The sequence below is a fragment of the Lolium perenne genome, chromosome 3 (assembly GCF_019359855.2).
Source record: "Lolium perenne isolate Kyuss_39 chromosome 3, Kyuss_2.0, whole genome shotgun sequence".
Lineage (NCBI taxonomy): Eukaryota > Viridiplantae > Streptophyta > Magnoliopsida > Poales > Poaceae > Lolium > Lolium perenne.
This window is the reverse complement of record NC_067246.2, coordinates 259,812,197-259,884,285: the sequence shown is the minus strand read 5'-3', so window position 1 is coordinate 259,884,285 and position 72,089 is coordinate 259,812,197. Positions and strand designations below refer to the sequence as shown.

The 72,089-nt window shown below is 42.3% G+C and overlaps 4 protein-coding genes across 4 annotated transcripts; 2 read left to right on the top strand and 2 right to left on the bottom strand.

Moving 5' to 3' along the window:
- Positions 1-28,351: 28,351 nt before the first annotated feature.
- LOC127340144 (uncharacterized) lies at positions 28,352-29,913 on the bottom strand. The gene is made up of 3 exons (XM_051365921.1): positions 29,835-29,913; positions 28,862-28,932; positions 28,352-28,603 (listed from the first exon to the last, which is right to left on the bottom strand). The coding sequence occupies exons 1-3, from the start codon at positions 29,911-29,913 to the stop codon at positions 28,352-28,354; spliced, it is 402 nt and encodes a 133-aa protein (XP_051221881.1).
- An 11,155-nt stretch (positions 29,914-41,068) lies between these two features.
- LOC127340143 (uncharacterized) lies at positions 41,069-51,781 on the top strand. Its single transcript, XM_071827517.1, has 11 exons — positions 41,069-41,413; positions 41,954-42,025; positions 43,176-43,319; positions 43,904-43,975; positions 44,062-44,133; positions 45,076-45,142; positions 46,178-46,486; positions 49,244-49,525; positions 50,181-50,617; positions 50,994-51,153; positions 51,250-51,781. The coding sequence occupies exons 1-11, from the start codon at positions 41,199-41,201 to the stop codon at positions 51,364-51,366; spliced, it is 1,947 nt and encodes a 648-aa protein (XP_071683618.1). The 5' UTR covers positions 41,069-41,198; the 3' UTR covers positions 51,367-51,781.
- On the top strand, positions 46,493-48,801 carry LOC127344883 (protein ANTAGONIST OF LIKE HETEROCHROMATIN PROTEIN 1-like). The gene has a single exon (XM_051371233.2). It carries the CDS (start codon positions 47,704-47,706, stop codon positions 48,658-48,660), a length of 957 nt encoding a protein of 318 aa, XP_051227193.1. The 5' UTR covers positions 46,493-47,703; the 3' UTR covers positions 48,661-48,801.
- A 123-nt stretch (positions 51,782-51,904) lies between the features above and the next one.
- Positions 51,905-54,623, bottom strand: LOC127344884 (probable U3 small nucleolar RNA-associated protein 11). The gene is made up of 8 exons (XM_051371234.2): positions 54,466-54,623; positions 54,188-54,278; positions 53,851-53,942; positions 53,658-53,751; positions 53,470-53,549; positions 53,273-53,353; positions 52,695-52,794; positions 51,905-52,369 (listed from the first exon to the last, which is right to left on the bottom strand). The coding sequence occupies exons 1-8, from the start codon at positions 54,519-54,521 to the stop codon at positions 52,277-52,279; spliced, it is 687 nt and encodes a 228-aa protein (XP_051227194.1). The 5' UTR covers positions 54,522-54,623; the 3' UTR covers positions 51,905-52,276.
- Between the last annotated feature and the right edge of the window lie 17,466 nt (positions 54,624-72,089).

Below are 72,089 nucleotides of genomic sequence, written 5' to 3'. Positions count from 1 at the left end.
AATCGTAGCGTTTTTCTTGTAGTTCAGCCAAACATTTTCTACAAGGGATTCCTATGTTATCAATTCATGTAGAATTTAGTGTGCCATGACAAAAAATCATTTGTTTTTTCTACTCCCGCGTTCTTAGAATGAGAAATCCTACGAACCAAAGAGAGTAGAAAAATACACTTGCCATGCTAAAATTTTAGCAGCGTATTTCTCCTTTCCTTACCTGAACGAAAAATACACTTGCCATGCTAAAATTTTCTCCCCTTTCCGGGAAGTCACATATATATTACATATTGGTAGTAAGTCTTAGAAACACTTGTTTGACGTATAATTATCGCTCCGTATTGAATTCTTCAAATGAAATCTTCTCTCATATGGAATTTCCTCTTTAATTTCTCACATGGAGTATTCCGTTTTATTTTGAAATGTAGATTTCCACATGTAACTATATCGGTAGGGCATATCTTCACAATGCATGTGTGTGGTTTTATTATATCATGATTATGATTGCAATATATGTTGATTACTACCATGATTTAAAAATACCAATTAAGCTCAATATATTTATTTATAGCCTCTCTAGTGTTATTTCAAACCTAAATTTATCTGTGTGTATCATTCTCTTCATGCCGATTTATCGATCTGTACAAATGACACGAGTCCCTTGTTTGTGCCAAATATGGTCCTTATGTATAATTAAATGGAACTTGACTTATCTTTATTGCCTCATACTTTTTACTAGTATGAGCAAGTCAATTTTCCACTTTGTAGCAAATCATCAATATTGTATTGCTTTCTCATCAAATTCTATGAATTATGATCAATAATATCATAATTTTACATAATTCAAAAATAGTCATGGTTAGAGGATTTCGCCGATGTCGAGGGTGCTGCCATCCTGTGGATTATGTTACCTGTCCACCAATATCTTCGCAGCCTTTTTTTCCCTCAACTTCTGAGACACGTCAACAAACATCCTCCATTGAGCTACATTCTCGGCATGTCATTCCTCATCTATGTGGACTATGCATGCATCTCTCTACTCCAAGGTGATAATATGATAGTCCTTCACACTGATGAGGCGGCAACACTTGAGGAGATTATTCTAGGTTCAATCCTTCTTGGTCGTCGGTACTAACGCGGTGGCAATCCGACCATAGTTGCATCCTCAACTCCAGCGACGACCACCTCAGTTCTCCACCCCAGGTAATTCTTCGACTCTTCTTCGTGTCTCAAATTTTGGGATTCCAAAAGCACAACAGCTAGACAACAATTAGAAACGAATTTTATAATTCGATTTGCGGTCTCACTTGCCATCTACACTCTATCACTTGCCATCTACACACTAGCTCACTTAGTTAGAAAAGTGGATATACAACCTAGCCACCAGGTTTAAGTCCTCACATCTGTAGATTTGGGTTCTTATTATTTAAACAATATCTCTATAAGGGCTTCCCTATCGCAATCCTTAAACAAATATTAATTCAGACATTAGGTCAAATTAAATTCATGGACACCAATATTGACATCCCAACAGACTCTCAAGTAAAAAGTGAGCCACACGTTCCACCAAATCATCTAGGTCAACGTCCATCAGACCATATAATCTATTGGCCTACTTAGTGTCATACCAGTCCATTAGACCATCGATATATTGTCCTGCTCATTTTTCTACGAACACAAAGGCCCCCTAGGTTATGATATGTTAGCCCCCCCCCCCCCCCCAAAAAAAATACCGGCTTTGGGGGGCGTCAGACGGAAAAAGTCGCCTAGCCCGGCATCCCCAATTTCAGCAGGCAAAGGCTATTTTCCCATCCAACGCTCCCGGGCCGCAATCAACCCACAGGGGGAAGCGGGGGCGTCGACGGAAGCTAAAAATGGCGTGGGCCAGTGTTGTCGGTGGGAGAGGGAAAATATTCCCACCATTTCCCTCTCTTTTCCACCATTTCACCGCCCCGTCGCGGCAACTCCCGCCACTTCCCTCACCGCCACGTGTAGTCGCCTCCTCACCGCATCTCTTGCGATTACATGTCGCCGAGGAAATTCAATGGGCCGCTTCCCGCCGACGAAGGCGAAAAAACCGCGACACTAGGAGGAACGTCCGCCAACCTAGACAACCGCCTAGTGGTCGGTGACGGAGGAGGCGTCTTCCACCGCAGCGGGTCCCACGGCTGGCATTTGATTCAACATAATATGCCGCCGAACTTCCTTTTCTTTTGTATCGCCAAGACTATGGACTAGCGGCGATTTGGGCGAGCAGAGTGACGGCCTCACCGTGTTTTTTGATAGACTAGTTACGCCATTGTTGGGCGAGAACGTGTTTATTCAAAAGCGTGGGCCAAAAGACCGGGTTTGGGAGGCCATTTTGGGGGCGCGGCTATAACCCCCCCCCCCCCCCCCCCACCACACACATAGAAATCTTCTCACTGGCGCCCTCATTCGATCAGCAAATGGCCTCTGCCGGAAGCCGAATGGGGGGGACGACTGGAGATGCTCTTGGTGCTTACCAAGGAATTTCTCAACTATACTAGTCACACTACATCGGCTTACCATCTTTGGCTTGGAGTTTATTCAGCCTTGAATGCCTTTAGCTTGCGTCGACTATCAAATTTTATGATCGAGTCCAATATCTCTGATGGGATTCACAACATAAAAAGAAAAAATCTACGAGATGCGAACAAAAGTCAAGATCCAAACTAGGAGATGCTAGTAACGAGAGAGAGAGATAGATCTTCATACCCTTGAAGAATACGAGGGGGGCATTTTAACAACGTGGTTGATGTATTCATTCCCTCCGCGATCCAATCCAATCAACACCGTAACGAGCATCGACTTTGAGATGTGCACACGTATGACTTGATGACAACTCCTCCTCGATCCAGCAAGAGAGAGGGAGTAGTAGAGGAAGAAGGAAGGGGCAGCACGGATATGATGGCCAGGGTTGGGGTGCCCCTGCGCCTCCCCTCTATATATATAGGGGTTGGGAGTGTCGCTAGCTTGCACCCTTCCAAGTTGTGGCTGGCGGCCAATTGGGGGGGCAACTTGCCCCCAAGTTTGGTTGCCCCTAGAATTTCCCCTTTGGGTGGCCGCGTGGGCCAAGCATGGGCCAATAGGGGTTGGTGTTCCTGGCCCTTGTAGGGTAGGCTGCCACCCTTGTGACCATGTGGGCCCTCTAGGGCAGGTGGGCCCATCGCGGGACCCTTTAGACACTTCTAGAACCTTCATGTACAATACCGAAAAATCCTGAACTTTTAGCAAACCCTAAATATTTTTTCCTACATATGAAACTTAATCTTCGGTCCATTATCAAGCTCTTCGCGTTGTCCTGGATCCCATCAGAGATTCCGAACAATCTTTGGTCTCATCATTATGAATATCTCATTACTACCCTAGTGTCATCGAACGGTTAAGTGTGTGACCATCTGGGTTTGAGAACATGTGGACATGACCAAGACATCTCTTCGATCAATAATCAATAAGGACATGGATGTCCATAATGACTCCCACATATTCAATGAAGATCTTTATCGGTTCAACCATGATGTCGAGGATTTAAATATTCTTGTATTCCATTCCCTTCGTCTCGAGATTTGATTATCGGTATCATCATGCCTAGTTCAATCTTGTTCCTTACAAGTACTCTTTACTCGTATCGTCATACAACATTCTATGTGACTAATGCGAGCCATACAGAATGCTCGTTACCGAGTAGGCCCAGGGTGTATCTCTCCGTCGGACAAATTGCACTCTTGACTCAACAAGAACTTTTTGAGATACCTGAAAGATACCTTTATCATCACCCAGTTATGAAGTGACGGTTGATACCCCCAAAGTATTTTTCCGGAACTAGGGAATAACATAATCTCATGGTCTAAGGATTCGGATACTTGACATTGGGAAAGCTACATCAATTAAAACAGAGTGACACAATATAATTGCTTTGCTTAGTTGGGTCTATCCATCACATCATTCCCCTTATTAATTGACAACATATGTCTATGGTTAGGAAGTCTTAAACATCATTAATCAGCAGGCTAGTCTAGTAGAGGCTTACTAGGGACACAGTGTTGTTTATGCAACCACACAAGTATTATGCTTCTTGTTAATACAATTCTAGCATGGATTATCAACATTTATCATGAACAAGAAATGTGAAAATAACAATCTTTATTATTTCCTCTAGGAAATATTCCAACAATATTGGTCTAATAGCCGATTAACCGGTCGGTATATCCCGAATTTCATTGACTATGGGTATCATAGCCCGATATATCGGTCGGTAGTCTTGTAGGACTGTACATTATATAAAAAAAAAATCATTTTCGTTGATACAAGGGCAAGGGATCAAGGCAACACTTTTGTCCAATACTCCAATGTTGTTTCTTGCACAATATATTTTACACTATTTAGTACCATAACTTGGGATTTGCAAAAAATAAAAAACTAGCCGATAAATAATCGCAAATAAAATCAATTAATTCGGTAGATAAACGATTAACCTAATCTGAGGCTGACCGAGTAGTAAGCAACATACAATATCTTAAACATTCCTCTTTTGTTTGCTCCATCTGAGCTTTCTATGAATTTGTGGAGAAAGAACACATATACAAATTACATGAGGTATAACTTTTTTCTAGAAATCCCATGTAGAAATACAAACAAATAATCCTGGATGGTCTCATTCCTTTTATAACACGGGATCAAAGGAAAAATATTCGCGAGCATTGCAGTTCTAGAAATTTGTGTTGGAAATTCTTCAATCCAAAGATGCACTATGGCAAGTTGTTAGGACAACATTTTCTTCAAACCAACAAGAACTTGATCAAGAATGGCAAGAACAAATGTTGTGTGTCCATTACCTAGAAGATCAAGACGTCCTCTCTTTCAGGCCCTTTTCCTATGCATAGTAAGCCCACCTGACGTGAAATACTAGCTCACCAACAAAGATCAATTGGACATACTAGGACCAATGTGCATAGTTTTTCAGCCTAAAGGACATAGCTAGGTACTAGGCCCTTGATCATTTGCTTGAAGTCTTCGCCCCGGTTTGCATGTACAATCGACGTGGTTTTATATCACGGGTGAAGTGGAGGGTCCTAGGAGGCTAGCATTTTTCTCCCTCTCATCGATGTCACCTACCTGCCCAATACCCTCGTCTCTTCGCCCCATGATTCACTGGAAGGGAATGTTAAAAATCAATTTCTCGATCAAGATTAGTATTTCCTTCACTCTTCAACATTGTACGCTCCTACATGAATATCAATAATGTAAGTTGTAAACATCATACAAAACATACCTAACATATAAAAAACCCTCAATCCAAACCGAAATGTACCATCATTAGGCTAACATCCGTCTAAACATAGCATGATACTATAACTGCTCGGCCGCGTAGACGTGTAATGCTTGCAACAAAACCTTTTCATACACGGTGAACGCAAGAATAAGACGAGGAGATAGGCCACAATGATTACCACTAGACGCGCATACACGGAACTTGATATAACATGTTGTGTAGTCATCATTCCGCTTGATCCCATGAACAAATCCATCTTCCACAAACTTCTTCGTGCTCACGTCGATCACACAACATCTCTACCAATATCCACATGTACATGAGGGAGTGTCGGCGCTGAACTGCTCGGTCCATTACGACAACAAGGACTATAGTGGACGTGCTAGGGTTCCCAACACATGGAAGTGTGTGCCATAACTTTTCCATGCCTCCTCCTTCTATATATGGGAGTAAGTGTGGACTCACATTACTTGTGGCCCAATTATTGAAACCCTAACATAGTTTTCACAGGTCCAACCCATTACCTTAGTCCATGACCAGTTCAGGTCCAACCCAACCAGTCCAATGTCAACCGGATCACATCCATTAGGCTCCATCCCTTAAGTGTGTGACCTCACAGGCTCATAGAAACCCGAACATTGTTGGAGTTCAACTTGCAATAGATTATTCAGCAACGACTCCTAGCATAACATTCCAACTCCCAATAACTGCTAAGCATAAGACGAACCTTTCCGGATGTGACTTATGTCCAAGTCCCTTTGCCTCGCGATATACCTTGTCAAGCTATATGCGAGTTAGTATCATCTCTTTAGTAGCTCAACTCTCTTCTCAGCCAGTGATATATGATTCCATTCCACTAACTCTTAATCGACCGCCTCGTTGAACACTTAACCGACGCGTGCATGGCCATGCTTCTGAATCATATCTCCGAGAGGCCCGGAGGATATCTCTCTAACTGGAGGGGCAAAATCCAATCTTGGTTCAGCGCTTGGCAGAACCTAAGTCGGCCGATCCATAACTCGGATCGTGCGATTAGCTTAGGTCTAAGGATTCCATTGGTTCAGACAGATAAATTACAACTTGCTCATTGACTATTTGTATGGGCCAGTCTGACTCGCTAAACACTTTAGCCAAGTCAGTGTAAGTTGGATTAGCATCACCATACTCATGAGCAGTGGAACTGGGTCATCAACTGACCTGCACATTAGTCTAGGTTTATGTGTCTCGAACAACCTTGCCAACCAAGGACAATCTAGTATGAACAATATGAATACATAGTTTCATTCCGAATCACATATTCAATGATACATATAAATGTTTATGCAAGGACAACTTAAATTTTTGAATACATTAAGAAATAAATCATCCATGATTTCCTATAGGACATATTCCGAACAACAACTTCCCCCTTCCCAAATATAGCATTATCGGACCAACTATCTCGAATGTAAGGATGGTTGACTTAGAAATCAAAAACCCCATCTCCATTATCCGCATAGCATACTTGCATGTAAACTAGGATGAAAACCATAACCCAAATCCCCATTGTGTACAAACCCCGAACCTCAACGCCAAATCCTTGTTCCACATTCGTATTAAGATGTGCAGGAGTGGATGACTTCAACTATCATAACACAAGGTTTTGCAAAGGAAACATTGTCATCTTGTCAAGCGAAAGTTTGTCGCGGTCATATGCTACAAATGGAAGGGGGTGCCAATTCGGCCATTGCTCGACGGGGGCGCTCGAGGGAGGGCAGTGGTTCAACAGTGTGAAATGTGGAGTGAGGGGGTAAGATCTACCGTATGGTAATTAGAGCATGGGTGATTATTGCACGTGTTCCCTTTGGGACGTTTTTGTCCCGCGTGTATCGTCTCCTCCACCCTTGTGTCACCTTGTTCCTAAGTGATCTTAGACTAGTGTAAAGAGGTGAATATATCATTCCTCTGGAATGTGGCCCAATGGTGCTTTTAAGAAACTTGTGAGCATGTAGTTTTTTCGAAAATGGGCACTTTATTACTTAAAGCAATAGACCCGGCCTCTGCATAGCTAAGATGCACACAACCGCACAATTATCTGTTACAAAACCACACTGATACTCGAAGACAAAACAAACTTCACGGAAGATAAAAAAGACTAGATAAGTGGATCCAGCCGTAGGTCATGCTGCCACCCATGTTGGGAGAAAATATCCCTCGCCGTATCCTCCAACCGTGAAGATACCTCCGTAAAGAGGTCTCGATGCTCCACCCGCTGTAGTGGCACCCAAGAGTGGAGCGTAGCTGTGCACCGGTATATGACCTGCAAAAAGGAGGAAGAAATATTATTGAATATCTTATCATTTCTACATAGCCACAGCGACCAAATAATTGCAATTGCTCTCATCCTAATAAGACACTTAAACCTAGCATCCAAACTATTGAGCTAGTTGCCAAATATATTGACAACACTACGTGGTGGGTACAAGGGAGAACCTATTTGAATGGCTGACCATATAGACCTAGCAAACTTACATTGAAAGAATAAGTGTTTAATAGTCTCATCATGATGACAGAAGACACATTTTTTTTACTTCCATTTCAATTGCGTTTGGCAAGATTATCTTTAGTACGAATGATCCCACGATGAAGATACCATGCAAAGACTTTTGTTTTAAGCAGTATCTTCATCTTCCAAATTTTTGAATTATTATCGCCCAGAATATCAGGCTGGATAAGAGCATTGTACATGGAAGCTACTGAGTCATTCCTGGTAAGATTCCAACGAAACACATCCGCTCCCTGCGTCAATTAAACTAACTCAAGACGCTGTAACAATTCCTGCCAAGAGGTTTGTCTGGGACCGATGAGACTTCTTCTAAATGCCACATTTGGTGGGAAAGTTTCCATCACGTTAGAAATCATATCGCTTTTGTGGTGCAATATATTGTATAATGCCGGATATTGTTCTTGGAGCTTGGTATTACCTAACCATTTATCCTCCTAGAAATGAATTTCCGACCCAACCTTAATAGAGAAAGATCCATATGGAAAGAAATACTTCTTTGTGTCCATAAGACCAGCCCAAAAATGTGAATCTCCTGGTTTCCAAAGAACCTGAGATACAGTCTTTGAGCCAATATATTTTCTCTTGAGGAGTCTTTGCCATATACCCTCTTCGGTAAGTAACTTGGATAACCATTTACCGAGAAGTGTCCTATTCTTGATCTGGAGGTCTTGGATGCCAAGTCCTCCATGATCTTTGGGTCGACAAATCACACTTCACTTAGCCAGTCGATATTTACGCTTCTCACTATCCCCTTGCCAGAAGAATCTTGATCGAAAATAATCCAATATTTGTAAGACCCCTCTAGGAAGTTGGAAGAAAGATATCATATATAGTACCGTGTTACTTAGTACCGCATTTATGAGAACTAATCTTCCTTCCAAGGACAGTAATTTACCTTTCCAACTACTTAATCTAATTTGTAGTCTATTTTCTCGACCATTTTTCATTCGACATTGGTGAGTCTCCGATAATGAATCGGAATACCCAAGTACCTAATTGAAAATTGGCCTTGGCCACAGCCGAAAAGCTCAGCATAATCTGCAACATGGTCTTGGCCTCACCAAACAAAACAACTCACTTTTATGGAAGTTAATTTTTAGACCCGATAGATGCTCAAATGCTGAAAAAATTAACTTTAGATTTCAAGCCTTTTCGATGTCATGATCCATAAAAAGAATTATATCATCGGCATATTGAAGAATGGACAATCTTCCATCAACATGGGGAATGACCCCTTCAATCTCACCCTCTGACTTTGCGCGTTCAATCAAAATAACAAGCATATCAGCCACTATATTAAATAGCACTAGCGATAACGGATCTCCCTGTCTTAGTCCCTTCTTGGTTTGAAAGTATTTGTCCACGTCATCATTGACTTTAATGGCAACACTCCCCCCAGACGAAACTATTGATCAACACATGCCACTCATCAGAGAAACCTTTCATTCTGAGAGTTTGTTGCAAAAAAGACCACTTAACCTTAGGCTTTTCAAAGTCAATCTTTAAAATCACACCATTCAACTTCTTTCCATGCAACTCATGAACAGTTTCATGGAGGACTACAACCCCATCAAGGATATTTCGTCCTTGCATAAAAACAGTTTGTGAAGGCCTAATCACATGATCAGCCACCGTGTTGAGTTGGATCGTGGCAACCTTAGTGAATATTTTAAAGCTCATGTTAAGAAGACAAATAGGCCGGTATCGTTGGATCCTTTCTGCTTCATTAACCTTCGGCAATAAAATAACTTCACCAAAGTTTAGCCTAAAAAGCTCCAACTGTCCAGCATGAAGATCTGCGAAAAGAGCCAGCTGATCAAACTTGATGACATCCCAGAAGGACTGATAAAATTCAGCTGGAAAACCATCAGGACCATTTATTATGCTCCATTTGGAAAACAACTTTTCTTACTTATTCCTCAGTGTAAGGTGAAATGAGAAAATTATTCTCCGCTTGAGAGACTTGAGGCATATCCTCCGTTCTTGTCTCATCTAACGATAAATAACTTTCCTCTGGAGCACCAAAAAAGCCCTTTATAATAACTCGTAATATACGACTTTAGCTGTTCATGACCCTCAATCGTACCCTCATCCTGCACAAGAGTACGAATAAGCTTCTTCCTATGTCTGCCATTGGCAACACAATGGAAATACCTTATATTCGAATCTCCCTCCAAAATAAATTGGGCCTTAGATCGTTGGTACCATTTCAGCTCCTCACGCAAAAAATTGCGATTTCCGCATTTGATTGGTTTTTTTGCTCAATCTCTTGTGCGGAAAGCGGTCGAACTTCTGCTTTAGCTTCGAGGTCATCTATGATAGATGAAAGTCGCTGCTTTTCTTTCTTAAGAATCCCAGTTGTATGACGTGTCCCACAACCGGTATTTGCGTAGAACACACATTTTGTTATTCCACCTCTGTATCGGAGACATACCCACAACCGGTCTTTCCCATATCCTTTTAACCATGGTCTGAAAGCCTTCCCGATTCAACCAGCCGAGTTCAAACTTAAATCGGCGGTTAGAAGGAGGTCTAGGTAAACCAGTGGATAATAAGATGAGAGCATGATCCGAAAGCCCAACAATACGTTCTAGCGCGCGCACCGTCAGCATTGGAAATTTCAATTCCCAGTCAGTATCCATGAGTACGCGATCTAGTTTTTCATATGTTGGCTCCGGAAGATTGTTAGCCCAGGTGAATTATCTGCCAATCATTGACACCTCCCTCAAGTCCAAGCTATCAATGACCGCATTGAACAAGAAAGGCCAATGATTGTCAAAACTGTCCCTACTCTTCTCACATGGAAATATCAACAAATTAAAATCCCCCTATGAGAATAGGATGAGGGTTTTCCTTTGCTAAATTCACCAATTCACGAATAAAGGCGGCCTTAGAAGATTCCTGAGCAGCACCATACACGACGACTAGACTCCAGATGAAATTGTCAGCTCTATCACGAATGTGGAATTTGATATGAAAATCCCCAACCGAATGTGCTAACACTTCCATTGAGCTATTCTGACACCGAGTAAGATACCTCCAGATCTCCCACGGGGTGGACAGTATATCCAAGTAAAGTCTATACCACCGGATATACGGTTTAGAAGACTTTGCGAGAAATCCCGTCTCCCCGTCTCAGAAATAGCCAAAAAAACCAAATTAAGACCTCTGCTATTCGCAAACATGTCATTCATTGGGAAACAATTGGAGATTTGGAATTTTTTGACCGTTTCCGCGGTTTCTTGTTAGAGGAGGATTTGGATTTGTGGCGAGATGCCTTTAGCTCATATAAAGAGTAAAGGTCGTCCTCATCCAAACCCACCTCCGATACTTCACCGACTAGGTGAGAAAGAAGCTGACCATCTGATGTGGCAATCGCTTCCTCATCTAAATAGGTGGAATCCAACATGGTCGAAGCTTTTGGAATAACCGTAAGACGATCAAATTTCATGTGCTTCAAGACTCCAGTTGAAACAGATTTCTCTTTTTCGGTACTACCTAGACTCGCACCTAAACTATTAAGCTTAGAAGAAATAACAGGCGATGAAAACGAAAGAAAAGATTTAGATTTGTGAGAAGACATCATACCAGCGTAATCAAGGTTTTGCGCCGCTTTACGGCTCATCGCCTTCTGCATGGAGTCCTCGTTCGTGACCGTCCCGCCATCTACATCCACGCCAAACCTCCCACTCCGCCTGACCGGTGTGAGCATGTAGTAGACCTCGTGTAGGGAACCAAACAGAAGAAATCCCGGTTTGGGGTCCTGGTTGAACTAAATGCAGGCAAACAAACATGCCAAAAGAAAATGATCACTCAAGTAAGGTTTGCGGAATCAAAAGAACAAGGAGGTATATAAATATTAATATTGTGATGTTGATTAGGCACGGAGTGAATAGGTCTTTGCGAATATCATTATGCCTAATTAGACTAGTTGAAATGCACAAATCATAAATATGCTTGGCACAACTAAGTGCACCAATACCTTTGTCTAAATTAGGCAGTCGTAGTTGTGTGACAAGCAAACAATTTTGAACTCTACATAATATTATAGATAGAGAACAAGAATGAAATGCACTAAAGTGAACAAGACAAGTTAAGCACACTGTTTATTCCTAAGTTTGGACACTATTAGCCTAACTCTAGTCCCACCTTACACTTTGTAACTCATACAACGACGAATTTTTTTGTGGACCATAGTGGAGGATTAACAAATGACTTGTGGTAGAGGCAGCCTTCCCAAGCTAGAGATGTGAACTATAAAGGCTCAAGGTCTAAAAGCGTTGGAGGTTTAGAAGGTTCATCGGCCTAAACCAAGCAGAAGCATATTTTAAAATCATCCTTCCTCGAATGGTCGTGGAGAAGTGTTTCTTTGACACTATACCCACAGAGTCAACAAACCCTCAATACTCTTGGGCCATGTCGAGATCCAACAAAGAGTTGAAACAAATAGTATCCCATTTTAGACGTACATGTTTGATACTATGTAAGACATGCACATAATTCTACCGAGGGTGCTCGGGACAACATATCGCCCTCTCGGGGAGTCCCTGGTGTCATAGATCTCGACGATCATCATTGCCACCCTTGACCCTGAAGATTAGGATGTCTCTCTTGTTTAAGCCATTTTCATGTGCGTACTAAGGCCACCCGACTTGAAACATGAGCTTAATGGGAAAGATAGTCGATTGGACATATTAGGAGCACCGTTCATGGATCTTCAGTCTGACAGACTTGACATTCAGTCCCTTGATTAGCGGCTTGAAGTAATTCCTGATGATTACCATCATGTAGATGTCATCCAAGTCGATTGTCACGTAGAACTACCATAGTTGTATGTAATCAGTGAAGAGGTTGATCCAAGAAGGTTTGGATGTCCCTTTACCTCTTGCCACCAACACCTGCCAACCCAATACCCTCAACAGTCTCTGCCCAACAACTCATTGGAAGGACATTCTCTAGACAAGGGGAACCAAGAAAATGTTTGGCATCATTTGCTTCGTCGATATAAATATTTCCTTCACTCTTCACCTACGGGTTCTCCTACATGAACATCAAGAATGTAACTAAATCCCACATCAATTGTGCAACTCCTAAACACTACCACCGAAAACAATTAATCTAACATTTTTATCCTAAAGAAGAGATAAGACTATATAACTTCCCCAAAAGATAGCAATGATGGCACAACTTTCCCCAAATGTAAGCACCGTCTACTTAAAGTTCATAAACGCAACATACATGCAAGTTGACTAGGAATGAAATGGTTACGACAATCCCCATTGTGCACAAACCTCAAACGCAAATTCCAACCACTTGCCTACCACATTCGTTGTAAAGAGTATAGGAGGTGTGGAGCCAACGATGTTTAATGCGCCACCCCTTATGATCTGAAAGGAGACAATGATAGTTTTTGGAGTGAGAATGTACGTCTGTCATACGCCTAGAAATGCAAGGGGAGATTACTCACGAGGAGTGTTCGAGTGTTGAAAATAGTTTAGTTGTGTGGACTGTGGAGTGAGGGTATGAGAGAACACACGGGGTGAGGGGGGTCGGGAATAATAGCGCATCTTCCCTATGGAATGACCATCCTTTATGCGTATTGCATCTGCCACATTTGGGATACCTTGCGCCTAGCGAGCCTTACATATTGCAAATACACAAATGAATGTTCCTTTAGAGCACAACCTAAGGGTGCTTTAAATAGCGTGCAATCTTGTCATGGGCCTCATGTAGCCAACCAAATACACGAGTTTCACATCTAGCAAGAAAACATATCTGCCTAAGGAAATGCTGACTCATGCATGCTAGAGTTTTGATAATCAAAATAATAAGTGGATTACGAAAATCCCAATAGATCTAAATATGCATTTAATTACTAATTAGAGATTTGAATTCATCATAGTATGCATTTAAACTAGTTAGACTTTTCAACCATAAATCATATATTCTAGGCACAACTAAGTTCAAAAATATTGTACATCTAAATCATGTTTTCCTTAGGTGATAAGTAAACAATTAATATCTAAATAATATATATTACAACTTGAAGTCTATGTTCTCAAAGCTTTCTAGAAAATAGAAAGAAGAATCACCATGCAACCAACTCAAAAAAGGTGTAAAGTAAAGAACATGATATGCAAGAGAATATTAGATGTATGCCACAGTTTAGAGACACAATCTTACATCTTCAATAGAGAGACGAAATCATGGAGTCCCACTATCAGTAATACCAAACTTAGTTATTCATGATCTAAGTTCATCAAGATATTTTCCAACTTCTGGTATATCTTGAGGTGATATCCAAACCTTCCCAAACTTGTTGAGGCCGGTATACACACCTTGAATGTTGCAACTGATTCGTGAAGGAGAAACCAACATCCAAGGAAATAGATTTTGATCATGTGGCTTGGGACTCTTGATTTATGTCCAGTTAAGGCTAAACTGCTCCTCTTCAAAATGATACCTCTATAAATATGAACTCTAGTCCATGGGGAAGGAATCAAACAAGCTTGAAGAAAAATCACCAGCAACTTAGGGGTCAAATTTCTTACCTAGGAAACATTGGGAAATCTAGTGAGTTGGTTCAAATTACATAACTTTGTACCAACAAGGCCGAGTAATGATGATATTCAAACTAGCAACACTATTGGCTAGATCAAGGTTGCGGATCTCGACAACATAACACATCAATGAAACAAAATATCCTAGTTCCGACTTCAAACATCGTCATATTAATTTTTAAGTGCTCCAAAGAACCACTTACCACTATTGATGACAAGTGAGACTCTCTAAGGCCTAGATTTCAAGCAGGATTTCCAAGGAAGATAGCCACTTCTCGACTAACAAGTACATGTATAAAGACACAAATACGAGGATATGGACATGGGGACACATGCTAAAATAGTTTCTACAAAATAAACTTACAAAGCTTCGTCTTAGAGATGAAACAAAGCCATTGCTTGTATACGCAAGTCAACCTTCCGATTGAATAACTTGCTCTGGTGAAAGGAACATTGTACTCAAGTTTATTCCTAAGAAGGATCATTGATAGCAAGCTCATTCTCCAGTGATTCCTTGATCAAAAGAAGTCTATTCGGCGTGATTAAGAAAATCATGTTTCTACATTTTGAAGTATGTTAAATCGTTGAAAATAGATAACCTCATGCTATGATTCATGATGCAATTCTTGATAAATGTGTCATCATTTGTAGCCTCTTTGGTAAATCAAAGATTCCAATCGTCGCAATAGTTGTTCTTCGAATCACACATTCTTGAATGCAAGGTTTAGAGTGTGCACTTCGCTCGAGGGTATAGAAAATATTCTTGTATGTTGCTAGATCATCAATTCAGAGTTTAAAATGTGTTGCATTATCTATGACCACTTGGACCAACATTCACAACTCTAATTTCCTCAATTACTTCCTTCAACTTCTCGAAGACAAATTTCCTTAGATTTAGGGTTTGCACAATGCAAGGAGTCTAGAAAATATTCTTGTATTTTCTCTTATCATTAACTTAGGGTTCAAAATTTCCTGCAAAAGTGTCCACTTGGACCACATTGCCAGCCCTAAGTTCGTCGATCACTTCCTTGGACCTCTTAAAGATGAATTCCCTTAGACTTTAGTTATTAAACAAAACAAGACACAAATTAGCAAGCACTATACAAAAAATTAAAATTAAAAGAAGAGGTGAATTAGTTAGCTACTAAGATATAGTTCCTTCAGTGCTTTTAGGAACATTGAGATACCCTCTTAACTAGTTATGAAGTTCAAAAGTGTTTGAATAGTCATTCCATTTGTTAGTCCATGTAGATTTGATAGATTCTAGCATCCTCTTAACACATGCTTCCTCTCTTTGTCAAGGATAGTTGTCATGCGTCTGCTATATCCCTGAGGCCCATACCCACCCAAGTTATTATTTGTATCAAAACTATAGGATGCTAAATAGTCTCTCTTTTTCATGAGAGATTGAAACAAGCCCATCCAACAGACATGAATAACGAGTCAACAACATAATAGCATGCTTACAAAAATGTTGTGCAAAGTTAATATTATACACCTGGAGGGTCCCACCCAAGCCTACATGGACAAAAGTCAATCCAAGTCTAACCAACAAAATTCTACAGCGATGGCATGGTCAACAAGGTCAAATATGAAACTCTTGAAGAAAGAATCACATTAGGTGGAGGGACAAATGGCTAATTCAAAATGAACCTTGTACTACTCTTTCCTCAAAATCCCCCTAGAACTAGTGGATCAAGTTTAGATATGCACCCTTCCCACCTACCACCTAGGGGTAGTTTTTCGAGAACCCCTAGCCTATATAAACCCCCAGGGGGCGAGACTCGTTCACATTCAATTAAATACAAGAGGGGAGAGGGCTAGAGCATCAGACCTCGTTCGGGGAGCTCATATATGAGTAGCCTTGTTCGACTTAGATCGATGTCGCGTAGGATATTGACTTCATCCACGGGAAGTCTCGTTCGGACTAGGGTCCATTTTCAAACCCATTACGCTCTCCTAAAATAAGAGTGGTTGCGCTCCCACGAGGTAACCGAACCTATTTAAAGAACATCGTTGTGTTAACTCTTCCAAAGTGTACAACAACCTTCGCTATAAGGCTGAAGTACACCTCCCTATTAATCACTACTTACTCAAGAACCACATTGCTCAAGACACCATCTAATTTTAGCTTGATATTTTTAAACTCAACGGTCATCCGGAGATGAAATTATCATCTGATGGGCTAATATATAATCATTTTTCCTATGCAAACTCATGATGACACCTAAACCCAATACCAAACCATAGTAGTGAAGATCTCTTGAGAGTTACATTGAATTATTCTCTTGAACTCCCTTCTACGAGACTTTTCTTTGACAAAGGACCTGCATCATATTAATTAGGTGGGGTTTGAACCCCACAAAGAGAAAAAATTACATCCAAAAACCAAAATGAAAGGGTACAATAAATTTTCAGTAAGTACTTACGTTTACAAACACTTAGAACTCACACGTCGAAGTACTCTTTTTCTGGGAAAGACACACCACTTTGCAATGAGCGAGAGCAGTTGAAAAAAATCTATCGTCATTGACCAACATCGACGATGCCAAACACTGGACACCACAAGCTCTAGGGCCTCCTATGTGCTCGCCAACCATAGATCCAACAGCTTTCTCGACAACTGTGCATGAAAAATACCGAGATATAGATCTTAATGGAGCATCACTGATTTAGATCAAAGTCTTCTACGCTAAACCTCAGGTACACCAGCGGAAACACTCTGACCCGTTTTTAGCGCATCAACTCGAATAACAAGACATATGCAACAAGCATGTACATGAAAAGTAACCAACAACAACAAACGAACGCTACCAAGAGCACCCGATCTTCAGAATTTTTTCGAAGTGAAACCAACGGTATAAACTCTCTAGAAGTTCACAAACTAGATTCTGGAAATCAATGGCTTCTCTCTAGTGCAAAATAAACATAATAACCATAAGTAGAGGAAAATTGGGTGAGCCAAATCGGATGAGATTAACACATGCTCCTTCCCCAAATCATTTCTCCCATAACATGAGGGAAAAAACAAAGTGATAGGCAAAACATTGGAGTAGGACTGTTTCCGGATTAAATCTAGCGCTAGGTCAAACCAGATGCAGGTATCGAGAAGAAGAAAAGGTGCACAAGATAAGAGCTAGCACGGATCCAAAAAGACCCTTACCAACATACACATGGATGTTATTAGGTGATGGGCCTCCAAATCGTACCTTGATGTAACCGGTGACAAGGACGCCATTGGGTGCAAGAAGGAAATGACCAAAGAAAGCATGGTACCTCCTTCAAGTTGACATAGAACCCACGAGAAACTCAGTAAGAAACCTAACAATAGAGACATCGTCGGTATACAATAGATTTACATAGGAGAAGAGAAGGGCACCGAACCCCCTGTCCGCCACCGCTCCCACCGGCAATGTCGACAAAGAAGAGGGAGTTTGTAGACGGTCAAAAGGAGAAAGGAAAACAAGACCATAATGTACTCTTGTAAAGTTGTAAGAAAGCCCTTCTAGAGACTTTACCATCCATGGCTCAACTCATGAGCCCACCCATGCATGACCATCTCTTCAAGGCATAGCTTGAACCATTTACCTCAACATCAGTGTCTCCCTCGGCTTAAATCATCTCACACATGGAAATATCTTTAAGCCATGGCTTGAACTCCTTGACTCAATATCATGCTGCCTCGCGGTTAATTCCTTTGAGTTCCACCATGGAACTCATCTTGATCATTTCATGATCTTCTATTAAGTTTATCCTTAAGAATATTTGCTTCAATCGATGAACTCAATTTTGACCCTCGAAGTTATTTTTCCACTTCTTGATCTTATAATCATCTCATTAAATGAATTTATATTGATGCATATGTTTTTTGGATGTTATATGACTTCAAATATATCCAATATCCAACCTTCATATACAACGCAATGAGGAAGTGCCATTAGTTACCAAAACCAGATTTAGGTGTTTGATGCGTTTTCAAATTAAATCCCAACAAGTTACCACAAGAGGTCACCACATCTGGAAACTGTGTTAGGTTGACAAAGACCAGAATTAAGATGTACATTGTGCAATCGCGGTAACCCTACTAACAAGAGTATCCTTGCGTGATATTATTTACAAGGGAAATTTGCAGAAGGAATTTTGCAATAGTAAACCGAGTTGGTGAGGGTAATAAAGAGATGAACAAATGGGTTCATGTGATTTGGATTCGATAGATCAAATCTAGATAATCCTAAATGCTCATTTAATTTTTGAATCATCCATGTAGATAAGCAAGGTTCTAGTCTCATGTCCGACTAGAAGATAAGATATAAAGATGAAGAAATTGAGTGGAGCAAACTATACTTGGCAATCATCAAGTCACAAAAAATTCTGATTAAAATAGATTATCAGAGCATGACCAATATGATAGTAAATTTGGTTTTAGTGAGTCCTAGCTAAAGAAAAATTATGGAATTATACACGTTAAAGGTTTCCAATTACACTAAACTTTCAAGTATGTGCATAAATGAGATACCCAACCTAAGAATTAATGAGTACAATTTTGAAACACAATGTTGGCATTATTAAGACAGGTCTAAGTGAGTGTTTAGTGTAAAAAAGGAGATGTGAGCACAAAGGAAGTTGTGTAACTTTTTTCTTTGATTTTGGAGGTTCCACAACCCCACACTCCATCTTGGAGCATATTCGAAAGAAATTCGCAAAAGGGAAGTTCTTAAACTCAAGGCAATCCTCAGGTCCACATAGATAGACTACGAACCATTGCAATCTTTTAGATCTCTCCACAAGCACCTACACGATCAACTAGATTCTAACATCATTGTTTCCAACAAACTAAGAATACTATGGCTCTGGCTTCTGATCGAGCCAAGAGGGTCAAAAATAAATGTGATGCCTTACTAAGAAGAATCGCTTATTGATAAATCTATAATATATCAAGGATTGGTCCTCACAAATGAGATAACTCATTAACTTTCCGAATGATGGCTAAGTCGGTCAACGATGACATCTAAGCTTCCAAAGAAGGTTAATCAAGAGACTAGATGATAAACATCTTCTCAGCTTGTACGTTAGTACCAAGATAAACCAGGCTTGGTTATTGATGAAATCATGAAATTAATGAATGTTGCAAAAAATTAGTACTAGTTTAGAAGTTATTTTGCATCATTCACGTTTATAGAGAATTTGAGAATGTTATTGCATTTAGAAGGAAAAGGGGAAACTTGATTGAAGGATACCAATTTCATTTCTCCCCACATCGTAAATTCTTGTGTTCAACTTTTAAAACACATGTCATGGAAACCAAATATCTTCATTTTCCAACCATTGATACATTTGTGGGTTTTTAGAAATATACAAGGGAGTGCCTTATTTTGTTTGGTGTGGAGATTCTGGGGTTATATGGCAACTCCGTGAGAAGCTATTGAATTCATTTATCGTTTGACAACTAGTGACCTATTGTGTGTATTTATAATACTCTTAAAGGGCCATGCTTATAGTATGTATTGATGTTTCTCATTTGGTTGAATACTTCAGCTTTTCCCACAGGTTGACATTACAAGCTTATATATTTATGCATTTTCCAACCATTGATGCATGGTACTTTTGAGCTCTCTATGCTTGGTTGTACTCTTAAATTCCACACTAATGAAAATCCACTCAGTTTCATTATGACTAACACTTAAATGTATCAAGGATCCACAGTTTGCAAAATTCGAACTGATCTCTATATCTTGCTGGTACCTTCTATATTCATAAGGAGTGCACTTCTACTCTTTTTTGCAAAACATAAACTGTAAAAATCCATCTGCAGTCAATAACATAGTACAAAATAAGTATAAGTTCAGAATACAGTGTAAAATGCATTCAACTAACCATTACATGGAACCTACTGAATATTAAGCAAACAAGTGCAGGCTAAAAAAATGAAGTAAAGTACTCAAGTAGTTTAATTATATTAGTTAGTTTAATCTTGCATGTAGTTCTGCCAATGATATCATGAAAGATAGCTGTGGATAAACAAATTAAAAATAATCAAGGTAAAAAGAGCAGCGTCTAAAATTTATTTTCTATGAAGTGGAATGAGTTCTTGAGCTATTTAGCTGAACCACCCATCCATATTGCTACCATATCATATGTTCATCCTTTTGGGGGGTTCTTAAGAAAATAGGTCACTTTCTACCAACATTTCAGTACGGGCTCTGAATGGATATATGACTGACTGCATTTTCAATGTTTTTCGGTCGATAGTCTTTTCAATTTTGTATGTCGTTCTGATGCTCATCAAATGTTATTTGACTGAATCAACAATCTAGTTTCCTCCAAAACTCATGACATGCATTCTATATTGTGTATTAACTACTATAGCATGTAGTCTTGTGCTTAGTTCTTGTTTACTGTACAAACATGAAGTGTTATATGAGCTGTTGATGAATTTGCTTTTTATTTAAAAGGTGTTAGTTTCAGTAATTCAGTTAGTTCAATGATACCAGGTATAATTATATTTTACCATGCAAATAAAATTAAATAAAAAACTACCAAAAAAATCTGAACTTGTGTAAAAACCAACATTAATCTTTTATTGTGAGAAAAAGCAACATCCTTTTTTTTGTGTGTACATTCCTTAATTGTGAATCCATAGTTTACCAAACTTTCAGTTTAACGTAAATTAGCACTGTGCCTTCTACTTTGGTTGGCAGCCACCAGGATACCCAGCTTCTACCTTGGTCGGCACCAGGTTAACAGATTCTAGAGCTCACTAGGATATCTCAAAACTGGTAGTGATTACTGGCTTGTTAATTACTTTCTCTCCTGATCGTCACAAGCACTGAGATTCTCAGAATCCTTTGGATGTACTTGTTGAAACGAAAACTGCTCTTATGGTTATCTCGGATTTTACTCTTTTTCATTTTTACCACACAGTTCATCTGACTGCAGAGCAATTGAGGTATTGGTGAATTGAATTCTTACTAACCATAACCTTTCCTTTTTGGCATCCGTAGAGATTTTCATTGGGCTAAGGGTAGAGCAGTTACGCTGTAGCGAGTACAATTTCCAAACTGTCCCCCTAAACTGAAAGTCTGAACCCATAAAATGAAGCCCTCAAAGAATTTGTAAGCTGGAGTCAGCAGATGAATTAGGATGTGCACGCATGAGATAATAGATATACAGAGGCCGGAAATAGTACTGCAACTTCATATTTTTTAAAACAATAGAACTGGGTGAAGGATAACAATCAGAGATCATCAAGCTTGCCAGTAGCCACTATTCTGAATCTTTGCAAAGAACATGTTTGTTGTCTGCTTGCTCACCCTGCCTCTCCTGTCTTACTTGGTAACGCGTGAGATTTTGTCTGCTTGCATAGTGTTTGGTGGTAAAGCTGGTTGATTGCTCGGCTGGAGATTTTGAATATAGTAGTAGTCTTTTTCATGGTCTTTGGTTGAACTAGCTACAGCATGAAATTTCACATGGTATCTGACCTACAAGGTCCTAGATTCAAATATCTGCCAACACAGTAATAAAAATAAAAAACAAATATTTGTAGTCTCCCTAAAAAACTATGATGATCTACTAATTATCCTATAATATAGGATTATGTTTTGGATAAGGTCTGTTTATACTTACAACCGACCTTGTAGTCAACAACTGATTTGGCCAAAATAGCATTTTAGCACGAGTTAACTTTACTTTTTTTCCGAAATGGGGAAAAGCCCTAGCCTCTGCATCGATCGATGCATACAACTTTTTATTGCATTATTAAAGATGGACAAGTCGTTTTGGCTTTGGTCATTTCACGTGTCTGAATTCATGCAGTTCAACACAGTTCTCAGCATACCATCAAGGGTGCCTAGTTGCCACTCGTATATACTCTATTTAGAAATTCAATTCTTTTTGGTCGAGCATATCCTTTTGGTCAACGGATCTAGCAAGATCAGTTTATTGCATTATTTCAAAATCATAATTTTAGATAAATCTTCAAAATAATCTTGCTTTTTAGTGTGAGGCTGAAATACAGTCCTAAATATTTGTAAAGAAATGAGACAGCTTATGACCATTGGGAAAATCATAAAATTACTTGTGCTGCAGACAGTCATGCTCTAGTTTTAGCAGATGTCTTGGGTGGCCATATTTTGTAAAAATAAACGCTATAGTGCTAAATTTGAATCCCCCGACCACCTGGGTTTTTTTATAATCATCAAATATTCAAGCCTTCCGACATAAAACTTTTAAGGAGCCGACAATGTTGGTTAAACCACAACTTGTGGAGCTAAGGGCATTTCCGTCACATTTTGGACACCAAAAGTATTCGTTTTGGCCCGTTTGGGGCGTCCCGTGGAAAGGCTAGAGGCCCATGTCCACCTATGGTCCGTTTGGCGGGGTGTGCACCCAACGGGGCACCCCATTTGGTCCACACTTGCCATATTTTGGGCATTTTGCACATAATAAAATGATACAATTTATGATCAACAACAACAACATCAAAACCTTTTTGGCAAGCAATTTGGGGGAGGATAGATATGAAACCCAACAGAAACAAATGAGAATTTCTATTGGGTTTCATATCCATAGGAATGGCTGGTTTTTACGTTGGCTCGCCAAGCCTATCACAACCCTCCTCCTTTACCCGAGCTTGGGACCGAATATTCCTAAAAAGGCACAGGTGGAGTTTATGATCAATTAAATTTAAATAGTTTGTGAAGACCTGAGGGAGCTAACCTTCCAAAGCTGTTTTGGTGGTGGCGGCTGGACTGGTCTTGTTGGAGGAAGGGAAGCTTGGACAGAACACTTAAATAGGTCAAGCTTCACTATGGGTCAAATGGGCCAAGTAGAGGTGCACAGAAGTAAGCCCAGGTTCAACACTCCCCCTCAAGAGGGGTGATAGATATATATCATTCCCATCTTGTCACATGCACTATTGCATTCTTTAGATCCCAAACCTTTTGTCAAACAATCAGCCAATTGCTGCCCAGAACTCACATATGCAATTGAGATGATTCCAACATCTAGTTTTTCCTTGATAAAGAAGCGGTCGATCTCCACATGTTTCGTTCTATCATGATGCACGGGATTATGTGCAATACTTATGGCTGATTTATTATCACACCACAAGTTTAAGCATTCATTTCTCAACAGTTTCAATTCGCCAAGGAGATTTCTCACCCAAATCATTTCACTTACTCCTAGGGACATTGCCCTATACTCAGCTTCAGCAGTAGACTTGGATACTACATGTTGTTTCTTGCTTCTCCATGACACTAAATTTCCTCCAACAAACACACAATATCCAGAAGTTGACCTTCTATCATCAAGGCAACTTGCCCAATCAGCATCCGTATACCCATCCACTCCAAGATAACCATTAATCTTAAACCAAAGACCCTTCCCTGGGGTGCCCTTTAAATACCTCAAGATTCGATGAACAGCCTCCAAGTGCCCACTCCTTGGCTCATGCATATATCTGCTCACTACACTCATAGCATATGCGATATCTGGTCTAGTATGACACAAATATAGCAGCCTTCCAACTAGTCTTTGATATTTTTTCTTTTCTCAAGTTTGCCTGACTCTGCAGTCACACTATGATTCTGGTCAATGGGAGTTTGAGCAGCTTTAGATCCAAGCATGCCTACATCATTGAGCAGGTCCAAGGTATATTTTCGTTGCGATAAAGCTATCCCCTTAGATGATCTAGCAACTTCTATACCAAGAAAGTATTTCAACTTTCCAAGATCTTTAACTTCAAATGCCTTGCTCAAGTTGCCCTTCAGTTTTTCAATTTCTTGCACATCATCTCCAGTAATGATGATATCATCAACATAAACTGCAAGAATGGTAATGCGATGCTTGGAATGTTTATAGAACAGTGTGTGATCGCCATTGCAGTAACTATATCCCATATTGCATACAGCTTGCCTAAATCTGTCAAACTAGGTTCTTGGTGACTGTTTTAAACCATATATGGATTTTCTTAATTTACATACTTTCCTTGTAGTTTCACTCGTGGCAAATCCCGGTGGAATTTCCATGTAGACCTCTTCCTGCAAGTCCCCATGCAAGAAGGCATTCTTAACATCAATTTGGTGCAATGGCCACCTAAAATTGGTAGCACATGACACTAAGATTCTCACGGTATTCATCTTGGCTACCAGGGCAAAGGTTTCATCATAGTCGATACCATATGTCTGACTATATCCCCTAGCCACTAATCTTGCTTTGTACCTTTCAATCTTCCCTAGGGAATTTTGCTTGACAGTGTAAATCCCTTTGCAACTGACTGCCTTTTTCCCTTCAGGAAGAAGAGTCAGCTCCCATGTCTTATTTTTCTTCAATGCTTCCAACTCTTCTATCATTGCATCACGCCATTTTGGGTCCATCTTTACTGCTTTCCAATCTGCCGGAGTTGACACTGCTTGCAGCGAGGCAATGAACGCTTTATATGAGGGGGATATCATTTCGAAAAAAAAATATGAGGGGGATATGGCATCATAGGATACATAATTACCAATGTCAGCTGCAAAACCATATTTGTCCACTGTTTTTCCCACTGCAACCATTTTCCCTTTTCTCAAAGCTATAGGCAAATCCTCCGTATTATCTGACTCAATCCTGGACTCCACCAAAGGATGCCCGCCATTGTCTTGTGTGTCACCCTGAACATGTGCTGGCTGCTCCCCCTGAACTTGTGTTTGCTGCTGCTCCCCTGAACCTTGCGCCTCATGTAAACTTGAGGATTATGTTTCTCATTCGGTTGAGGCCACCTTCTCCCTTGCTCTCCAGCTTCAGGCCCTCTTCTCCCTTGCTCTCCAGCTTGGCATTGTACCCACAATTATACTTGACTCTTGCTGCACAACCTGCGTTGCAACTTGCTGCTTAGACCTTCAAACAACACACCGAGGTCAGCTTTCTCACCATAGTACGGTTCGTACTCTCTAAATGTAACATCCATGCTGACAAAGGTTCGACGGACTCCAAAACTTGTAGCCCCGCTGTCCAGAAGAATATCCTATGAAGATGCATTTTGCAGCACGTGGATCCAATTTGCCCACGCATGGCCTGTGATCCCTCACAAAGCACACACAACCAAACAACTTGGGAGATACCAGAAACTTGTTCTCCCCCATTAGTAGCTCGCATGGTGACTTCATACCTAATATTCTTGAGGGTGTGCGGTTGATCAATTATGTTGCGGTCATGACTGCTTCACTCCATAATTTTTTTGCTACATTCATAGTAAACATCAATGACCTTGCAACTTCTAGTATGTGGCGGTTTTTTCCTTTCCGCTACTCCATTCCGAGGAGGGGTGAGGTTTGATGAAAGATGCCATGTTCAGACAAGAAACCCCCAAATCCCTTGTTGACATACTCAGTGCCATTATCGGTTCTGATGACTTGTACCTGCACATTAAAATGGCTTTTCACATATGCATAGAAATTCTTGAAGCATTGGAAAACCCCATCCTTGTGGCGCATCAGATATACCCAAGTCATGTGAGTGTAGCAATCGATAAAGGTCACAAAATAATTCATACCATTAATGGATACAATAGGACATGTCCATACATCTGAATGTACTAACACAAATGGAGTTATGCTCCGAAGCCCCTTACTCACATAGGAGGTTCTAGTGTGTTTTGCATACTCACAAGCATCACAGTTCAACTTGTTCTTGTCCATCCCTCTCATTTCATTAGGAAATATCTTATACATTTTATCAAAAGATATATGACCCATTCTACAATGATGGATGATTGCCAAGTTTTCCTTCCCTTCTTAAATGGCCGTACACACCAGTTCTTCCGCTTTTGGTCAGGTTCGGTTCACGTACCACAGCCCCCTACGCCTGATTCCAGTCCCAATCTTCTTGCCCGTCAACCTCTCCTGAATCACACACATATATCTGTCAACTATGATGCGGCAATCAATATGATCAATTAGAGCACTAAATGATACCAAGTTAACAGGAAAGGCAGGAACATATAATACTAAAGATAAACTGACCATCCCATTCCCCATAATAGGTTGAGCTGTATTGTTTCCTTGTTTGTGGAAGGGTGTTGACTTTCTTTAAGATTTCCAGTAACATGTTTCAATGCGCCTGAGTCTAACACCCAATCTGAATTATTGTTATGCATAGAAATAGATGCACAATCATTATTACCTTCATTTGTGTGGACAAAGTGAGCAAAATTCCCATAGCTACCTTCCTCCTAACTGGCATTATTGCCTTCACTTTGTCCTGTGTTTGAACATCCTTCTCCCGAAACTACAGCATTGGCTCTATGAGTTGAAGAGTAGTTGTGACCGGCACTGCTACTGCCACGGCCTCGTGCCATCTAATAGTTACCTCTTGCACCCTCATTGCACCCTGGTAGTTACCTCTTGCACCTTGGTAGTTACCCCTCCCATGGCTTCTTCCGCTACCACGCCCTCTAGAAGCATAGCAAAAACGACTCAAGTGTCCTTCTCCACAATTATAACATTCCCTGTACTCTCTCCTTTCAGTCACCATGAATGATGGTTGCAGGGTCTCGCTGCCCTTGTCAAGATTCAGTCTCACTTCTCCTTGTGACATCGCTGCGATAGCTTCCTCAAGAGAAGGAAGAGTGGGCTGATGTAGCAATGCAGCACGTCGGCCTTCAAACGGCTTATTCAGCCCCTTCAGAAATTGCATCAATCGCCTCCTTTCTAACCATTGTCTTGCAGCTGCGATACACTTTGAATGTTACAGTTCAAGTGGATCACAATGATCTAAATCTGCCCATAAGTGATGCAGTTCTGCCACATATCCCCTCATCGACTTCTCATTTTGTTTCAGATCATGCAACTTATTCTCTATTTGTGCCATCAGAATAAAGTTTCCCTTTCCAGAATACATCCTTGAGAGAGCATCCCACATTTCAATTGCATTTGAGAGAGCCTCCACAGAAGTAGCAATTTCAGGCACTAGAAAATTCAGCTTCCAAGCTACAATCAGCAAGTTAGTAACACTCCACTTCTTCCATTCTGCACTCCCTTTGTCAGTTGCTTCACTGATCTCCCCAAGCACATATCCCTCAAGACCTTTTGTCCTCAAAATCAACAAGGCCCTTCTGGACCAACTCAGATAAATTCCCACACCTTCCAGTTTGACATCATTTGCCATCAGCTCCACCTTCTGAGCTACCTCTGCTTGAGGAACTACAGAAGGAGCTTCATGTTTCCCAGCAAGGAACTGTGTCAGCCTCTCCAACGCTGTGGCCAACTGATCTCCCATGGCTCCTGAAGTCTGTGCAGCTACTCCCTCTCCAATCCTTCACCTACTCTGACTCCACAGTCACTTATGCCTCCAGAACTCAGCCCACGAAATCCAACAACCTCAATACATTCAAACACAACAACACCCAAAGAACCTCCAGCCGCTGATGTCCGCCCTCACTACCTTGACCAATGTAGCCGTCGACGGGCCACCACCATCATCGCTGTCCTCATCTCTGGTTGCTCTGGTACCATGAAGATCTGAGGGAGCTAACCTTCCAGAGCTGTTTTGGTGGTGGCGGAGGGAAGCTTGGACAGAACACTTAAATAGGTCAAGCTTCAGTATGGGCCAAATGGGCCAAGTAGAGGTGCACAGAAGTAAGCCCAGGTTCAACAGTATGTAATCAATTAAATAACATAGTTCACAATTAAATAAAAGTAGATGAATCAAATAAATTAAGAGAAGATGACTAGTTGTTTCTTTACGTGAGCTCACGTATGCTCAACCAAATCCTCTTGAAGTTGATTGTGAGTTGCCCGATCATGGATCTGATGGTGCATATAAAGAAATTGTTGAAACGTTGCCGGTCTAGGTATGGGCTCAATCAATTGACCCTGAATTCCCACCCTTGGTCATAGAGGCTATCCTCACACTCCTCAACTATCGCGTTGTGCATAATCACACAAGAAATCCTAACCTCCTACATCGATTGAAGCAGTAACACATCTAGACTGGTTCACAAAATGCCCGCTCCACATCCTTCCCACAATCCTCTTGTTCTTTCGCAAACCTCCGATAATTCTCTTCTTCAGGGTTGCGGATTCTCTTCACAAATGTAGACCACGTAGGATATATACCATCAGCTAGATGGTACCGCTTGTTGTATGGATGGCCATTGATCTCATAGTGAACCTCTAGAGCATTGCCTTTCGCAACCCTAGAGAACATTGGAGAGCACGTTGATGTCATTGTCAGAACCTGCACACCAAAAAAAGTGTAAAATTCAAAGATCATTTAATGCAACAGCCTCAGCCCTTAAGTATGAATGTGCACCCATCAAGATGTCCTTTCTATTGCCCCTGCCAAGCAAAAGGGAAGTTTTCCAATCCCAAGGCATGCAATCTATGCTTTCAAGCATCCCATGAAACCTCTTGAGTCCTTGATCGATAACAGCCGGGCAATGTCGACAACATTTGGATCTCTTAGGTAAACCATGTGAAACAACTGAACTATTGCCTTACAAAACCTGTAAATCGACTCAAGGCATGTGGAGTTGCTCAGGCGCATGCAGTCATCAACGAGATCACCTGCAATTTCATAAGCAAGCATGCGAATAGTTGTAGAGCATTTTTTGGTAAGAAGATAAGCCAATTTTACCGGTTGCATTATTCTTGCGTTGGGAGTACGGATCCATGAACAATTTTCTTGACATCCAAAAGCAACGCGAGAAAACGTACATAGGGTATAGTGCATTGGTAGGATGGAAGTAGTTGTTGAAGACATGGCTGGCCATCTTCTCGATTACGATGCAAATTGGCCCCACTTCCCTTCACCGATAACTTGAACCTTGGCAGCTGCTTCTCATTATGGTCTGGATGAGGGTTGCCTCCACCATCAAAACATCAGTATCATCGTCGGAACTATCAATGAAATGGTTGTAGGAAAAACCCAATCAAGTTTCTATCCATCTTTGTATAAAAAGGACAATAGTCATATAAATGGTCACTAGATCATTGTTGGCAAATTGGCAACAAAATACAGGTGGGAGGCTGACGGGCCCAAGCTCCTCCGGTGGTGGCACATGCGTAGAAACAACGCTGGTAAGAGGACCGGCCTCCGACAAGCAGTGGTTGAAGCGGGTCGCTCCGACAAAGACGAGGAACGGCACAGGCAGCGGCGCGGCGGAGAGGGAGTGGATTCAGTGGTAGCCTAGTTTGTCTTCCACTAGTGGTAGAGCCCGGGAACGACAAATGAGGACGCACAGTGATGTGGATGTTGTCCGCGTTATCGCATTTCCAACCCAAATTTGGGCTAAAAGTAGGGCATCACGGATCTAGATCCGTGACGCTTGGTCTGTTTGGGGCATGTTCGGACGGCCTCGGTCTATTTGCGGTGGTCCGCTGGAGAAGCCCTAAGTACTTGACCACACTTGGCCATCTTTTCCACTAATCATCAAATCCCGCATATGGGGAACTAGATGCACTTTTACCTATTCCTTGAGCATTATGCTTGAGCGTGATGTCAATCTTCATCCTTGCCCCAAGATACAATCGCTCGATCCCCGTCATTAGGTGAAGTCTCTCAAAATTGAAGCATTATAACTCAATTTTAGAAGCATTCACTTCAACTTATCTTTACGTGTTCATAATCACCAAAGAAACCACAAGCTTCAAGAAAAATCTTCTCGACGTGATTATCTTTAGCTTGTTGTCTCAACCTTGATGGCCATCTCCACAAGATGTCATCATCACATGGGCTATATCTAGTCGTATTTCCAATTCAAGCTCATGGTGACACATAAACCACATATCAAACACAAGGTATATGGTTAGGGAAAAATCACCCAAACCCTTGAGCTACATCCATTCTTCTCAGTGTGATGACCATCTTGAGTACAATCCTTGAACTTCATCCTTGTCAAGTTCTATATTTTTAATTCTCCATCTTGATCTTTTGAAAGTCACGGTGAATTGTTCTCTTGAGTTCCCTTTAGCAATACTCTATCATCCATGTCTCAACTAATGAGTTCACCCAAGACCATCTCTTGAAGCCATAGCTTGTGTTCCTTTCCTCGTCATTTTGGCCCCTAACAAGTTAATTCATGAGCTCACCCATGACCTATTGTTGAAGCCATATCTTGAACTCCCTGACTCAAGATTGTGGACCCCCGTGGTTTAAGTGACCACCTTTGACTTTTATCATGGTCTTCATCTTGACCACTTCTTGGTCTTCCCTATGACTTTGCATTGATCATGTTTGGTTCACTCACTAACCTCAATTTTGATCCTTCGAAATTTACTTCTTGGTCACAATATATTTATCTTGAAAAATCAACTATCTTGATACATGTTTAATTAATGGCATACAACCTTGGCATAATTGAGGGCATACAAGCGTGAAGACATCCAATATCCTTGATTTATCACCTATGGAACATGCCTTCATACATTACTTAACGGAACCATTAGTTGAGGAATTTTCATTAATTACCAAAAAGATTTTAGGGCTAGATGCATTTTCAAAATAATCAGGGGAAAGGATGCCCGAAAATTCCTTTCCCGAACTCCACAACTGTGGGAGCTTTCGGCACTGGGTATACCCCTTTTATGCACTTTGAAAATAAAGTATCACAAGATTCCCCAAGAGGTGCCTCATCTAGAATTGGAGAGTAGGGTGGCATGACAAAGACAAGAAAAGTGTCACACCAAGGCTAGTCTTGTGACACTTTTTCCAAGGGAAATTGGTGGAAGCAATTCCATTTGGTCACCAGAGTTGGCAAGGGTTCTAAATATATGAACAATTGGGGTCAAGTGATCTGGATCGAATAGATCAATTCTAAGAAGCCTAAACGCATCCATGAAGAATACCTAAGGTTCTAGTCTCATGCCTAGCTAGAAGATAATATCTAGAAGATAGATCCACAAAGAGAGGACGGTCAGCTTGAATCATCAATTCATTAAAAACTCTAACTAAGAAAAATTGTGCGGGAATGCCCAATATGGCGTTAAATTCAGTTTTAGTAATTTATATGTAGAGAAATAATGTTGAATTATACATGTGAAAGGTTTTACAAAACCATAATGTATGGGGTTGGTAATTTGTTTGCAAAAAAGAGATACGCAAATTAATAACCGGTAGAAAGTCTGAATTAACAGAGAAGGACGGGGAATTCACATATGCTTCAACGCCCCTCTCACTTGTGGCTTGGCAAGCCCTAAACATGATAAAAAGAGGGAAAGCAATTTTTTATCCAAATTGCAAAAGCTAGATTGTACCCAAAACCTAGCTTTGATATCATATTAAGTTTCATGCACTAGCCAGTAGAACCAAAGCCTAAACTGATAGAGAAAGTAGGGCAATCCTGATATACTTCAACACCCTCGAGAAGGCCTAAACATGGACATAAAGAGGGCAAGCATTTTTTTTTTGTAAATTGAGAAAGTTGAGACATGAACCCCAAGACCTCTGCTCTGGTACCATATTAAGTCTCATGCACCAACTAGGAGAACCAAAAGTTGAACTGATGGAGAAGGTTGGGCAATCCACATATACTTCAACAATGAGCACCAAGGGAGCCGTGATAGTTTTCCTGTGGACTCTAGAGACTCCACAGCTCGAAAGAGTTTTGCCACCACTTGGACTCTTGCAAGACGGAATCACTCTAACTCAAAGCAATGAGTTGGCCTTTAAGTTCAGTGCTTCCAAAACACCAAAAATTATATACCTTCATCTTCTGATCAAGCCAAGAGGGTAAAAACATTAAATGTGATACATTACTAGGTATAATATCTTCATAGTAAATCTCTAAGTGCCTTTAATCCTTTCCAACTCTTCTCAAAATATCCATCTTTTGCACTTCTAATGCATTCATACTCATTTTGTTCCTATTTACCCATTCATTAATTTCATCAAGAACTGAGCCTTCTTAATCCTAGATGCAACAGATTAATTGTAGTTGGCAGTATTGTTTATTGTTCAACATCTCTAGAAAACGTGAGGTGTTAATGCATTTGGGAGGAAAACAAATAAGTTTGTAGAATTCATCGAAGAATAATAATGGCATTTCTCCACACCCCCTTAATTCTCTTAATCAACTTGTAAAAAGGCATTGTGCACAACGGAAGTATTCAACAAAAGAATGACATTATGAGTTTTTACATTCAACAAGATATTATTATGGGTACTAAGTCAAATGAGTTAGTCGAGCTATTTAGCTGAACCATCCATCCATGTTGCTGTCATATCATATGTTCATCCTTTTGTGGGATTGTTAAGAAAGTAGGTCATATTCTGCCAACATTTTAGTGTGGGCTAGTGCACGCAGTGAATGTCTGCATCTTGAGTGCTTTTCGGCTGGCAACGCCTTTCATTTTGTTTGCATTGATCTGATGCCCATGAAATGTTATTTGACCAAACCAACAATCTAGTTCCCTCCAAAACTCATGATATGCTTTCCTGGGCAGGTATAATATATAGCATGTGGTCTCTTGATGCGTTCTTTTTTACTGTAGAAATGTGAAGTGTTATATGAACTGTTGATGAATTTGCTTTATATAGAAAAGGTGTTGGTTTCAGTTGGTTCGGCGGTACCTGGAAAGATTTTAATTTTACTTGAAAGTCAAATCAGACAACAATTTTAACCAATTTTTTCTCTGAACTTATGTGAAACAACAGCATCTTTCCTGTGTATAAGAAACAAGATTTGTTTTCTGTACATACTTAAAGTGTGAATCTTCCAGTCTCAGTGTAGATTACCAGTGCGTTCTACCTTGGCTGACAGCTACCAGGATACCCATCTTCTACCTTGGTTGGCATGCTCCAGGTCAGCATCTAGAGCTCACTAGGAAATCTCAAAACAGGCAGTGACTAGCTTGTTAATTGCTCTTTCTCTTGAATTTCACATGCACTCGGCATCTCACAATCTTTTGGATGCGCTTGCTGAAGCAAAAAACTGCTAATACAGTTGTCTCGGTTTTTACTCTGTTATTTTACCACACAGTTCAGACTTCAGAGTAACTTAGGTGTTGGTATGGAAGTCTTACCAGCCACAACCATTCCATTTTGCAACCATTATGTTTTCGATTGGTTATGCTTATAGCAACTATGATGTGGCGAGTAGAATTTCCAAACTGTCCCCAAAACTGAAAGCGCCTGAACCCATAAAATGAAGCGCCAGAAGAATTTCTAAGGTGCATGAGATATGGATTGTGGAGAGACCGGCAGCAGTACTGAAGATTCATATCTAAAAAATAAAACTGGATGACTCAGAAATCATCAAGCTTGCCTGTAGCAGCTATTCTGAATCGTTGCCAAGAACATGCTTGGAGTCCGCTTGCTTGCCCTGCTTGTCCTTCTATTTTATGCCTGAGATCTTTCTTGCTTGCAACATGCTTGGAGTCTGCTTGGATCTTTCTTGCTTGCTTCTTCTTGAGTTCTTGTTTGCTTGCCTGGTGTTTTGGTGGTAGGCTGATTGATTGCTCGGCTGGGGATCAGGTGATTTGTGTTGGGACAGTTTGTCTATCACAGGACAAAGAACACGAGAGCGATGTAGAGGGGAACGTTTCTCTTTACTGCTAAGATTTACTACTAATTTATCTCATCGTATTACAGCACTGTGTTTAGAGGAAAGGTAAGGTGCGTTTACAGAGTTCACAACCGACCTTGTGGACAAACACCGACTTGGGGAAAATAGTAGTCTGCTATTGTGGTCTGTAGATGAACGAGTCGTTTTGACTTAGCTCACTTGCTGTTCCTCGATTTCATGTGATGACTCAGCAAGCTCACTGCGTGCGCTGGCTGGTCTCGCTGCTAGTGCTGCTCTTTGTTCTTCGCAAGCCGACGCAGGCACTTTACTCTGCCGACATACACCCAAAAAAAAAACTTACAATTTTGTTTTGTCATCAGTGACATTACTAATTACGCAAGATTAATTCTGTTCGCGACCGTACGAGTTGCGCTCTGTTTTTTCTTCCTTTTTTTTTTTGCTCATTTCAGCTGCGTTGCCCTTCTTTGTGGTTTGTAGGTCTTTGTTTTTGGATTTTGTTTCGCAAAGTGTTCCTGGGCTCCAGAGTTCCATTAATCCCTTTGGTTTTTTAATCAAAAAATATTATATTTATAATTTTAAAATTGACGAAGTCACCACAGATGTCTCGTTGTCGATGGTTACGTCGTCTCCTACTGAATGAATATTCCACCTTTTATGAGACAACAGATGTTAAACCTGAGGTTTGAATTCTGATGGGCTGGGGGTACAACCACCCTACTAACCACCCAATCTCAGGTTGGTTCTCAAAATTCTTTATACTCTGGACTACACAGAAATGACAATAGCACAGAACACAAAGTATTTTTAATTGATATTTTGCATGTGTGTGGGATAAATCGTTGGCTACATCCGGATTAGTTTGCCAAAAAAAATGAAACCCGTAGACGTGATATTTGAATTTTTGGAAACAACGGGATCATTGGTGTCCAAGAGCTCCACTCAATTTTCTTTTTTCCCTATCTTCTTTTTTTTGCTTTGTCTCGCTGGGTTTTTTTTGCTTGACAGGATGTCAAGCTGGATTGTTGAACGCGTTTCATGTCGCAGGTTTAGAAAATGAAGAAAAAATTATCTTGTACAGAAATAATTGGCGACTTCTAGGGTAAAAAGAAGGAGAATCACGTGCAACTTTAGTTTTCCCTTATAAATTCTAAAACCAAAGTTGTGCATAATTTCAAAATATAGAATACCTGATTCCGTGTATGAGTGTATAAGTTTCATCAAGTTTTCTTGAAATTCACTGACTGAAACACGCCGAAACGATAACTAGGCTTTGCCCGCGTCTCGGCCTGCCCCGCGAGCCAGCAGCTCAACACGCTTGGGCCTCCTCCTCGTTCAACTGAGACCGTAGTGCGCACCTCCAAGTGGGCCTCTGCCTCGCGTACCTTCACTCCCAAACTTATCCATGCGGGGACTGGCGGACTGCTGCCGAATGCTGCTATTCCGCGTGAGCCTAGCAGAACCTTTAAAAAAAGTCCAAAACTATTTTTGCAGTTCTAGAAAAAACATATCCAGAAACAGCTCCGTAAAAGTGGATAATCTATGCACCACCCACGAGAACTACATATACCCACCCTTTTAGCCAAATTTCCAGCAGCGAATGCTATGCTATAGCCGGTTGTAAAAAAACGCAAATCATCAGCCGCCTCCGGATGTACAAACGCAAATCATCAGCCACCTTCGGGTCCGTCCGATGTACTTAAGTGACCAAATCCTGTATCTCCGATCATGGTGTATGTAACATCGATCTCGAACATATTTTTCTATAGTCTGTCAAAGTCGCGAGATTGTGGTGCAAAAAAATTCGCAAATGGTGTAAACAAAATGAATGTAACATTTTTTTCTCTGCGTATGTATTATTTCAATAATGCAACATCTTTTTGCAATGTTTCTCCGCAATATATCTCACTTTTTTTTTTGCCTAATTCACCCAACATTGCAAGAATACGCATGTAAGTTGGTGCAATATCTCTGTAGCATACATAGAAAAATAATTGTAGCACTTTAGCCATACGTGCACAACAAAATCTATGCAACATCTAGCACACAGCAATGCCGTATGTAACATCAACGAAAATCCCAAAAAAATGACCCCGGCTGTTAACCATGGAGACACCACCATGTCCGATTTGAGGTCAATGACCATCAATCTGTCACGCTGGAGGTTAGACAGAGCTAGATCGGGTGAATCCCCCACTAATCCGCCCTCGAATTCATCTTCTCTAGGTTCTGGAATGTGTGAGGGTTCTCTATCGATGACGTATGTGGAGACCTCCGCCACGGTATCCATGGTAGCCTCACCGGATACAACACGACCTGGGAAAGGGCACGGAAGGAAGCCGTTAGGGCGAGCGAAACATTGATAAGGTCGGTGACGAGACATTGATGGAAACAACAGCGACACGTTGTGGATGAGAACAACGAGAAATTGTGGTGGTGTGGATGGGAACTATGACAACATGTCGTGGATTTAGGAGGGCATGTCGTGTTTGGGGGTGGCTATGGTTACAAAGAGATAGGGGAAAAGAGAAGACCGATGCAGGTGTCATTCCATCAAAATTCTGAAGGCCCTTGCACTGTTTCACCAAGATCAGATGTCCGAGATGGCATTCACACGTAAAGTGAGAAATGAAATGTTCCTTTTTTATTTGAACGGAAATGCTCCTAAGTTAGAGATATTGCTTCTACTTATCACAGCAATTGTTCACTCGACATAGCATCATCACCTCCTTTGTTGTCTATCTTCTTGTCAACATGGTCGCTTCCACCTCTTGCACATCTAGGTTTATATTGGCATGTGTCCCACTTGACAAACAGATGCGTTAGTGACAAAGCAATTTCTCGTCCCCGCATTATATTACCTAAATTTTCCTCGCACCGTTGTCTTCTCCTGAATTTCCATGGAAATCAATCATGGCAAATGTTTATTCATCATACTCTGCGTGGATTCTTTTGTGTTTGTAGCGGCTCGACACGTTACAAAGAATCAACAAAAGCTCTATTATGCAAAGAAAAGGTTGCATAAGTGAATTCGTGGCGTTACAAAGGCAATGCACTTATGCACAGTTCTTTTGGAATTCTCAGTTCGTTTACTTTTATTTAGAGGTTCCCAAGTTAGGACGAATAATCGATTTTTCTAAGCGAAGTGCTGCCCCGAATCAAGAGAGACGGAGCCTGTTTCACAAAGGCAGGGTACGCGACAACAGCGATCACATAGTAAAATGGAAAGCAGATGCTCTCAAGTCTCAAGCCTGTACTTGTCGCGAGGCGGGTAGAAAAAGTGAAGACACAGGGTCCGGAAAACCAGCAAGTGAACCATGACGTGGACTTCTCGATGCCACCATAGGCCAGTGCGTGACATGGAATCTTCGCTGCTCTTGTCTCTCCTCCATACCTTGTCTGCCTTTTCTCAAGGTAGTGGAAATGCAGCAGTGTAATCTATACAGATTGGAGCCAAAAGCATGCTACACATTAAAATGCATATGCCTATGTTTCTGCCTCTTCGACCTACAAAGAGGAGGAAGGAAGATTTGAAAAGAAGACAGTATTCTTTGCGAAAATTTCATTCATCTATTAATATAAGCATCAACAAAAAATACGCACAATCTCAAAAATAAAAAATTAGAATAGGTCTTTAGAGCATCCAGCCATATCCCCCAAATCGCCCTTTAAAAGGATTTGCGGGATGCCGAACAAAACGACACGCCAAGCCACGCGTCCCAAAAGACTTTCCGGTCCCGTGCGGTCCAATAGCACGTACGTCGTCCCCAGGCCATCCCCGACCCATAGGGGACGTGCTCAGCACCACATTGGATGCCGACAATTGGTTTTCACACGCCAGTTACCTAGCCCCATTCCAACTGCCACATTGCCTCTCCTCTTGCTTGGGCGCTCCCACCCTATGAAATCGCCACAGCCGTATCGCTATGCCGACCGTGCCTCCCTGTCACCTCTCCCTCGCTCCCCTGTTCGTCCTCTCCATGGAGTGCGACAACCTCACTCGCTCGCCTTGCTCGTAAGGTGTTCGGTCGTAGGTCTATGACGCTTTTTCCCTCTACCCACGGCCGTTCAGTTCATTGATCTCCCTTGTTTTTTTATTATAGATTATGGATAGCGACAACGAGATGATGATGAATTTGTTCATGGGGGTAGGAAGCCAACACCAACGCCAATGAAGAGGAGCACTTCATGATTCTCACCGCTCCTGAACAATTACAAGTGGAAGAGAAGGCCACTCCCAACCATGGAGGTTCAAAAGTGTGGAAGTAAGAAATTGAAGCCAAGAAAAAGAATGGAGTGTCATGCCATGCTCTACGCAGGCTATTTCGTAGATTTTGCTAATTTTCTCGCCATGTATGCGAAAACTTGTGACACATTCACTAATAGGCAACTGCAAAATGGTCATTGAGCATCTGCAGAGGCTCAAATGATTGACCATTGGATTTTATTTGAATCGTATGAACTATTTATTTATTTTATTTCAATTTTACTTGTTGTAAAGGTATTTATTTGTGTGCTAAACTGTTTATTTAAGTATTTTAAACTTTACTAGATTTTTTACATATACTTGAGATAACTGGAAAAAAATTTCTAGATCAGCAGTATGAGGAATGCCGCTAGTCAGAGACACGATATATACGCTGTTTAAGGGACGCAGTTAGAAATGCTCTTGGATCACTTAGCGATGACTATAGACACTAAGGTGAGGCGCCGTTTTCACCCTCCATCACCGAAGCAGAACAAAGCTTGTCGTAGAGTATGAAAGCAACTAGGGCTAACTCTCTCTTCTACCTCTTTAATTAACATCTCTATCACGGGACTAGATAACTAGCTTACCGAAGAAGCTCAGTTCCGGCCAATCAGTTGTAGAGTCTTTAGAGCATCTCCAGTCACGTCCCCCAAAGCAATTTGGGGCGCGCCGGACTAAAAAACGGTTTCAGCCGCGTCCTCCAAAGCCTAATTTTATCCGGCGCGCCCCGAGGCCGTTCCCGTCCCACAGGGGACGCACCGGGCACGCCGGACACAACGAAAAGCGACGCGGGCTCCCACATGTCGGCGAGTATTTGCATAAACCGTTGATTCGCGTCTTTTTTCTCGTCGCTCCTTCCTTCCCGCGCCTCCCACCCCTCCGCCGCCGCTGGATTTGCTGGCCGTTTGAGCGTTTGATCTCTTCTGAGAGTCGGCACCGTCACCGCGGCTGGCGCTCCCGCCGGTCGTTCCGCCGCCGCTGCTTCGCCATCGCGTCCCAGAACGCGGCATCAAATCCGCCCCACCTCCGCGCACACAAGGTGCTCGACGACTTGCCAGGTAGGCACGGTTGGCCGCTGTTCGTTGCGTCGTCTGCCTCGGCGCAATATTAACCATTGATTTTGCTTTAGACATGGATAGCGACGATGAGATGGTTGCCCTGCTGCTGTAGGTTGAGCAAACCTTCGACGACGACCTCCGGGAGCATTTGCTGATCATCGCGTCCCTCCAGGACATGGTTGTCACCGAGGCGGAGAAGAGGAAGAGGCCGCGCCGCGAAGGATCAAGGCCGGGGAGAAGGAAGTCCAAGCCCCGGCAGAGGATGGAGGGGCATGCCATGCTGCACAACGACTACTTCGCCGATGATGCAACACATGCCGACAATTTTCGGCGCCGGTACAGGATGAGCAAGGGGTTGTTCATGAATATCCTCCACGGCGTTCGAGAGTTCGACCCCTACTTCAAGCTCAAGGTCGACGTTGTAGGCGTTGTCGGGTTCTCCTCGATTCAGAAGTGCACCGCCGCTATGAGGATACTTGCATATGGAGCACCTGCCGATACACAAGACGACTACCTTCGCATGAGTGAGTCTACTGCCATTGAGTGCATGTACAAGTATTGCCGAGCTGTGGTGGGAAAGTTTGGCAAATACTACTTGAGAGGGCCAACTGAGGAAGAGACTGCAAGGATCATAGCACAAAATGCTGCCAGAGGATTTCCTGGAATGCTTGGAAGCATCGATTGCATGCACTGGACATGGAAGAACTGCCTGTTTGCTTGGTAAGATATATACAAGGGGCGTCATGGATATTGCAGTGTGGTGCTTGAAGCTGTAGCAGATTATGACCTGTGGATTTGGCATTCTTTCTTTGGCATGGCGGGATCACACAATGACATCAACGTGTTGCAGCAGTCTCCGGTGTTCAGCAGACTAGTGGAAGAGCATGCTCCACCATGCAACTACGAGATAAATGACCACGAATATACCAAAGGCTATTATCTAGCCGATGGTATATATCCAAAATGGGCCACTTTTGTCAAAACAATCTCGAATTCATTAGGTCTGAAGAATTCCCACTTTGCTACGCGACAGGAGGCTTGCAGGAAGGATGTTGAGCGGGCATTTGGTGTGCTTCAAGCACAATTTGCCATTGTCCGGTACCCTGCTCTAAGCTGGTCTCACGACCAAATGTGGGAGGTGATGCAGGCTTGTGTGATCATGCACAACATGATCATCGAGGATGACCGCAAGAATCATGTCAGGACACATGTTGGTCCCTATGAGTGTGAGGGCCCTCTTGTGGAGGTTGATCATGAGTTGCCTGCAGATTTTGCTGATTTCCTCGCCATGCACGCAGAAATCCGTGACAGCAATGTTCATGATCAACTTCAAGCTGATCTCGTTGAGCATTTGTGGAGGATCAAAGGAAATACCGTGGCACCTTGATCTAGCATCTAGCCCTATTTATTATATTTGTTTACTTGTTTTATTGTTTGTTGTATTTTAATTTAAAAACAATCCTCGCAAACATTTTTATTCATATGCTATATTTGATAAATGGTTCTATGTTAAAAAAAGAAGTATTTTTAATGTTTGGAGCGGCGTTTGGGGGACGTGGCTGAGGATCGACGTTACGTCCCCAAACACTCAATCCGGCGCGGTTTGAGATGCTTTGGGGGAGCGACGGGAGATGCTCTTATCTTGGATTTTTTTTTGAACAATTATCTTGGATGAAATCAGCAAGATTCATACCTATAGCAACCTAGGAGGATAGTAGGAAAAGGAAAGGAGCTGACTCAAGTCAACCAACTCGCTCGCGTGGCCCAGGGAGGGAACCAAGCCGACCCAACCCACCACCCAAGTCGGCCCGGCCGCTCCACTACTCCCACTCCCACACGCCGAGCAGCAGTACAAAAGTGGACCGCCGACCGACGGAGACGGAAATACACTGCGCCTGCCTGCCTGCCTGCTCCGCTCTCCTCTGCTGCCCTCTTCCTTTCCCCTTTCTCCACCTGCTGCCGCTCGCTCCCCGCACCGCGCCCAGATCCGGCGGCCGATCTCCCATGGCGGCACCGGCGGCGGGAGCCCTGGGCGTGGCCCTCGTCGCGGCGCTCCTGCTCGCCCTCGCGGGGGCCAACTCCGAGGGCGACGCGCTCTCCGCGCTGCGCCGCAGCCTCAGGGACCCCGGCGCCGTGCTCCAGAGCTGGGACCCCACGCTCGTCAACCCCTGCACCTGGTTCCACGTCACCTGCGACCGCGACAACCGCGTCACGCGCCTGTGCGTCACCCTTCTCTTCCTCCCCTCTCTATTGCTCGCCCTTCGATTTAGACTTCGCTTCGGTTTGAGTTAGGGCTGCAATCTGAATCAGGTTGATTCGTAGCTATAATTTGTTTGCGCCAGGAGAAACTAGTGCTATGTACATCATCCTAATCCACGATTTGGTACTCGATACACTGGATTATTACTGTCGTCAGCCAGAGAGCGTGGAATGGAAATGGTATTAACTGAATAAAAGTCAAGAGTCAGAACAGTCATAAACTGATAAGAAAAATCAAGTAAAAAAAATCGGCCAAACATACCATTGGTTCATTCTAGATGGAAGTCGTGGGTCTCAACTCTCAAATCATACATTCATACCATGTGTTGCAGAGTAGTCCAAACAATAACGAACCTCAAGATACAAAAATCAGTGGCAGTTGCATATTTAGTTGCTGGGTACATGAAAACTACGGACATGCACTTGTATTTCTATATGAGATCAAAGTTTTACAACGCTATCTTCGTCTGACTGTTTTCTTCAAATGCCCCCTCTTACAGAGATCTTGGTAACTTGAACTTATCTGGCCATCTGGTGCCCGAGCTTGGCAAATTGGAGCATTTGCAATATCTGTAAGTTCCTCATGTTGTTTACTTCTTGTTGCTAGCTGCTCTCAGTGTTGAGCTGAAACCTGCTCATATTATTTTTGCTCTACTTCTGCTGGCAAATAAAACTCCACCATTTGCAAAATACTGCCATGTTTCTTGAAGTTAGTCTGGTAATTAAATTATAGATAGGGGAAGGATTTGCAATTTTTGAGCATCGATAATAGCATCTGGTAATTAAATTAGTCTAGCCCCATCCCTGATTAATTTGTTATTTGGTCTGATGTCTGACTCCTGTAACTTATTCAATCATGTTCGCTTCTCCATAGATGGACTGTATCTCCTACGGTAGATAGTTTTAACCTGCATGCATGCAATTTGTACTAGTTTTGGTTGTTTCTAAGGACTATGAACTGAAATAGAATATGTTCCAATCTGCTGGTAAAAATTTATTCAACTTCCAATTCCTGCACTCCCTTGGGCCCCATTTCATTGATGCGGAGGTAAACTGGGCATAACACAGTTTATTGTTTGGGCTGCGGCAATTAAATCGAGCTGGAGGGAGTACTATAAATTTCAATGTGTTAAATCTTATATTTTAGGCTGTATTATGTGATATGGTTGCTTCACTGTACTACAAGTTATGGTACTGAAGCTGACAGATCTCTTGAGTCGGTAGCAGGTAGATATGAACTTGAAAGAAAATGTTGATTGTGTGGACATGGATTTACCTGGTCTGATGACAAAGAAATATAAAGATATTCTGGGACAAAAGAAGCTAAATTCATGGCTTCTATTATACAACCAATATATGGCACCGTAGGTTGAATGTGTAGATAGGATACTAGTTTCTGTCTTTTTTCCGTGTCCTCTTATAACCTGTTCTCAGGATGTTGTGTAACTAAGTAACTAATACATGTAAACCTATGTTGAACAGATATGTAGGATCTAGTTCCATTTCTCCTCGTGGTGCACCCTTTTATGCTCTATTTCCTTGGAATTTATTTGCATGATATGTAGGCCTGATGTATTCAAGGTTTTCGATAGTCATATATGTTCAATGCAATATATGACTATCATTGTTAAAACATCCTGACTGTTCATTTAATTTAGTCATTTCAAGATATGTAGGCCTGTTCATGCAATGCAGTTGTATTGACTATCATTGTTAAAACAGGGAACTCTACAAAAATAATATTGAAGGAACGATCCCATCAGAACTTGGTGATTTGAAGAACCTAATAAGCTTGGACTTGTACAAGAACAACGTTTCGGGGACTATTCCTCCTGCACTTGGGAAGTTGAAATCCCTTGTATTCTTGTAAGTTTATGTTCTTCAACTGTTCTCTACATACGAAATAGTTATCACATATTAGCACTTGAATATGGATTTGTTGCTGATTCTGTTAAAGATGAATATTATGTGTTCAAATGGCATTGGGCTGTGCTAGGTTACCCATCCGTAATTGCTATCTACAGTTTTATTTTTTATAATGTAAGTTTTTCTTACCACCGTCTACTCATCATAGATGCATATGGCCTAACTTATTGGATAGTTTATCACAAGTTACCAAGCATAGGGCCCTAACCAAACCCCAGGATATGCCAAAAAGAAGATAAGCCAACATAAGTAGAGTGACATAATTGCTATGTATAGCTATAACATTGTAGTTCATTACAAGTCACCAAACATAGGCTAACAAACAACCGAGATAGGCCAAAAAGAAAATAAGCCGACATAAGTAGACTGACGTAGTTGCTCTGCACAGATGTAAAGTTCTGTATATGAGACCTACTTTGTGCACCTGTGACTTGTTTGATCTTTCACCTTCACTAAGGATTGTGAACTTCTAAGTTATGTCCACAGCATTATATATCTATTAACACATGGTTGTGCTTTCATAGGCGACTCAATGGCAATCGTTTGACCGGACCAATTCCAAGGGAGCTGGCTGGAATATCTAGTCTCAAAGTTGTGTAAGTACAATTTAATTTCCATTGATGAGTGTAATTTGCTCCATGCTAATATCCAATGTGATAATTTTGACTTCATTGTTCTTCAGTGATGTTTCTGGTAATGATCTGTGTGGAACAATTCCAACCACTGGACCATTTGAGCATATTCCTCTCAGCAAGTAAGTTTGATTGACTTTTTAATGTACACTGCAAGTTTTAAACTAATCAAAACTTCAAAGAAATGAAGTGAATCTGCCTTAAATTTTAGGATGTGTGTTTTTATTAATACTTTAAAAGGAAAATTAAATCACACCTCTGATAATTTGGCCGGCCAATATGTGTGTTCTAAAATCACATACTCCCTCCGTCCCAAAAAAGATGTCGGAGATTTGTCTAAATTTGAATGTATTTAGACACTATAGACAAATCTGCGACGTCCTTTTAGGACAGAGGGAGTACAATTTATCGTCAGTCCCTCGCAGGCACACAGTTCACTATCGTTGCACATTGTGTCTGGTGTTTCCTTTGAACAGTGCAACAGCCACTCTGTAAAATTACTTTGGTTGTCTGTTTCCACAATGAGGTGATAATCGCTATTTCTGGTATGAAAGGGTAGAATCTTATCATTCTGAAAGGGTATTGTCTCAAGTACGCTATTGTGGTGCTCTTGATTCTAGCATAGTTTTAATTGACCCATTCCGAGCACTTACTTTGTCTCCCTTGTGTTTTCTTTTGCGCTCCTTTCCTATCTTTTCGATACTCTATATGTTTTATGTTAAAAAGACATGGATAGTATTTTAGGCATTGTTTTGTATTTTTCTATAGAGAAACATTGTGCAAAATACATACTACCTCTGTTCCATAATTCCTCGCGCAAATTTGGATGTATGAAGACATATTTTGTGAATATACATCCGAATCTGCTACAGGAATTATGGAGCGGAGGAAGTAGTTATAAAATTATAATGTTTTGGACTTGAAGTCTCCGACCATTATCTTTTTCTTTTCGTAATGATGCATTTGAGTTGTGGTTCACTTCCCAGTTTATGCTGTACCCTATTGTGTCCATGGTGTTCCATTTGTTGAGCCAGTTCACCCATCTGGATTCTTTTTATGTGCAGCTTCGAGAAGAACCCGCGTTTGGAAGGTCCAGAACTACAAGGCCTGGCTGTATATGATACCAACTGCTAGATGGCAACTTGAAGGAAAAGAATGCTAGAAAGTAATGGGCGTACAAGGTTACCGAAGATCGAGTGATATAGATTGTTAGGTCCGCACTTGCCACGTTGTAAACCTCCCTACATAGCTACCATTTGTGCCTTTCTCTCAGCAAGAAAGTTGTGTGTTGTAGCAGAACGATGCTTTCTGCCTGTGGAAGTAAATCATGAGACTGCTTTATGTGTTGTGACTGAAATGGTATTGTCATCTCTATTATGCAGTTTCTGCTTGCTTGTGCTATATGCATGCACTGAATCTAGCTTGTAGATACCTGATGGAGTGGCTTGAAGTAGATCTAATGATGGCACACTAGTACACTACACTAATGGGGGCGATCTAACATGCCAACCAAGTTAACTGAAATAAAAGGATGGCTGTAAATGTTATTTTACGAGCCTATAAGTTTCATAAAAACGGTCTTTTTGGACATGGGCAAAGTTAAACTTTGTACTCATATCTTTAGAAACTCTTAGGTTGGATAAGCAGAAATAAATGTGCAGCTTGTCTTATACAATATGATTTTGGAGACTGTACTCCGAAAATTATCAATAGTACAGTGTAAAATCTATAGTATTTCCTCTGTCCTATGAAATTTATCTGAGATTTATCTAAATCTGGATGTATCTACGTACTAGATAATGTCTAGATACATTTAAATTTGTAGATCCGTTCAAATTTTAACAAATTTGAGTTCCATACGACGAAGGGTGTAGTATTAGAATCATCATAAATTGTATTTATATGCATTTGGTATTATAAATGTTGATATTTTTCCTATATTTTTGTTGAACTTAAAATTTGATTTTGACTTAACCTAGAATGTGAAGTACACTAAAACAAAAGGAGTACATGTCCAAACCCACGTCTAAGAAACAATAAAAAGGAGGATTTCCTGAAAACAAAAACTTTTTGCCAAGGTGCAATTATTTGGTTGATGAGCTGAAACTATCAGACAAAATCATTCTTTTAGGGAACTGCCAAACACAATCGAGCTAGGCTCACTGAGCCACTGGTGCCACCGGACCAAGGCTGGACCCCAACTCGCTTCCCGACGAGATGCTTCTGCTGCGGCGCTTTTCAGGGGCCTGCCGCCGGCGAGGTCTCGCCCAATTCACCGCCGCAGCCCCCCGCGAGGCCGCGGATGCGGTCGTCGTGGGGGCCGGCGCGGTCGGTCTCGCTGTGGCGCGCGCGCTGGCCATGGCCGGGCGCGAGGTGCTGGTAGTCGAGTCAGCATCTAGTTTCGGCACCGGAACGAGCTCCCGCAATAGCGAGGTCATCCACGCCGGCATCTACTACCCTCCCCGCAGCCTTAAGGTGCGCCCCATTCATGCCAAGGATTCTAAATTTCTAGCAGGCCTCTGCTTAAGCCGTATGCAGACCGATGCAGAGGGCTTCCCCATTTCCAAAAAAAAGCTGGCAGTGGCAGCTGCTCTATTTCAGAAGGAAACTTGGCACTGCAGGGTGGGAACTTGTGCATGATTGCAATCTTAAGTGATTCTTCATTCTTGTGATATTTCATTCAGGTTTCACCTGTCACCGCGTTGGATAGTTGACATTAGCAATTTCACATTCCAGGCTCTGTGCATGGAATTTTAGATTGCACAAACTTTATTACCTATACTTCCATGGTGCAAATAAGGTAATTGAACAATATAACTAAGTGGCATGGTAAACTTCGTCCCTGTTTTTTGCATGCAGTAGCAATATTATCGTTGCTACTTCTGCACTCTCTTATGCACCTGAAGATTTATAGAGTAGTTCATTAGAGCAACTCTAACAGAGCCCCGTAAACGGGCCAAAACCGAAAAATAACCGCCGGTTTACGGGTTCGGGGCGAAAAACGGCGCCGATCAGTAACCGTAAAAGGGCCAAAATCGAAAAACTTTTTTCGGGCCGAGACCGAAAACTCAAAACGGCCTGTATTTGTAGGGGTCGATCGAGCGAACCGAACGCTCGATCCCTATCTAGGGCGCGCTGAAGGTTCACCTGACGCAACCGCTCGCTCGCTCCTTCCCCCACGCTCCCCGCGCCGCCACCACACTCCGCCGCCGCCGCCCCGCCCAATTCGCCCGAGCCCCGCAACCCGGAGGTAGCGACGGTCGCCCCGCACCCCGTCCGCTGTTCCTCGCCCAACTCCGGCTGCCGTCCCCACCGCCGCCGCCGCCGCTCCGTCGGAATCGAGGATGAGCTCGGGCTACGATTTCGATCTGTCAGATTCGTCGAGCTCCGACGATTCCGACCTCGACGAGCTGCTCCAGGACGACGACTTGGAGGCTACCATGCTCCTCCTCGCCGTCAAGGACCTGGAGGACCGCGCGAAGCTGCTGAATCGGAGGCGGGGCTCCGTGTTCGGCCGGAACCACATCCAGCGGAATCGCCTCCTCGGCCACGAGCAGCTGATGGAGGACTACTTCGCCGAGGTACCTACCTATCCTGCCCATCTGTTCCGTAGGAGGTATCGCATGCGGCGTAGCTTGTTCGTCTGAATCGTCAAAGACTGCGAATTGCATTCGAATTACTTCAAGCAACGTATGAATGCCCCCGGGGTGATGGGTTTCAGCGCTTTCCAAAAGATCTCTGCTGCCATGAGGGTAATTGCGTATGGCATCCCTGCGGATTACACCGACGACTATCTTCGAATTGGCGAAGATACTACCACGGAGTCAGTCCGCAGGTTTGCTCGCATGATTATCAAGTTGTACGGGCCTACGTATCTCCGAGCTCCCAACGAGGATGACACCAAACGGTTGATGGAGATAAATGAGAAAAGAGGTTGGCCTGGAATGCTTGGTAGTCTCGATTGTATGCATTGGACATGGAAGAATTGTCCAAAAGCATGGCATGGACAGTACTGTGGCAAGAGCAAAGATGCAACCATTGTCCTTGAGGCCGTAGCATCACAAGATTTGTGGATTTGGCATTGTTTTTTTGGTTTGCCGGGGACACTCAATGACATCAACGTCCTGCAAAGGTCTCCTTTGTTTGCTAAATTAGCAAATGGGGAAGCACCCACTTGCAACTACAAGGTCATGAACAATGAGTACACAATGGGCTATTACCTAGCCGATGGCATCTATCTGGATTGGGCAACTTTTGTTAAGTCTGTCAAGGATCCCCAAGATAGAATAGAAGCTGAATTTGCCAAGGCTCAAGAAGCAGCTCGCAAGGACATTGAGAGAGCTTTTGGTGTTTTGCAAGCAAGATTTGCCATTGTTCGTGGCCCAGCCAGATTTTGGGACAAGAAAACCCTTGTCAACATCATGACATGTTGTGTGATTCTTCACAACATGATCATCGAGGATGAAAGAGACTTGAGCTTGCCCTGCTTCTATGACAATGTTGGCACCCGAGTGGAACCCCAACGCAATCCGGATCGCATTGAAGGTTTCCTTGAGGCACATCGGCAGATTGTGAATTCCACTACCCATGCCCAGCTCGTCTATGATCTGAAGATGCACCACTGGCAGCGACATGGCCATCGCCTTTGATCCTACCATTCCATTCATTTGCTTGTCACATGTATCATTGTTGAGACATTTGTGCATTTGTCCAATTTTCCCGAAGTTGTTGTAATTTGGTTGAGACATTTTACATTTGTTCAATTTTCGCAGAACTGTTGTAATAATTTGGTTCAGACAATTATTTATGTGTTGTAATAATTTGGATGATTATTTGATTAATTAAGATACATTGTTCTATGTGTTGCATATGAAAAACCCTGCTTTTACGGGTTCGGAACCCGCAGGCGCAGACAGAGCCCGTAACGAAAACTGAAAAACAGAATATTCGTTACGGGCTCTGTTCTGCGCCTGCCATTTTCCGGCCCGTAAACACGAGTTCGGTGCACTGAACTCGGATTTTTCGGTTCGCGTTTTTACGGGTTCTGTTAGAGATGCTCTTACTTCATTTGCCCATTCTGTCCATCCTTTTTTCCTGTCCCACGCTGAATTCATTTCTTGTCATGCTGAAATAGACAGAATTTTTCATGTTATGTCAAAGAGAAATGAAAGCTCTGCAGAACCCTGTACCATTTGTGTGTTATTGATTCGCCCTATGAAATGCTTTTTGTAGGCTAGTCTTTGTGTAAGAGGAAAGGAAATGCTCTACAAGTACTGTGCAGAACGAGAAATCCCCCATAAACGGCTCGGCAAACTTATCGTTGCTACTGGTGCTTCAGAGACTGCAAAGCTGGACATGCTCCTCGAGAGCGCTAAAGGCAATGGAGTGGATGATCTTCGGATGATGGATGGCTCTCAGGCTATGGAGATGGAACCTGAACTCCGTTGTCTGAAAGCTTTACTATCACCTAGTACTGGGATCGTTGACTCCCATTCATTCATGTTCTCCCTTTTGGTAATTCACCATTTTTAATTTATTCTTGATTGCATTTTTGTCTTTGTATAGTTTATCTTGGCCTGTTACTTCATAAGAAATTGTTGCTTTTAAAGGTCCATTTCTAATAATGAAAATTGCATTTGTAGCTGAAATAATTTTGCGTAGAGAGCCTTCGCACGATTGAATTATTTTTATTGAAGTTAGTTAACACAGGATAAAAAATGTGCTTCCTTTTTTTTCTCCACAAAAGAATTCCCTGCTATGTTTCATTATAAGAAATTTACTGCTTTGAAAGGTTCATTTCTAAGGATGAAAATTGCATATGTAACTAAAATAAAAAAATATGTGCAGATGTAACTACTCCGTATCTTTTTATGGAGAGCACCTTAATTGAAGTATTTTTAACTAGTTAGTTAACACGGGATTAAAATAATGTATTTGCCCCCTTTTTCTGTGCTCAAAAGAGCTCCCTGCCATGCCATGTTTGGAGAGTTTCAGCTAAACTATCTGGACATGTTTCCTTCATGGGTCTCCCTCTGCACAATTTTGGTTACCATAATAAACTATTTCGTTCCTCTGCATGTCCAACTGACAGCCATGTTTCTGTTAGTTCATAAAGCAGAACCCTAGATCAGCTCGTACTGTCATTTTATTCTCGTTTCTCCTGATGCAGGCTGATGCTGAAAACTTAGGAGCAATGATATCATATAATACAGCAGTTACCAGTGGGCATGTTGGAGATGAAGGGATCGAGCTTCATATTTCTGAAAGCAAAGAGCTGGAGAACCATTCTATAGGATCTCCTGTACCACCACAGATTGTTTTGCTTCCGAAACTTCTGATAAACTCAGCAGGTTTGAGTGCAGTTCCACTTGCCAAAAAATTGCATGGCCTTGATCAAGCATTTGTGCCCCATGCTTATTATGCCCGTGGATGCTACTTCACCCTCTCACAAACCAAGAGTCCTTTCAGCCACTTAATATACCCTCTACCAGAGGATGGTGGCATAGGGGTCCATGTCACACTAGACTTGAATGGCCTTGTTAGATTTGGACCAGATGTTGAATGGTTAGATGGTGGAATGGACGACATGTCATGTTTCCTGAATAGGTAAGCCATTGCATGTACTTGCTTGTTCAGTTTACTTGTATATATCCTGATCCTTTTCAGTAAATTGAAATTTTAGACTGTGCAAGTGTTAAATATCTGGACGATGCACATAGTTGACCTTGTGTTTTTGCATGAACGTGTAGCTCGATGTGCTAAACTACAGTTTTTGTGCATGGTGGCAAGATTTCCCTTACTGGTCATAAACATCACTGAAATCATTGGATTAGACAGATACCTAATCATTCTTATGGCGTTCAACATTTGGAAATAAATTCATTACACTTGTTGCCTAAATTTTACTGGTTAGACTCATAATACTGTAGTTTTTTCTTATGCGGTAAGATGTTTTACAACTTTTAGCATCTATGTACATCAGGTTTGATTACTCGGTCAACCCCACCCGATGTTCTGGATTTTACTCTGTGATAAGGAAGTATTTTCCAAATCTCAAGGATGGATCTTTGGAGCCTGGTTATTCGGGGATCCGACCAAAGCTTTCTGGCCCTGGACAGCGTCCTTCAGATTTTGTTATTCAGGTTGTTATCTGAGAACAATACTTTTTATTCCTTCAAAGTTTATTTTTCACCAAGTAATCCATAAACCTGTGAAGCTGAACACTTGAACTACTGCAGGGGGAGGATGTCCACGGTATTCCTGGGTTGGTTAACTTGTTTGGAATAGAATCCCCTGGTTTGACGTCAAGCTTGGCCATTGCAGAATACATTGTTTCAAGGTATAACAGCACTTGATTCTCAAACAATCGCTGACTCATGAACCAGGGGATGCAGCAGGGTGAATCTAAGGTGTCTGGAGGCTCTCGTGAATCACGTTGCTTACAATGAATCTGTGATCCAGATATTGGGGTTTACCCTTCTGTATTTAGTTGTTTACTTCCTTCTTTGGGGGAGAAAAAGATGCAGCTTGTAGAGGTGTTTACAGCTAAATAAATGGAATGTCAAATGTAAGGTTGATGCATAGAGAAGTGGGTGGTTGGATTAAATTATAAATGTGTAGGCAATCCTAACTGGCATAGGTTATGAGAAAAAGGATCCTCTGCCGTGTCTACTTGTAACTCAGAGAGCAAAATACATTAGATCTTGTTTGGACCCTTTGATCAAAAATTTGAAGGCCACAATTGAAAACAAAACACAGTGGTAGTGTACATTTCTTAATGTAAATGCAAAGGAACTCTTAACATTTGTCTCTGCTTTCTAATCGTGAAATGTAAGTTACTTAGTTGTGAATGGTTTAGGTTCTGAAGGTAATCACAAACACTTTGTAAGTTACTGAGCTGTGAATGATTTAGATTCTTAAGGTAAATCACAAACACTTTTACACAGCATACGGAGACATGAATTGCACCATATCCAGCAAATTGCTCTTACATATTGATTCTGACTAACAAACATTTCAAGAAATGCTTATACAGTAATACTAGGCTAATAGCAGCACGTGATCTCCGACATTGCATCCACAAATATCACCAAGTAAAGGTTATAAATATATGGGGCAGAATCAGCAGCAGGGGGGGGGGGGGAAGGGGGCAAGGGCAAAGTTCACAGGAATGTGCTTCTGAAGTGGAGAGAAACTCTCCAAGCGCCAGCTTCTAATTTAGGATCATTCGGTGATCTGTTGCCAATTAACCAACTTTGGTCCATTTCACCGCTTCCTTTGTGCATGCCACTTATAAACAGGCTGTGATGTTGGGTTTTCAATCTCCTCTTCACGGAGTTTCCGCTTGCGTCCAGGTTTCTGCCCAAATATTAAATAAGTCAGTAAATGAAACGCTAACAGTCAAGCCAACTCCTAATTCCTAAATGTAAGAAACAGAATATCCAGTACTACTGTACTACCGACAGATACAATCAAAATTTGATATGCCAGTTCGTTTACAGATTTTGAATTTAGGCTGCTTGAGATTTCGGTTGCTGACAAAATATGAACTGGTTCCACTGAATTGTAAATTATACATTATTTCACAATCAACATAACATTTCATGGTATGGTCACCAAGATAATTTATAGACTTCACCCAAGCAAAATATATATTCTTAGTCGTCAGAGAAAGCAAGCAAACCTTCAGTTCTTTTTGCAAGGCCATGTCTGCGTACAATTTCTCAAGCTTTTGAGCCCTTTGTTTCCTGCCTTCTAACTCCTTGTAGGAGGAAGCTGTTTTCCTACAAAGATTTTAATGGGATATAAGTTTACCAGGAAGCAACTGATGCATAAAATGCACAAGAGTCAAGAAAATGCTTTGAGTTGGAGAAACACAATCCCGTCTCGTATACAAGACATTATCATTGAGCAACTTTCTGATTACAATTGCATGCACAACGACATTGACCGTAAATAGCAAAAACCAAATCACCAAAGCACCCAAAACTCTAAAACATGTAGAAGGTATTTCAGATGAGAGGTAAAAGACCAAATAGAACAGACACAACATTCATTCAAGAAACTGATAGTGAAAACTATATTTCTCAAGTATTCACTCCGTTCCATAATTATTGTTGTGGTTTTAGTTCAAATCTGAACTACAATCACAACAAGAAATATGGAACGGAGGGAGTATAGCTTTAATCATAGTAGCCACAGATATAATATAGTAATTACATAACAAGGGCTCCAAATTCTTCCGAGATAATAGCACACTACCTCTTTATCCGAGAAGGGATGTTGCCAAAATCAGGTGCGCTGCTGCTTCCTACCCTAGATTGTATTTCTCTGGCTTCTTCTCTGAAATGGAAGAGCTAATCATCTCAATATTGACAAAAGCTCAGATAGCCGGCAATTTCTAAAAGAATCATATATATATACTCAATAAGTAAGCAGCAAGAATGCAGCAGTTATACCTGTCTTCCGCAAAGTAGACATGCTTGTTTGCACGCTTGTTATCCAGTTCATGAAGCGTTGAGCTTAATCGTTCAATTTTCTACAAGAGAGTGACATTCAAATTGGAGTAGAATACAGTATAATTTATTTAGCTACCACAAACAAAGCACTCATTTGTTTCAAACATTTCAAAGTCACCACAACAAACCTTCTTTTCACTCTGAATGGCCTGAAGGATGTATCCCATGTCTTTATGTTTCAACAGCATAAGTTCCTCTTCAGTGTACTTGTTTGTTTCCGGCCTAATAAAAGGCAGATGATAAAATTGATAATCCAGCTTAAAACATACTAACTAGAATACACCAAACATTGAGCTGTCAGAGCAACTATATTACACATACTTGGGCCTATGGACTCCATCCACGGTCATACTGTTGACCATCTTGAAATTGAACTCATCTGGGTTCCTGTTCGATGCCTTCTCCCTCAGATTCTGTGATTAACCAAAGAACAACAAGGGCCGTAGGTTAAAGATGGTTACAGTAGGCATCACATGAATGTACCCCCCATGAACCCTCCTAGATCCTAAGAGTGGGCTTGGTTTCAGCTCGGGTCGATTTTTAGCCAATGATGAGCAGCTAAAGGGGCACACAACAATACAGGTTTCAACTTCGATATAACGCATCGTGTTTCCCAAGTTTTTGAGCTGCAGGCACGGAAGTAGAAGAGAAACAATACCCTGATGAGATCCTCCCTCTGGTGGAAGGCCTTGGCGCGGATAACGTAGTCCTTTTTCTTCTCGAGAATCCCGAACTTCTTCCTCGCGTCCCTGCAAAACCCACACCGAATTCCAGACTCAGTCCCGAATTGACCACAACAGACGGGAGAGGCGGCTGCAACAGGGGAACCGCCGTGGAGGAGCCCCGAAACTCCGGCAGCGGTAGACCCGTCGGGAGATGTGAGCGGAAGCGGGGAGCAATCGCGCAGGTGGAGGAGGAGGAGGTGGTGGAACTTACGGCTGCGCGCGCTCCTTGTGAGCCCGCCTCGAGATCGCGTTCCGCAGCGACGACATCTTGCTCCGGCTGTCCTCGCGGTGAGGAGGACGGCTGGCGGTGGCCGGGAGAAGAGAAGGAGACCAAGCTAGGGTTGAGGGTTTGGGTTTGGTCAGGTGTGACGGGTGCGCTATGCAAGCGTTCGCTGGCCAGGTCCAGACCGGCCCGTTCCTATTGGGCTCCGACCGGACTTTTTGTGTGGCACGGCCCGAACTCTAGAACAGGATTTCATTTATTTAGAGAGAGAAAGAACGCTTGAAACGGGCCACCTGCTCAGTCCCAGTTTCTACAAAAACTGCTTGCTGTATTTCTTTGTTCTTTTCTTTTACTTTCTATTGGAACTCTAGTTTTTTCGGATAGAAACTGACAATTTTTTATAAAATTTACATGTGTAAAGTGCGGAAATGGTGAATGGAACCTGGGTGCGCGCGCACCCATTTACGAAAAGTTCAAGAAAATGCTATTTAAAAGTTTCAAAAAAAATATGGAGTAAAATTTTGCATGTACATATTATGTTGATACTTACTCGTGTAAGTTTTTATGAAAAAATATCATTGTGTGTGTCCTGCATAAAAATGACAAAATGTCCAAATGAGAATAGTGAATAGAAATACTATTCACATGAATAGGAATTTGCATTTTGTCATTTTTGTGTAGGTCACACACAATGGTATTTTTTCGTGAAAACACACACGAGTAAGTATCAACATAATATATACATGCAAAAATTTACCTCACATTTTTTTGAAACTTTTAAATAGCATTTTTTTGAACTTTTCTTAAATGGGTGCGCGCACCCAGGTTCCATTCGTTCGGGTCGTGTAAAGTGTTCCTATAACACATACAAAAAATCCACATCCGAATTTTGAACGCTAGGCGTCGGACGCCTGATACAGGGGCCAAAATCGGTTGCTTCAGCTCCCGTTAGATTAGCATCCCACGGTCCGAAAATCAGCTCACATCGCTTTCCTTTACTGGATTGCGTCAGGCGGGAGATCAGCTGCAGGTTCCTTTCCGCACTGTCGCTGGCTTGTCTTTCCGTGTGAAGGAGGTAGAGAGGCCATGTGCTACACTTGGCTAAGTTTGTGCTGCTCTATGCATTGAATGCGATGTGACATTTCTCATGTGCTAATAAGAAAAGTCTGATTGCTACTTGTTCACTCACAAACTACATGAGAAAAGACAGTATCCGGATTTGCAGCAAGCCATGGCTCGGAAAATAGAAAACATACAAAATCATCGATTGAACAAAATAGTTAAACTTGTACCCCAAAAAATGGCTAAACAATATTTTAGTGTCGCAAATTGCTTTCAAATTTAGTACTCTACGTGAAATGTTGCTATATTAAAAAAGTGCTTATGTGCGTTTTTTGCGACAGATTCATTTACAACAACAATCATCACCGTTTCCAACAATAATCACCAATGGTTATTATAATAAAAATAATAGGATTTCATCGCGGGAAATATTTTGTAGCACATTTGTCTGCACAATATTCATCACCATTTTGAACAAAAATCCCCAACGATTACAACAAAAATAAATATCAATTCCAAATGTTAAGAGTCCATCCTGCGCAATATTTTGCAACAGGTTTTTTTGCAATAACCATTGCCGATTACAACAACAATCACCAATGACTACCACAAAAATAAATAGCAATTACAACATTGAAAATTTATTGTGTGAAAACATTTACAACAAAAAATCACCATCCATTTTAACAAAAAGCGCAAAGGATTACAATAAAAAAAGTCATGTTTTCACAATATTTTGAGAAGCAAGTGAACATCATCGAAAAAATCTTCTAGTAAACGTTAGGAAACCTTACAACATCTCGTATTTGCTTTCACAACAAAACTCATATAAATTTGTTACATTCTGAAATCATTTTTGCAACATCGAAAAAGTGAGGAAAACAAACATGTAGCAAGTGGCCAGATAATATTACAACATCTCGTGTGTGTTTTCACAACAAAACACATACAATTTTCTTACAATTTTTAACGAACGTATATAACATCAAAATAAATCCACAAACAAAATTAGTTGTACCATCATCCATGGTGGTTTGATCTTGCTGATTCGGCATGGCTCACCATGAACCTGGGTCGCGGGAGCCCTGCCTACACTAGTGAAAACCACCATATTCATGGCAACGCATGAGCTCATTTGATTTGTCGATGATAAAATCGGTCCCCGAGTGACGCTAGGCGTCGGTCGGCCGACAGGCCACCCAAAATCGGTTGTATTCCCTCCATCGGATCAAGATCCAATGTCTGAAATCAGCCTAAGCTTGCTTTTACATTCTCCCCCTCTGTGTCTATGAAAATTAACCCGCAGTACCGAGCTTCTCTACAGAAACAAAAGGGTATATCGCCATTGGTTCTAAACTTTCCAATATTTTCAATAAAATATGACACCGCGATCATTTACCCCTAGGCAGAGAGTATTACAACAAAAATTATTACCCATGTACAAAAAATATATATTATTACAAAAAAATACCATAAAATTTATCAAAAAAATAAAATTACAATAAAGTGGTTAAATCAACAACAAAAATTGCCACAGATTGATTTACAACAAAAGTCGCTAACGAATTCACCAAAACCCAGATACTATTACAACAAAAAAAATCTATATGTTTGCAAAATAGTTTAAAGTGGTTAAGCAACAATTAATTTGCTATAGATTAGAGTACAATAAAAATCACTAATTATTTTTACAAAAGTCTCAAACAATTACAACAAAATATTCACTTGAATATTAGCAACAAGGAATCTAATAAAAAATGTTTACAACAATAATCAACAACAAAATCCAACAAAAATATTATCTATTTAGTACAATAGTTCAACAAAATTTCAGCTACGTGGAAGGTAGCTAGCAGTGGCACTAGCTGCTGGGACGTGCGTGTTCTGATGTGCATGAATCAATGGATTAAAATACTCGTACATAGATGAAGTGTATGCATGTGTTAATTCGGCCTCTGCGCTCGACTGGAGGTTCTGCGAATCACGTGGGTGGCGCAGCTAGAGGTTTGTGCGTCGCACGTGGTGGCGCCCGTGCGGGAGGATCAACAAGAATCTTAAAAATGTGAACTCATTAAATAGAATAAAATGGAAGAATAGTACCCACACATTAGACAAAATAAATCGAGAATGGAGAGAAAAAATTCCAAGTCAAACAAACGAAATCACCAAAGAATCAAAACTTTTAGGGGGTAGGCTTTGGAGTTTGAGAGAGATATGTAGGGGGTTGATGAAGGCGGTTTAAATTTTATACGATAATGATTTGAATAAATGCGGAATAAAACGAGCGTTTAATTTGAGAATTGCAAAACCTATATAAGTAGGGTTCACCTATTGCACCAATAATAAATGTTAAGTAAGACAAACAACTATGTTATAGCAAGATATATAACTTTAAGCACGAAGGCTATCACAAAGTAAAGTGCATAAGTAAAGAGTTCAGGTATAGAAATAACCGAGGTACGCGGAGGCAACAATGTATCACAAAGGTCACACTCTCGTATGTGTTACTCTTAGTTGGAGCGGTGTGGAGGCCAAAGCACCCCAAATGCCACGAAGGCCTCACCGTATAATCTTCGAGCCTTCCCACCAAAAGCGAAATTCTTGATCCACTAAGAGACCCTTGAGGGAGGCCACGGATCCGTACAAGTTTGGAGCAATCTCCACAACTTAATCACATCTTTATAACCACCCATTTACGTAGTGGCGTTTGATGTAATCAAAGTACCCTTCTGGTATAAGTGATTTACATGATCTCATGGTCAAAGGATTAAGTTACTATGCAAATTAAAGCTTGAAGCATAAAGAACTAAATGACTGGATCGTATGCTACGCTTACTATGAGTGTATGTCCATCACATCATTCACCTAATGATATGACCTTGTTATTAATAACATCCAATATTCATGATTAGGAAACCATGATCATCTATTAATCAACAAGCTAGTTAAACGAGAGGCTTACTAGGGACTGTGGTTGTTCACACAACACACATGTATTAATGTTTCCGGTTAATACAATTATAGCATGTGGTGTAAACATTTATCATGAACACTAAGATATAACAATAACTACTTTATTATTGCCTCTCGGGCATATCTCCAACACATATGAATGGCAAGATTCAAGCAAAAGATCTCTTCGAGATGGCTCATCTTGAACTTGCACTTGATTTCTTCATTCTTCATCGTTGATGTCTTGAAGTTAAAGTTGAGGACTCCCTTCATCTTCATCTTCAAGACATACTTGACACTTGATGTTCTTCATTTGATTCTTATTGCAATCTTGAAGCCAACATATGGTTCAAGAATTGTTTATGGACAACTCCTACAAATACAACTCAATGCAAACATTAGTCCATAGGGATTGTCATTAATTACCAAAACCACACATGGGGGCTTCATGCACTTTCACTACCCACTTGGCTTCCTTGAGTTCTCGGATGAACCCAGCTTTTCGGAGCCGATTAACTTCCTCACCGATGGCTTTGCGCTTTTGCTCCAAAAAACGATGAAGTGTTTTCCGTACATGTTTTGCTTTGGGGGCAACATTGAGGGTGTGATCAGCGAGTTCCCTGGGTATGCATGGCATGTCGGATGGTTCCCATGCAAATATTTCCTAACGCTCATGGAGGAACTCGATGAGCGCACCTTTCTATGTGACAACAAGGTCAGCTGATGTGTTGACCGTTTTCTTCGGGTCAGAGGGATGCACTTGTTGTTTCTTCGAATCTCTGGCAGCGTCAAACTCCTTGGTTTTTGTGTTCCAATTATCGACATGTGGTTGTTTGTGGTCGGTGACTACATCAAGTGCATTAAGTTCCTCCTTGACCCCGAACTTCTCCGACTATGACGCGCTCATCGGATCCTGCATTTCCCTCGGGAGCAGTTTCGGATGTAGTTTCCATGTTGTAGACGAAGTGACACCTTTGCCTCTTAAACACCGGCAAGGGCCGGGCGTATCAACATTGGTATTCAACCCATGTTGAAAGGATCGTATGCCGCACCTAGAGGGGGGGTGAATAGGTGCTAACCAATTTTTAGTTCATCTAGATCCTTCACAAGTTTCTCATGATCAACACCAAATTTGGCCTTTTCCTTTATAAGCACTTTAGTCTTAGCTCTAGCAAGATCTCTAGCTTTAGTGAGCTTGTTAAGTTTATCTTGAGGTTCTTCAAGATTTTCTAGCCTCTCTTCAAGAGATGCTATAGTTTCTTGACATTCCTCAAGATCATTTTTAAGAGCATGTATTTCTAGAGAGTCTTCTCTCTCTATTTGGCACTTTTTCTCAAGAGTATCATTTAGTTGAGCTATACGAACCATGAGACTTGAAACATGATTCTTAGTGTTACCTTGTAGGTTATGAATGAAATCATCAAACTCTAGCATTTCTTGTTTCACTTTTAGACTAGCAAGATCAAACCCTAAATCATTTGAAATGCTAGGTGTAGAGGGGGTAGGATATGGTACCTCGGAAGATTTAGCCATGAGGCAACTTTATTCCTCCACATGAATGATCTCATTGGGAGATTCACTTGTTGATGACGAGTTAGTGGAGAGGGAGGCAAGAGCAACCAATCCATTTGAGTTTGCATCTTCTTCATCATCAACATCTTCATCTCCGGAGGTATACTCTTCTTGAGTTGATAGCACAATAGATGTGTCCAAGGTGGACCTTGCCATGAAGCAATGTGCATTCTTGAATTGAGGGTTCTCATTGGGTGAATCAAAGAGAGAGGAAGAGGGAATGTTGGTAGTGACAATGGCGGCCACTTCTCTTGAGCTTTCCTCTTCATCATCACTAGCACTTTCAATCTCATCGGAAGAGTATTCTTCTTTAGTTACTAGCACAATCCTTGAGGGCCTTTTGCCCTTCTTGTTCTTGTTATAGAATTTCTTGTTGGGGGGCTTTGCATACTTGCCCTTTGAGTCTTTGCTCTTGTCCTTGGGGATGAGCCTTCCACCATGAGTCTCCCTATTCTCATAAGGACATTCGACAATGAAATGGCGCTTGTCATTGCAATTGTAGCAAGATCTTGTTCTTGGGCCCGAGCTTGAGGGACCCCTTGAGTTGTTTCTCTTGATGTTGTCTTCTTTGGCCTTGGATGGATCAATCCAAAAGGTGTTTGCATGGAACGCCATGTGGTCATGGTAGTGGTGTTCCAAGTCTTCCGGATAGGACATGCTCCAAGATGCCCTATATGATTCTTGAGGAAACACTTCTTACATGGAGTTGACCACCAAGACAAGGTTGGACCCTTTTGACATCCCAAGAGCACGATTGCGAGAATCATGAGAGTTTTTCTCAAGCACCTTGAGAGCTTGCATCTCGTGCACGGCTTGTTGAGAGGTGAGAGAGGCATAGCATTCTCTACCAACAAGAGTCTTGACATCAATAGGCTCAAACGGCATCATGCAATCAATGTACTTTTCCTTGATCCAAGAGTCATCAATGTGAGTGGCACCAACATTCCGGAAGGCACCGACAACGGTGAGAAGTCTTCCATACATGTCTTCATGATCTTCATCCGGTAGCCTCATGAATCCTTCAGCTTTATTCCGAAGGGCATTATACTTGTTCCTTCTTGTGCTCTCACTTCCAATGCAACTCGCGGCCAAACCGTCCCAAGCTTCCTTGGCGGTGGTGAAGTGCCGAACACAAGACAACTCCTTTGTCCCCACACTAGTTTGAATCATGTGCAAGGCGGTGTTGTTGAGTTGACTATCAACGGCTTCTCTTCTAGTCAACTTGTCGGGGTTGTAAGGCTTGAAGCCTTCCACGATGATTCTCCAAAGTTCATTGGAGGCACTGCGAACATGAGAGCTAAACTCAAATTGCCAAGTATCGTAATCATTAACGGAAAACTTAGGTGGGTCGCCTCGAATGTTTATATGAGGGTGAGGAACCGGTATATCGGGAGATAGAAAAGGAGGAGCCACTCGATTGTAGCTCTCACCTCCACTAGTTCCTCTAGGAGATGCAATGGTAGATTTGATAGTGTTTATGTTATCACCATCCACGGGTGTGGTAGAGGAGGGTAATACCGAAGCATCACCCTCTTCTAACGCATCCGTGACATTACCCTCTTTGGTGGGAGCCACGGGACGGGGCGGAGTCAAAAGCTCGGAAATCATCTTTCTCATGCTTTCCATTTGAGCATCCATGGATGACCTCAACGAATTGATATCATCTATGGTGACCATCTTAGCCTCCCCTTCCGTAGGTCCATCGTCCGGCATACTCTTAGGCGGTTAAGCCCGAAATAAGAGCCGAGGCTCTGATACCAATTGAAAGGATCGCATGCCGCACCTAGAGGGGGGGGGTGAATAGGTGCTAACCAATTTTTAGTTCTTTTTCAATTTAGGCTTGACACAAAGGTAAATTCTCTAGATGTGCAACTAAGTGAATTTACCTATATGACAAGATAAGCAACTAAGCAAGATATAGCTATGCAATATAAGAGATAGAATAGGATAGAGGTAACCGAGAGTGGAGAACGCGATGACACGGAGATGATTCTCGTAGTTCCCTTCCTTTGCAAGAAGGTACGTCTACGTTTGGAGGAGTGTGGTTGCTACGAAAGCCAAACCAACAGCCACAGAGGCTTCACTCAGATCTCCGGTGAGCAACGCCACGAAGGCCTAGCCCACTTCCACTAAGGGATTTCCTCGAGGCGGAAACCGGGCCTTTACAAGGTTCTTGGGGCACACATCCACAACTGAATTGGAGGCTCCCATATCTGTAACAATACAACAATCAACAACAACACATCAACACAAATCAACTAGGGAACCAAATAGGGACACTAGCATGAGATCCCTCAAAGAAATGAGGGGGAAATGAAGAACGCTTCGGTGAGGGTGTAGATCGGTGTCTTCTCCTTCGAATCTCCAAAGATCAAGAGCTTTGGTTGGGGGAGGAAGGAGATCTTGCAAATCTTGTGTTCTTGAGGTGGCTCTAATGGTGGTGAAGCTTGGCAGATTTTTCTTGCAATGATTGAGCAACTTGTCCCTTTGGAGAAGAGAGCTATTTATATGATTGGAGCTCTCAGATCTGACCGTTGGGGCGAAATCCACTTACACCGGAAGTTCCGGACAGGAGGGCCAGAAGTTCCGGCTTCCACCGGAAGTACCGGCCAGGAGGGCCGGAACTTCCGCCTTCGTCAGACGTCCAGTTCAGAAGATGTTTGGGCAGAACTAGGGCGGAACTTCCGGTGACCGAAAGTTCCGGCCAAGTTCCGGAATTTGGCGAAAACCATACTGGACATTACTGAGCCACAATTCCAGAATTCCGGAACTTGTCCGGAAGTTGGGCGGAAGTTCCGCTGACCGGAACTTCCGGCCAACTCCACCGGAACTTCGGGTCAGGGAAAAACAACTGCACACAGAACTGCGCTGAGAGGCTTTTGCTGAACGTACAGGGGCGGAACTTCCGCCTGCTGGGGCCGGAACTTCCGCCAGAAACCAAAAGACTTTCAGAACTTCAGAGCAGCCATACCATTTCACCGATCCAACATATTTCTTGATAACTTGTACCTGTCTACATCAACACACATAAATATATACCTAATGTTGACATCAAACACACAAAACCCAAAAGGGCGGGAAATGTTCTTTCAATCTCCCCCTTTTTGGTGTTTGATGACAACACAAGTATTTGCAAGGAATGAATAATGTAAACCAACAATGTGAGAGATATAGAGGAGCTCCCCCTAGATATGAGCATTGGTACATAAGAAGCTCCCCCTATATCTTGCATCTGTCTTCCATGGGTTAGCAATACAACATAGTGATAAGCATATGGATAATAAGATCATGCACACATAGATAATCATGGAAGACTCACATACGGAGTTTACCATACACATAGATAAGGTTCCAAACACATAGATAGAGTTTACAAACCAAATAACTAAGAACATAGTTCGACACCACAAGGATAAATAGAATCACAAGCGATAAAAATCAAAGCCAACACGAGCTTGTGACTCCCCCATGCAAATACCCAACGGAGAGCAACCTAATAAGGTCTCACTCTCCCCCTTTGGCACCAAAGCACCAAAAGGGGATAGGAGAAGCTACACGTCCCAAGGGTCGGCGTTAGCCCAGCCGGAGGGAGGTTCGATGGAGCGCCAGTGTAGGGAGGAGTGTGAGGAGGAGACTCGATCTCAAGACCATTGATACGTCTCCAACGTATCGATAGTTTCTTATGTTCCATGCCACTTTATTGATGATACCTACATGTTTTATGCATACTTTATGTCATATTTATGCATTTTCCGGCACTAACCTATTAACGAGATGCCGAAGAGCCAGTTGCTGTTTTCTGCTGTTTTTGGTTTCAGAAATCCTAGTAAGGAAATATTCTCGGAATTGGACGAAATCAACGCCCAGGATCTTATTTTTCCACGAAGCTTCCAGAACACCAGGGGAGATACGAAGTGGGGCGACGAGGCGGCGACATGCCAGGGCGGCGCGGCCCACCTCCTGGCCGCGCGGCCCTGTTGTGTGGGCCCCTCCCGTCGCCCCTAAACCTACCTCCTCCACCTACTTAAGCCTTCGTCGATAATAACTCCAGTACCGAGAGCCACGATACGGAAAACCTTCCAGAGACACCGCCGCCGCCAATCCCATCTCGGGGGGATTCAGGAGATCGCCTCCGGCACCCTGCCGGAGAGGGGAATCATCTCCCGGAGGACTCTTCACCGCCATGGTCGCCTCCGGAGTGATGAGTGAGTAGTTCACCCCTGGACTATGGGTCCATAGCAGTAGCTAGATGGTCGTCTTCTCCTAATTGTGCTATCATTGTTGGATCTTGTGAGCTACCTAACATGATCAAGATCATCTATCTGTAATGCTATATGTTGTGTTTGTTGGGATCCGATGAATAGAGAATGCTATGTTATGTTGATTATCAATCTATTATCTATGTGTTGTTTATGATCTTGCATGCTCTCCGTTACTAGTAGAGGCTCTAGCCAAGTTTTTGCTTGTAACTCCAAGAGGGAGTATTTATGCTCGATAGTGGGTTCATGTCTCCATTAAATCTGGGGGAGTGACAGAAACTTCTAAGGTTGTGGATGTGATGTTGCCACTAGGGATAAAATATCAATGTTGTGTCTAAGGATGTATTTGTTGATTACATTACGCACCATACTTAATGCAATTGTCTGTTGTTTGCAACTTAATACTGGAGGGTTTTCGGATGATAACCTGAAGATGGACTTTTTTGGCATAGATGCATGCTGGATAGCGGTCTATGTACTTTGTCGTAATGCCCAATTAAATCTCACACTACTCATCATAACATGTATGTGCATGGTCATGCCCTCTTTATTTGTCAATTGCCCAACTGTAATTTGTTCACCCAACATGCTTATTCTTATGGGAGAGACGCCTCTAGTGAACTGTGGACCCCGGTCCATTCTTAACATCGAATACAATCTACTGCAATACTCGTTCTACTGTTTTCTGCAAACAATCATCATCCACACTATACATCTAATCCTTTGTTACAGCAAGCCGGTGAGATTGACAACCTCACTGTTACGTTGGGACAAAGTACTTTGGTTGTGTTGTGCAGGTTCCACATTGGCGCCGGAATCCCTGGTGTTGCGCCGCACTACACTCCGCCGCCATCAACCTTCAACGTGCTTCTTGGCTCCTACTGGTTCGATAAACCTTAGTTTCTTACTGAGGGAAAACTTGCCGCTGTACGCATCACACCTTCCTCTTGGGGTTCCCAACGGTCGCGTCTTTGTACGCGTATCAAGATCGTTTTTGCGCCGTTGTCGGGAGATCAAGACACGCTGCAAGGGGAGTCTCCACCTCCAATCTCTTTACTTTGTTTTTTGTCTTGCTTTATTTTATTTAGTACTTTGTTTGCTGCATTATATCAAAATACAAAAAAATTAGTTGCTAGCTTTACTTTATTTGCTATCTTGTTTGCTATATTAAAAACACAAAAAAATTAGTTACTTGCATTTACTTTATCTAGTTTGCTTTATTTACTGTTGCTAAAATGGGTACTCCTGAAAATACTAAGTTGTGTGACTTCACAACCACAAATAATAATGATTTCTTATGCACACCTATTGCTCCACCTGCTACTACAGCAGAATTCTTTGAAATTAAACCCGCTTTCATTGAGATCTGGTTATGAGAGAGCAATTTTTCTGGTGTTAGTTACGATGATGTCTGCTGCCCATCTCAATAATTTTGTTGAATTATGTGAAATGCAAAAGTATAAGGATGTAGATGGTGACATTATAAAATTAAAATTGTTTCCTTTCTCATTAAGAGGAAGAGCTAAAGATTGGTTGCTATCTCTGCCTAAGAATAGTATTGATTCATGGACTAAATGCAAGGATGCTTTCATTGGTAGATATTATCCTCCTGCTAAAATTATATCTTTGAGAAGTAGCATAATGAATTTTAAGCAATTGGATAATGAGCATGTTGCCCAAGCATGGGAAAAAATGAAATCTTTGGTTAAAAATTGCCCAACCCATGGACTGACTACTTGGATGATCATCCAAACCTTTTATGCAGGACTGAATTTTTCTTCGCGGAACCTATTGGATTCAGATGCTGGAGGTACCTTTATGTCCATCACTCTAGGCGACGCAACAAAGCTTCTTGATAATATGATGATTAATTACTCTGAATGGCACACGGAAAGAGCTCCACAAGGTAAGAAGGTAAATTCTGTCGAAGAAACCTCTTCCTTGAGTGATTAGATTGATGCTATTATGTCTATGCTTGTGAATGGTAGGACAAATATTGATCCTAATAATGTTCCGTTAGCTTCATTGGTTGCTCAAGAAGAACATGTTGATGTAAACTACATTAAAAATAATAATTTCAACAACAATGCTTACCGGAACAATTCTAGTAACAACTATAGGCCATATCCTTATAATAATGGCAACGGCTATGGTAATTCTTATGGGAATTCTTACAACAATAATAGGAATACACCCCCTGGACTTGAAGCCATGCTTAAAGAATTTATTAGTACACAAACTGCTTTTAACAAATCTGTTGAAGAAAAGCTTGGGAAAATTGATATACTTGCTTCTAAAGTCGATAGTCTTGTCATTGATGTTGATCTTTTGAAATCGAAAGTTATGCCTAATGAAAATAATGATATTAAGTCATTTGCTACAGCAAACGCCATCCAAGTTAGAATTAATGAGAATATAAGATTGATGGCCGAATTGCGTGCTAGGTGGGAAAAAGAAGAAAATGCTAAAGAAGATAATATAGCTAAAGTTTGGACTATTACCACCACTAGTAATGCTAATGCTCCACATGTTGCTGCACCTCCTACTATTAATGGTAAAATAATTGGTGTTAGCAATGTTTCCACTGCTAATGCAAAGCGTGAAAAACTGCATGAAACTGCTAAAACTGCTGAAACTGCCTGTGATAAAACTGCTGAAATTTTTTCCAACATTGGGGACAATGATCCCATTGCTTTAGATTATAATGGTTTGGACTTTGATGATTGCCACATATCTGAAGTTATAAAGTTCTTACAAAAACTTCCTAAGAGTCTGTTGCCTGCCAAAACCCACCGGCGAGCAGCGACGAGCAACACGAAGAGCTGGGAGGCTCCCAGAACTGCTGGTGGGCCCTGGTCCCTCGGGCAACGGCCCGCAAAACTCCGGCACACGTCCTGGCTGGTGCAAGGGCGTGCCACCTGACCTATACCTGGTCAGGAAGGTGATGGATTGCTTCGATTAGTTTCCTGCATGGCAAACACGTAAACATTAAATTCGAGCCTCGATCGGCTCTCAGGTTACCCTGTAAATCGGCTCAAGGAGCCAATCGACTCATGATTCGTAATGGATCTACGATAACATGGGGGTCCTGCTTGATCAATACTAAGTTAAATCAATCTACGACAGTTTAGGGTTTTCACCGCATAACTGGAACATCCTACATGTGGTTGAGCCTGGCAGATACGAAAGATAATGGAAAACTAGCCCTAGAAAAGGACTAAAAACCAATATAGAGTTGATTCCCGGAACAACTCCTCTAGGGTCGGCAAACCGTACCTTACGCACTACTGGATCATTCAACCCGTTTGCAAGGCCTAACCTTTCGGATATCAAACTAATCCTTGGAGAACAAGGAACAACCATAACAAATCGAATCTACTAAGTAAAGACTAAGCAAGATGCTGCCCTTACACCTAAGACAGGTGCAAGGGCAGCTAGATATCTAGGGGCAGCATAACTAAGCTTACATATCAGAAAAAATAGCAGTATTAGCCCCAAAACATCCATGATAACAGTATTGCTCGCCATCAAAAAGGCTTCAGCACGAGCAATACAAAACAACGAATAAACTGATACTGCCTAGATCGCGAGATGCGATCTAGGCAGCATGGCGCTTACCCGAAAGAAACCCTCGAAACAATGGGTGGCGATGCGCCTAGATTGTGTTTGTTGTGAACGTGGTCATCCTTCTTTCTCAATAACCCTAGGTACATATTTATAGTCCGTGGACTTTCTATCTTCGGAATAAACCTAACTGTGTACGACTAAACTCTATCTCTTAATTCTAAACTTAAACGTGATCTACCATAATGTACAGATACACGGGCAATCTAGCCCAAACTCTCGTACAAGGCCGATTCAGAAACATTTTTACGTGCATATCCTCTAAGCCCATCTCAATCGCGGCCCATCTCCTGATTTGGTTAAAATCCGGCGATAACACATGCCCCCTGGTTTTGGCAATAATAATTCCAAAACCACTCTGTTTTTTCTTCGTAGGGTCACTCGTGGCAGAGCAGAACCGCCACAGTATCCTTTCATCATGATTCCTTGCCTTCTCAACTTCTCTGTACTGCACGATTTGACAGCTTTGGCACCACATCCTCGGAAACCGCCGCAGCATTGAATCATCTCCACTATATCCCCTTTATTTAACCGCATCGAGCAGTTCGCCTCTTCATCCTCTTGCTCCACACTAGCAATCGAAAACCCCTTCCTCTGCAACCATGGCCTCCTCCTCCTCCTATGCCTCCTCGGGTCTTTCCTTCCAATCCTCCTCCTCTCGCGAGCCGACGCCGGAGTACGACCCGATAGCGGCGTACGAGGCCCGCGCTCCTGAGCATTGGGACGAGAGTGATTGGGACTTCGCCGTCAGGATAGACGACGAACCCTTGACCACCGTCGGGTCAGAGGACGACGAACCCCTGGCCGATGGGGAGGACGACCTCCGGTTCCTCGTTGACGGGGAGTTGGAGGCGGAGAGCGACGACGACCTCTTCTCCTGGGGCGACTTCACCTCCTCCGACGAGGAGGAGGAAGCGGAGGATGATAACTCCTCCGACGAGTACCCGCCGGCGAAGCGCTTCCGCGCCGGGTCGGAGGACGACGACGACGACGAGGAGGAAGAAGAAGCCCCTGCCGATGGCTTCAGCATCAGCGACGAGGACTTCGCCGGCAGCAGCGCCGATGGCAGCTATGACGGCGACGACGAGGGCAGCGACGGCCCTTAGATTAGCGTCTACCAGAATAGGGCTAGTAGTAGTAGATTAGGTAGTAGATCTTCCTTTTGTGAGCAATCGGCTCTTCTTTGTAAAAAACCCTCTCCATCAATGAAGAATGTTTTCATGTCGATTTTGCCGATTGTCAAAATAAGTCAACGCGCAAAGAGCCGATGGCAGCGCATCGACCTTTTACCATAAAACTCTAGTAAGGCCAAACTCAGTTGCCTATCCAAACGGTAACCTGCGACCCTTGTCTGAAGGAGCAAACTCAGATCCCCAAATTGCCCATCGAACAGATTCAACTCACAGCCACGCGAATTCCAGATCCCAATCGTGCAGATTCAACTCCGCAGCGAATCAGATGGTGGAATCATCCAGCGCCAACGCTACGGTCTCTGGCCTGAAGGTAATCCTTAACTGCTCCTCACCATCCGAGCATAGTGTTAGAATTAACAGCAAAACATCTGAATTAATGCCTTATTTCACCATTAATTTTAGGTGTCAGACATTCTGTTGCCGCATCCTTCTCTTCCAAATTCTCTTTGTCTTGGTCCTCGTTCTGTCGAGAGTCCTACCCATTTGATTTCTTGTGAGGCCAATAGGATTCCCTTCGTGAACCAGAACTTAGATCTAACTTCTTGGGCCGACTGCTTACGAGCCTGGCCTAACCCTTCTGAAGACTGGGTTTCCTGGTACAGTAGAGTATCCAACACTCACCAAGCCAAATGGGAAACCACGGGAATAGCCGATGCTTTATCTTTATCACTATCTCCCCTTGAGAAGCATGAAAATCTTCTGAAAACCATCGGCTACTTTTGGTCTGATGCTCTGAACTGCTTCATGTTTGGCCACGGCCCCATGACACCAACTCTGCTAGATGTGGCCATGATCACTGGTCTAGACATTTCATCCCCCAGCCCCTCTGCTTTTATGCTGCCAAAGGTCCCTTTCAAACTCTCTTCCAAAACAGAGTGCACAAACTGGGGTGCCTACCTTAGACGCCACATGAAAAACAAAGGCCCTGTAACAGAGAAAGAACACACGGCCTTCCTGAATTTCTGGCTGGAACACTTCATATTTTGTGGCCCTTCACTTGCTCCGACCAAAAACTATCTTTCTTTAGCCTATGAACTCGCCAGAGGCACCCAGCTTGGCATCGGCAAACTGTTCCTTGGAGAGGTCTACCGATATCTCCAACTAATGTCTGTCAATTTGTTTTCCCAAAAGACAGTCAAAACAGGATGTCCCTGGTGGTTTATTCAGCTATGGGCTCAGCTGTATTTCCAGAACCAGATCCCAAACTTTCCACCTTTGGCCACTCGTACCTTCCCAGATGCCAATGGGAAGCAGATCCGATGCACTAGCTACGGTCAAGCCTTATATAGCCTCCCAGGTAGTAAACTGATCCCCAAGGAAGCATCAGAGTGGTTCAGAATTTTCTTCCAAGGCCTGGACAATTCTCTCTTCTTTCCTTACACGGAGTCTGAAAATTTTGAAAATCCAGTCTCCTTTAGGCTAGACAGCTTTGCCGATGACGCCAACACCCGGCAATTGTATTCCACCATGATCCGTCCCTGCTTCCTTCCAGTTGGCATGAGCACCTCAAACAGGATCATCAAACCTGGTTATGAGTCTTATCAGCCGGTCGTAGCAGCCCGGCAGTTTGGTCTTGGGCAGGTGTCTCCACATTTCTTCCTCCACCACTAATAGAGAGCAGAGCTGAGTTGCCCGATATCCTCACCGGTCAGAGGTGTTACTCTTTCTTTGATGCTCTAGCCATCCCAGTCCCTCACAACCTCTCTTTCACCTCATCAACTGATGGTTTTGAGACCTGGTGGTCAATGTGGAAGACCCATGCCTTCAGGAGAGCTCTGGGACCGTTGCTGAAACAACTTGATGCTGAATATGATATCCCTGCAGAACAGGTACCACCACTCACAAATTTTCTTGCAGTGGCTTACAATGATTTTTATAACCTTGCTCTGTCTCCTTGCAGCAACAAGATGGTCCAGAACCTGTACATGATGACGGCTCCCCCTTCAAATTCCTCCCACCAGCTCCGGTGGTCCTCTTCTGCAAAAACTCACCACCCTTGAAAAAGGTTGTGATGCAGAGCCAGGCGATTTCACCAAAATCGGCTTCCAAGCGCAAAGTATCTCTCGGGCCAGCTGCCCCCCGAGCCTCAATCAAGGCGAGAACGGCAGTGAGGAAAGTAGCTGCCAGGAAGACCTTGAAGCGCCAAAACCCTACCCCAGCTCAAGAAAGTTTGCACGTAAGCTTATCCATGCCTTGACTGATTTTATCTACCCTCATGGGCTTCTATAAATATGCTGGGGCTTACTAACTCTTCTTTTATAGGCCTCTACTGAAGACAACTCCAGCGAGGAAACACAATCCAGTCGAGGGGATTCGAGTTCAGGCAACTCTAGGAAAATTACCACGCAGAGCCAGCCAGATTTGCCACCATCGGCTTCGAAGAAAAGACCAGTTCCTGAACCTGCTGCCCCCCAAGCTCCAACCAAAGTGGGGCAGGGCGGTCTACGCACAAAGAGCCGATGCATCAAGAGAGCTCGAAAGGAACCGCAAGCCCCTTCATCGAACCAAGAGGCTTCAAATGTAATTACTCTCCCTGGCTCATCTTTCATGCTAATCCACTGCTGCTCACATCAGCTAACCACCTCCTTTGCAGACTGATGACACTTCTAGTGGGGAAGTCGAGGAAGTACTGATGCCCTCCACAGACTTGGATGTCGCAACCTCTAAAGGTGTCGTTGACAAGGTTGCCAACTTGGCTAAGCCCCAAGCAGAAACACAAGAACCGATTGCTTCATCATCGGCTGCCCCCTGGTCTTAGGAGAGGTATACTCCCTTTGTTTGGCTTGCCCTTCCCTTTTGCTGCATACTGACGCTGCTCTTGTTGTTCGTCAGGGTTGTGACCTCTCGGGCTTGCTATCATTCGATCCTGAATCCATCGAACCAGTTCCATCTACGGCATGCGATGAACCAGGACCCAGCGCTATCCTTGGTCAATTCCAGCGTCTCAAAG

Coding starts and splice junctions, on each gene's coding strand:
- LOC127340144 (XM_051365921.1), bottom strand. CDS start 29,913: ATGACGGGGATCGAGCGATTGTATCTTGGGGCAAGGATGAAGATTGAC. Junction 28,933..29,834: donor GCATAATGCTCAAGGAATAG/GTAAAAGTGCAT, acceptor ATGAAATTGCAG/GTGATCTCGTTGATGACTGC. Junction 28,604..28,861: donor CGATTTACAGGTTTTGTAAG/GCAATAGTTCAG, acceptor TTTGGTGTGCAG/GTTCTGACAATGACATCAAC.
- LOC127340143 (XM_071827517.1), top strand. CDS start 41,199: ATGGCGGCACCGGCGGCGGGAGCCCTGGGCGTGGCCCTCGTCGCGGCG. Junction 41,414..41,953: donor GACAACCGCGTCACGCGCCT/GTGCGTCACCCT, acceptor CCCCTCTTACAG/AGATCTTGGTAACTTGAACT. Junction 43,976..44,061: donor ATATCTAGTCTCAAAGTTGT/GTAAGTACAATT, acceptor ATTGTTCTTCAG/TGATGTTTCTGGTAATGATC.
- LOC127344883 (XM_051371233.2), top strand. CDS start 47,704: ATGAATGCCCCCGGGGTGATGGGTTTCAGCGCTTTCCAAAAGATCTCT.
- LOC127344884 (XM_051371234.2), bottom strand. CDS start 54,521: ATGTCGTCGCTGCGGAACGCGATCTCGAGGCGGGCTCACAAGGAGCGC. Junction 53,943..54,187: donor AGAGGGAGGATCTCATCAGG/GTATTGTTTCTC, acceptor GGTTAATCACAG/AATCTGAGGGAGAAGGCATC. Junction 53,354..53,469: donor GTCTACTTTGCGGAAGACAG/GTATAACTGCTG, acceptor CTTCCATTTCAG/AGAAGAAGCCAGAGAAATAC.